This window comes from Liolophura sinensis, chromosome 1 (assembly GCF_032854445.1).
Source record: "Liolophura sinensis isolate JHLJ2023 chromosome 1, CUHK_Ljap_v2, whole genome shotgun sequence".
NCBI classification, from domain to species: domain Eukaryota; kingdom Metazoa; phylum Mollusca; class Polyplacophora; order Chitonida; family Chitonidae; genus Liolophura; species Liolophura sinensis.
The window spans coordinates 58,258,312-58,314,850 of NC_088295.1; the positions used below are offsets into that span (position 1 = coordinate 58,258,312).

The 56,539-nt window shown below is 39.5% G+C and overlaps 4 protein-coding genes across 4 annotated transcripts in view; all 4 read left to right on the top strand.

Annotated features, from left to right (window-relative positions):
* The window catches only part of LOC135461264 (calcium-activated chloride channel regulator 1-like), a 16,471-nt gene extending 15,600 nt beyond the window's left edge, over positions 1 to 871 (top strand). The window contains exon 14 of the mRNA XM_064738268.1: positions 368 to 871. Within this exon, the coding sequence (XP_064594338.1) occupies positions 368 to 633 (266 nt within the window). The 3' untranslated portion in view covers positions 634 to 871. The remainder of the gene's footprint in view (positions 1 to 367) is intronic.
* Positions 872 to 17,167: 16,296 nt separating this feature from the next.
* LOC135462583 (uncharacterized) lies at positions 17,168 to 20,262 on the top strand. The gene is made up of 7 exons (XM_064739810.1): positions 17,168 to 17,279; positions 17,459 to 17,746; positions 17,884 to 18,045; positions 18,301 to 18,340; positions 18,545 to 18,645; positions 18,832 to 18,867; positions 19,351 to 20,262. Exons 1-7 carry the CDS (start codon positions 17,168 to 17,170, stop codon positions 19,434 to 19,436), a joined length of 825 nt encoding a protein of 274 aa, XP_064595880.1. The 3' UTR covers positions 19,437 to 20,262.
* A 2,391-nt stretch (positions 20,263 to 22,653) lies between these two features.
* On the top strand, positions 22,654 to 39,411 carry LOC135462594 (uncharacterized). The gene is made up of 8 exons (XM_064739821.1): positions 22,654 to 22,782; positions 22,968 to 23,318; positions 23,879 to 24,190; positions 26,173 to 26,334; positions 38,219 to 38,258; positions 38,498 to 38,568; positions 38,843 to 38,878; positions 39,326 to 39,411. The coding sequence occupies exons 1-8, from the start codon at positions 22,743 to 22,745 to the stop codon at positions 39,409 to 39,411; spliced, it is 1,098 nt and encodes a 365-aa protein (XP_064595891.1). The 5' UTR covers positions 22,654 to 22,742.
* A 7,505-nt stretch (positions 39,412 to 46,916) lies between these two features.
* LOC135462605 (uncharacterized) lies at positions 46,917 to 54,926 on the top strand. Its single transcript, XM_064739833.1, has 10 exons — positions 46,917 to 47,226; positions 47,740 to 48,036; positions 48,547 to 48,882; positions 49,077 to 49,367; positions 49,581 to 49,868; positions 50,227 to 50,379; positions 50,639 to 50,678; positions 51,264 to 51,328; positions 54,457 to 54,492; positions 54,838 to 54,926. Exons 1-10 carry the CDS (start codon positions 46,917 to 46,919, stop codon positions 54,924 to 54,926), a joined length of 1,905 nt encoding a protein of 634 aa, XP_064595903.1.
* The last annotated feature ends 1,613 nt before the right edge of the window (positions 54,927 to 56,539 follow it).

The window sequence follows — 56,539 nt, forward strand, 5'->3', positions numbered from 1 at the left end:
AGTCATGTTTCCTTGCTCTAACCTCTCAATGCCGAGCGCCAAACAAGACAGCGGCAAGTACAGTCTTTAAAGTCTTTAGTATGACCTTACCCGGGTTTGATCCCGGGCTCTTTCGGCTTCGAGGCAGACGCTCTAACCATTAAGCCATTGAAACGGTCAAAGCAGGTAGCATACTGTAGCATTTTGAAGTTGATGGTTTGGTTGTGTTTCTCAAGTTTTTGGAGAAAGTTAATATATGAGTTACTGATTAAAGCTTTATAATAGTTTTTCAGAAAGCCATTTCAGCCTGACAGTTGGACAGGACTTTCCTTGTCCTTTATTTCAATTTCATTAGACATTCCTTCCGTTTTTTGTTTTTTGCCAACAGGAAGCGTGACGTATTACTTTGCCCTGGAGGCCGTGGACAATGGCGGTAACGTCAGTCCGCGCTCTAACGTTGCATCTGTCTCCCTGAAGTACATGTACAGGAACCCTCCAAGTGCCCAGAACCTACCGTTAATGATCGGTTGTGTCGTCGGAAGCTTTGTTTTCATCGTTCTCCTTATGACTGTAATAATAATATACACACGTGAAAAGGGAAAAGAAGAGCCCAAACATGGAGCAAAGTGCCAAAAGAATACCAAAAACCAGTGAATTAAGTGTTAGAAAAACAGATTCGAGCTCAGTTTATTACCGAAAGATGTACTTAGCTGGATGAGCGACTGAGGAGATTTTCTATTTTTAGGTCATCCGCATTATGAATAAAGCAGCTTTATGTAGATTTTATTTGCTTAAATGCACGAGCATATAGTTCTTTGCGTAAGCATTTAGTGGCTGAATGATTAAGTGTGGTGCACTTAGGACAAGTACTGCGAGCAAAGTAAACAAAATCACAGAGGAGCCTCACTGGCTCAGTTGATTAGTGCTCTAGCGCAGCGTAATGACCCAGGAGCCTCTAACCTATGCGGTCATGCTGGCTTCCTCTCCGGCCGTAAGTAGGAAGGTCTGGCACCAACCTGCGGATGGTCGTGGGTTTCCCCCGGGTTCAGGCCTTTTTTCTCCCATCATAATGCTGTTGTATAAGTGAAATATTCTTGAGTACGGCGTAAAGCACCAATCAGATAAATAAATAAATACAAATCACAGTTAAGGTCGTCATCCAGTAAACAATATGCAAAGCTGAATTCCGAAAGAAAATAATTAAGAAAATTAGCATCACAATCTTTGCCATTTCTATATAACCTTGAAGGAAGATAGTTACTTCGACCATGTGCAATAATGGCGGGTCCAGCCTAATAAGTTTTTGTGCCGAACATCAGTTGATGACACGTGTTACCGTGCTCTTAAAAATAAGTGGTTACAGAGGACTATCCTAAGAGTGGTGACAGAACAAAAAAACAGATATTTATTCCGCTGTATTGAGACTGGTCTCAACCGAGATTAAATGCTTGCATTTATGTCTCATTATTGTGATTACTCTAATTCGTCTAATTTTTGAGACACTTGGTCTGCTGTTTACAGTTGATATTCATGTAGTTGTACAGGGAATATTTAGTTTCTTTTTTCACATGGTTAGTCCATCAAATGAACAACATATTCATATCTTTACTTTAAAAAAAAGAACTGGCAGAGAAATGTAATTGTTTCCTTTCAGCACTGCGTATATCTGTTTTAAAATTAGAAGAATTAGGCTAACGCTCTTGTCAGCTTTTAGCTTCCATATTCACAGATACGCTGTGCACAGTTAGCCAGTAACACCATACTCAAACATTTAACAGAGGTTGAATTTGAAAGTATTAGTTTGACCGCTAGCTGGAGCCTCTTGCGAAAGAGGCCCCCGTGAGTTCAAGTCCAGCTCATGATGGCCGTAAGTGGAGAGATCTGCCAGCAAACTGCACATGGTCGTGTGTTTCCTCCTATCTTTGCCGGCTTCCTCCCACCGTAATGGTGGCCGCCGTCGTATAAATAAAATATTCTTGAGTGCGGCGCGAAAAAAATCCAATAAACAAATGTATAGATTCCATAGTTGAGGATATTGAACCAATCAGGTATATAGTAAAGATAATGTGTGAACTGCATTTTTCATGATTGTCTCATTGGCTGTCTGAAGTGACTTCTACGTGATTGTCCGATTGGCTGTAGTCTAAGTAGGATTACAGGAAGTCATTTTTTCATGATTGTCTCATTGGCTGTAGCCTTAGCGGGTTTGCGTGAAGTGGTTTCTTCATGATAGTCTGATTAGTTGTAGTCTAAATCGGACTAAGTGAATTGACTTCTTCATAATTATCCCATTGAGAGGGCTGAGCGTTCTGTCAGGTTTCCTCCCACCACCATGCTGGCCGCCGTCGTACAAGTGAGTACGGCTTAAAACACCATTGAATAAATAAATAAATAAATAAATCTCAGTGGCTGTAATCTAGGTGTGATTGCAAAGAAGTGACTTCTTCATGATTGTCTCATTGGAGGGATTGTGTAAAGTGGCTTCTTCATGGTTGTCTAATGTACTGTTTAGGCGGGGCTTCATTGAGGGGCTTCTTCAAGATTGTCTCATTGGCTATAGCGTAAGTGTGATTGCATGAAGTGAATTCTTCAGTATTGTCTCATTGACTATAGAGTGAGTGAGATTACATGAAGTGGCTTCTTCAGGATTGTCTCATTGGCTGTGGTGTAAGTGGGATTGCATGAAGTGCCTTCTTCAGGTTGTAGTCTAGGTCTCATTGGCTGTAGTCTAGGTGAGACTGCGTGAAGTGATTTTATTATTGTCTCATTCGCTTCAGTCTAAACGGGACTTCAAGTAGATTTTTCATGATTGTCTTGTTGACTGTAGTCCTAAGTGGACTTACAGAAGTGGCTTCTTCTTGATTGCCTCATTCGCTCTTGTTTAAGGTCATGAAGTGATTTTACAGGATTATTACACAAGGGACACTAACACTGGAACAAGACGCTTCCTCAAGGCGCTGGCAGCTTAGGTGATTCTATCTAACGTAAAACCACAATGTGGTTGGATGCTCTGTGTCTTGCATGGAGACGTGTGAGTTTCTATACTAAGTCTTAAAACCATTTATGCGGATCATCTTCAACAATTTAAAATGCCGGCTGTAACGATCTCTGGGGCACGCGGCTTTATTTACATAGCTTAAAAAAGATTACATCCTAAAAAAAAACACTTTGCTGGCAAAATGAAACGGTCACTCTTACATTTACTTTGGTTGCAGGATAATTCCATTTGATTGATCAAACCAGGAGAGCGCAAACAGATTAACCAGTAAAGTGGATTCTCTATTCCTTTTTTATTATGGCAGATTCCTCTCGTTTTAAAGCACTGTCAAACAAAGTTTTCAGAAATTTTATGGACTGTAAATTAAAAAAATATTAATCATTAATGGCTTGAAAATTCTCAAGTTTGACAGGGGCCCGATCTCAACCTAGGCACTCGGTATCCCTATTTCAGATTGGTGTGCTAACAGGAGAAACACGTCCTCTTTTAATAATACACATTATTACACGGCTCAGAATTGTCTTTCTGTGCAACATAGAAAGGTGACGAATATATTACTTCATACCACAAGGATGGCCAAAGACCGCAAGAGAGAAAGGCATGGAATGTGACGAAGATAACAGAAGTTACATGTATCATCACATTTACATTAAGGCATATAAATGATTGGATTTTGTTTACAGCCGTGTTGCTTTCATTAGATCTTTCACACTTTCATACTTACAAAGTGAGGTGGATTAGAACTTTCATCTTTTAAACCTCTTTAATATTCGGTGGAACTCTTGGATTTGTGAAACTAATAGTATTAAAATGTATAAAACCATGCAACGAGTTCGTTGATAAAACTTACACAAACTGGTTGGAAATATAATCCGACAAAAGGACAAGAATTATTCCAAATATTTTTTTAATATATAATTTATTTTTTACGCCATATTTACGAATTTTTCATGAGACCGATGGCGGTGACACTGCTAAAGGTCGCCTCCCGTACAGGCTTAAACACAAGCGGTACTTGATGTCGTTTTTGAGTGAGTGAATGATTGGGGTTTAACGTCGTACTTAACAACTATTCAGTCATATGACGACGGAGCTCTTAGAGTGTATATAATGTGCCCCTTTGTAGCAGGACGGATTTCCACTCCTCTTTTATCTAGTGCTGCTTCATTGAGACGACTTATCGAAAGCAAGTAAGCCGTTCCGCCCGAGCCATTGTACTGATAGGGTGTCGTTTTTGACGTAATTCCGTCAACTCGACGTCTTATTTTGCCTTTACAGGAGAGAGGTATACTAATCCAGTAGCAAATTAGGATATTAGGCCTATATAGTTCTAATTTGTTTTCACTCCAATTTAGAAACATGCGAGTTGCAAAAGAATAAGGAATTTGTAAATGATTTTCTTTATTTATGTTTTACTCTGAGGTTCATGAACTAGTCTTTTGTAATCTACTGATGCATAGCCTGATGATGGTTTTCTGTACAAACGAAAAGCTAGTGGATCAAACTTGGCTGAAACTGGACTTACACAACATAAATTCAGCGGTCAAAATTTTATCGATGAGATGCGTACATGTAAGAATTTATATAAGTATCTTAAGGTGATATTATTTATGTTACCCAGATGATCAAAACCCGAAACATGGCCCTCGTTCCCGTTCCTGAAATTTTGTTTTGTTGTCTCTATACGCAAAAGCAATTTACCATTGCCCAAGACGTGTAGTTAAACAGAGAAGGGTCCTAGAATACCTGACGTGAGAGTGTTAGCATCAGTTTTGAATCAGATCTTGAAAAGCTCCAAAATTACATCAAATTAAACGAACTGAACATTATGACATTTTCGCTTGGCTTTAGCAAATTTAATATACATTATTACAAACATATACACACTGACGTATTAATTATCTGCTTGGAAATTGTTAAATAAAAAGTGTATGCAGGAAGATATTGTTTCTGGGCTGATCTGATGCATTAGCTATGGGCCAAACCCTACCTTAGCGCTTCACTGCCGAGGAACGCTCCAACAGGGCGGTCCCGTCACATCATTATTAAGAACAAAATAATGATGTTCGTGATTAGCCATAAAAAAAACAAAACACAAGTGCATGCTGAGACACCAAAGGTAGAGCTTACTTATTATTTTACTTATCAGTCAGTTGTTACATCGTTAAAGGGGGATGTCGTCCAACAAGATATTTTGTCATCGTATGTTTAATGAATTGAAAGGAAGATAATGTGGCTTGGGCTGCCTGATCATAGAACAGAGGGCGTTGGCAAGTGCACATAAAAACATGCAATACTCTCACACACATGTGTGTGTGTCGACCTATATTATGTGGTTGGTTGGTTTTGCCTTAGACCATATTTGCATATTTCACACTGAAGGCAGCCCTCTCCCCTTGGGAATTGCCGAAAAAACTTCCTCATCGCGACTGTTTAATCGTCTGACAAGTCAATCATGTTTATTCAATCTCTGTAGGGATGCAGAACACATACATGCCTGTATTTGTTGTTTCGTTTACGACGTTTTCAAAAAACATTGTCCTGTTTGATGTGTTCGACTGACAAAGAGTGAACTGGGTTATTGATAGTCTGTGCGCAATACGGCGTATTTAATTTGACTTCCGGGCTAACGGGATTATACATTGAACTTTTGCTTGTTATGAATGCGTTTTTGTTTTTAGAGACAGAAGTGGGACGTTTGAGTTTACAGCACTTTAGCTACCTTACAGATCAGAATATGGTGTACAATGTGAGCGAACCTCAGTGATTGTTGTACGTATTCCGGAATAGACACAACAAACGAACGTCCTACTTGGCAAACGTAGCAGGCGGAAATAATGAAAGGTTTATTAGCGGTGTTTCCCAAACGTAAGTATATTTTCTGTGTGAATGACTGTGTACATATTGTATATCTGTCTTCAAGTCTTTGAACCAGCCTTAATAGCACAGTTTGTGGAGCGACCGCTTCGGGAGCGGTACATCCAGGACAATTCCTTGGTCGAGTCACACCTAAGACTTTAAAAGAGGTAGTTGTAACTTCCTCGCTTGGTGTTCAGCAATGACTGGTTGACAAATATCAATATATTGTCTCGGGCGGGGCGCCATACTTGCTTTCGGTACGTCGTCTCAGTGAAGCAGCACTAGATAAAAGGTCGGTAGAAGTCCGTCCTGCAACAAAGGAGGCACATTACGTGCACTCTAAAGATCCCCTTGTCGTCTTATGACTGAAAACTTGTTGAGTACGATGTTAAACCCCCAAGCACTCACTCACTAACTCACTCAATTATTGGAATTGCTATACGTATTTATAAGTTTATGTTACAAGAATACATCGTATTTAACTAAAACTTTTGGTTTGTGACCCTTGCTTTTAGTTTCATTTGTGTCCAATCTGACTATCACAGCGCCAGGAGATGTCGTGGCCGGTCGTCCAGACCGACAGGTGACACATCTGTTCTCACCTGGACCTGGGATGCTGGTCAGACCTCATCCCGTATATACTCCTCCCGTGAGTGTACATCATCAATACAGCTATCATCACAATCACCAGCTGGGTTATCAGGGGGATGTCAACACGTCAACGGTACAGAGGTTTACACAGTGACGATACAGAACGTCACTGTAGACGCGGGCCGGGGAAGATGGATATGTCAGTATGGACTCGGGAATGACAGTGTTACTCTGGATGTATAAGGTAGACCTATTTCAACATAATTAGTAAACATTACAGAAACGCCCCCTTCAACAACACCGGAGATATCCCCAAGAATTAGACTTTTAAGTTTATTATCCCCGTCACGCATTCCGCACAATCCACGCGGATGTCACATTGCCGGCACGAGGACCACTTGTCGCAACTCTTATTAACATAAATTACGCCTGTAGTGAAATTATTGATTCAAACATCGCTGCACTTGTAACACTTATTGAAACTATTATTAAAATATGCATAGGGGGTGCATTGTATATTTTAATATGTATAAGCGTCATGTCCGACATTCGTATACCATTCGTAGTTATTTCAATAAATGTTGCAGTGCCTTGGCAACCTTTGTTAAAATACTATTTCAACATGTGTTACATCTGAAACTCTTACTGTAATATTTATTGCACACAAAGTGTCTAACTGAAATAATCATGACAAACTTAGGAATTGGCACTGGCCAGAGAGACCCTGTGCATCACTATGTTGAACCGTCCTCATTGTTACGAAGTAAATGCTATTAGATTAGTATTTTCAAATTTATGTGCGTGTTTTCGAAACAAGGATTTCAGTGCATCGCAAAACATCATGACTATTGAAAAAGAAATAGCATGCTGCACAGTGGACGTGGAAAGTAGGCTACTGGGTTTGACTCTAGCACCTCATGGTGTAACTACGAACTGAAAGTAGTCCACAATTGAGCATGAATCTAGTTGTAAAACAATCCATTGTAATTTTGTAAATATTTAAGAGGGGTCAAAATCACCAGCGCAGCCCCTGCAGAGGCTATGAACTGAACCAGGAATACTCCGGCTGGGCATTTGCAGGTAGGTTTGGGTCGTTGGAGTTCCTTGTAAATTATTTAGCAGGCCTCTGTATCAACAATTTAAGCAGTGAAAGAAATATTTTTCCATTGTGTCCAAGTTAAAAGAAACATTATTTGTCATTTGGGCCTTCACCGCCGAAGTCCACAACTATCTTCGAGGCTATCTATAACACATTTCGAAGAGCGTCCGCTTCGGGACCGGTAGATCAAGGCTCATTCTGGGCCGAGTTACACCTAAGACTTGAGAAGAGGTATTTGTAACTTCCTGCCTTGGCGTTCAGCATGAAGAGGATAATGCAACTACCATATCAATACATATCAATATCATGTCTCGGGCGGGGAGCCTTACTTACCTTCGGTAAGTCGTCTCAGTGAAGAAGAGCTAGATAAAAGAGCGCTGGAAGTCCGTCCTGCGACAAGGAGGCACATTACATACACCCTAAGGATTCCTTTGTCGTCATATGACTGAAAAATTGTTGAGTACGACGTTAAACACGTAAAACAGAGGTTGCACCATGCAGTTGGCAATATGCGATACATATAAACCTGGAAAATAATTTTAACCAATCGTAACTGACGTAATAAAAACCGGAAATTATTGTATCTCAGGTTGAGAATGATGCACTGGTATATCAATACGCGGAGAAATGTTTCTTTAAACATAGAATAAAGTTATAAAGCGCATTGGTCATCTCGAACCCCGTAAATGCTGCTTCACATTATTTTTTAATTGTTTCCCTTATTTTAGAAAAGGTCTGTATCCAGCCGAGGTTATTCTTTTTCGGCCGTTATTCTGTAGCAACAACCAGGTTTCTATTATGTGGTTGTCTTACACGGAGGTCTCTGTAGTGGAATTCTACAAACTGGAGTACAAAAGAACAGAGGAGGCTTGGAATGAAGAACTTGTGAGAAATCCGGGGTTGGGAAAAGTTGTGTAGCAAACCTTGAAAGATCTACAACCTGGAGTGTTATACCAGTTCAAACTTCAGCCTAGCTTGGACATAGTCATGCCAAAACCCCTTACAACAAACTGTACCATTCAAGGAAGGACAAACTTTATCTTTATGGTGTCAACATATTTTGCACACAGATCGTACCAACAAGGGTTAGTGCGGAACACACTTTAAATTTACTAATTAACAGAAAAATAATGAAGATAAATGACACTTTAATTGTGGATAGTTGTATTGAGTAAGCAGAGAAGTATGTTATGTGAACAACTGCCGTTAGCTTCTAAGTTTAGCTTGTCACTGTTTACATATGCTGAGTTCAGGGCCCGCTGTCTGCCTCTACCTTAGAATGTTCCAGAATACGCTCAGTTCGTGGCCAGTTTGTTTACGACAAGTGTTCGAGAATTTTCTTATTCTAGGAAATTTACACCAGTCTATATAAGACCTATGAAAGCAGGTCAAAGGGGGAGAAGGAGAATTATTGAGAGTTTTGGATGCTTTCGCTGTGTGTTACTTTAGTAGGCCTTTTGTGCTGAATTTTGGTGTCTTTATAGCCTCTGGCTTTGTTATATCATATCTCCACCGAGCACTTGTTCAGCCTGAACTTGTATATTTAATTTGTGCTCTTGTGTACACAGTGCTTATTAGTACACTGACCCTGTCTGTAGAATTTTGTGTATATTTCGTCATACACTCAGTTACACTGTGGATTTTCCCTCTTTTGAATATTGCCTCTGTGCATTTTTAAGCATTGTGGAGTATATGCGTCCATTTGGACTGGACATGTAAGTACTTTAGTATTTGTATAGATACTGCTATCCTTTCTTGTTAAACTTAAGTGCTTTAGTACCGGTATTTGTATAAGTCTTGTTATCTGTTCTTGTTAAACCTAATAAATTGTTGAAAAATAAAATCTGCTGGTTTTGGTTACTTTTTTGTGCGGCTAAACTGTCGTGTATTTCGAACAAACCATCTCTTTATAATACAGACAGTTTGGGTCGGAACACTGTCTATACAAAATGTATTAAATTTAAACTAAATATCAAAATAGTGATTTCCTTGAGGTCTTTATTAATTTTTTTTACTAACGTGACATAATGACGACATTTTGTTTGTGACAGGTCACTATGAGGATCTGGACACCTCACCTAATCCAGGTAAGATCCTTTCATTTGAAACTGTCTATATCCTTGTTCTACTTTGGTGTGGAATTATTAAATTGTCCCTGTATCTATTCGGAATAACTATGAATATTTTACAATATTCCAATTAAAGCATGGCATTTATACAGAAGTAAATGACCCAGAGCCTCTGGCCAATGCTGTCGCTTTGAGTCCGCTCAGATCATGTTGGCTTCTTCTCTGGCCCTACGTGGGAATGTTTGCCAGTAACCTGTGGATGGTCGTGGGTTTCCCCCCAGGCTCTGCCCGGTTTCTTCCCACCATAATTGGCTGCCGTCATACAAATGAAGTATTCTTCAGTATGGCGTGAAATACCAATTATGTAAATATATAAAATGTAATATTTTTTCATTCAGCAGGTCCACATTATGAGGAGCTCTCTGGAAGACCATCGTCATCCACACCTGGTGAGAACAGGGTCTACGAAAATGCAACCGTGTTCTGAGGGTCAACGCACAGTGTGTCGATCTGCTCCTGTGAAGACATAAGTTATCAAACAAGTGAACAGGACAAGCGTCATTTATATTTGATGCCATTCCGTTTGGGCATTGGGTTTAGGTACTGTACAAGAAAGCAATATGCAGTGTTAACGGTATCACCAGAAAATCCACATCTTCAGGAGCTCCGTTACAAAAGGCGATAAGGTTTTCCTAAGTTTGTTAAGTTTGATAACCGGAAAAGCACATCGATAATATTAATTAAATATTTTATAAAAATTCTTCTACTGACCCCATTTCAGCTTCTCCTAGAACGGTACTGATCATTTTGACTTATTTCGGCCTTGGTTATATCTTATATCTTATATCAGCAAATAATATGTGTGGGAAAGAATTGTACTGTTCCGTGTACACATGTATAATTTCCCTTTTTGTGGTATATTTGGCTTTCTCATTTTTTATCAGACATTTCTTTTCTGTTCTATTGATTACCCATCATATTTACGTATGAAGACATGTACATGATATGTGACCAACTAAAAAAGAGGACTTGAAGTCTCATGCATATGGGAGACAACTGTCAGTCGCCTTGTGTTATAATTCTAAATGTATAATTTTCTTTTGTGTGGTATATTTGGCTCTTCTATTTTTACGATACATGATACACTAGTATAACGATGTCGGAAAGAGAGAACTTGAAATCTCATGTACGTGGGAAACAACTGTTCATTTTATAAAGATATAATTTTCGTATATATGCATGTATTTGGTATATTTAGCATTTCTGTTTTGTGATACAAATTTATTTGCCATTCCGGTGATTATGCATCAAATACGTAAAATACGATGTATGTAAGCTTGAGCTGATGACAAAGGCCACGATATGTGCTAAAAGCAATGTACAATGATTCCGTCAGATTGAAAAGTAACGACGGTTTTGAGTGGGATGTGGAATTGGTCAATGGCTACAAGTGCCACGCCGTTACCAGAGTAAGCCAGACTAAGGCAAATACAGGTCCATTTCAGATACCTATCATGTCGAGTTGTTTTTGTTGCAAGGTAATAAATTTTCAGTGTCCTTAATGCACAGTTGCGCAAGTTTCTTTGCTGTTTTTTCTTGTTTGAGCTGTAACGTAGTTTTCAAGGTTATTTGGTTATTTCAAGTGTTGACAAGTTTATGGTTCTGCCTCAATAGAGTGCAGTACAGAAGAATAAAATACTTACAAATGTGTTTAACATTTTGATTTCCTCCCTCTCCACAAAGTAATATAGCAGTAGCTCTACATAAATCAATTGTTACGCAGAACTACCCTTACCGAATCTTGTGAAAATCAACAAGAGCTAAATTAACCTAAATCTTGAAGATCTGGATTCGAACATTTGATTAAGAGGAAATTATTTATCATTCATCTTAACATACCTTCCTCGTCAAAAATATATAATTTTGATAAAAATAATCAGTTTGTAGCGACAGATAATATATGGTATATTACGTTTGATACTACTTTTGAGAATATATACTAAAAAAAGTTCTGTTCAGTAGGAGAATATCGCTAAACATGAATGGACCTTCTGGAAATCTTTAAATGGTGAATGAACTAACGTGTCCTAATGCTAGGTAATATATAAAGCCAAGTACATAGTTTGCAACGAAACTCTTCACAGTTTATACATGGTCAATGTACGTACTATAATTGTTAATTTGATTGCTACTTACTCAAGAATGTTTAACCGATACGATCGGAGTTAGTAGTAAGGATAGAGGGAACCAGAGTAACCCATGTAAACCAGCGTCCCTTGATAAGTTACTGACGAACTTTCTCATCCACACCGTATCGCTGGAAGACAAGTGGTCTTCAAGTTCTCCTCTATCAACGTTAGGACTCGCAGACGGACATACAATCGTAATCAGCTGCTTATTGTCACCGAAACCTGAAAAAACAGTGGGAATGTTTATTCTTAGTTGGACATACATTTAAAATACAAAAGCAAGTTATGGCTTTTTTAAGTTTAGTCCGCTTTAGGTGCCTGTCACTACAGTTGAAAAGCATATTTAAATAGAAACTAAAATGCGTTACGGTGTAGTTGGTATTAAACAAATACGAGGATGGCATATTCAATGCATGGAAAATTGAGCAATATCTGTGAAAAGCTATTCTCCCTTTCACGTGTATATAGGTCATTTCTAACTCCACTGACAAGTGTGTATAGACACCGACCTATTTGTTGTCTTTGAATGGTTTTAGGTGAGAACTATATTGCATACTTCCCGCAGTAAACCGAGACGAGACACTTGCTGTGAATGTGGTCTTTACACAGGGCTACTTTTCACGACCTGACAGAATTGGGTATTAAAAGAGTCCCTGGGTGGTCTGTGCTTTAGATTCCCAGGGGCAGAAGTAGGCCATTTGGATTACACCACTTCAAGTTATAAGCTATTGAGAATATGGTGTATTTGCACACAGGGAATGTTTTTTTCATATTATGAGTTGGTACGTCAAGCATATCAGACAAACGAGACCCACAGAACCAATGAAAGGCCTATTAACGCTCTTTGTCATCTTGTGGCGACGTAAGTATATCCTTTGCAGGAACAACCAAAACATAGTGGACTACATGTAAATTATTGCGTTTTAATAAATAATGCGTTGAAACATATGTTTAAAACGTCGTGAAATGTTGATAGCTTATATTTCTATTAGAACTCCTACGTTGAACTAAAACACTGGTTTATAATGCGTTTTATTTTAGTCCCATTTGCCTCCAGTCAGTCAGTCACAGCACCAGGAGATGTCGTGGCCGGTCGTCCATTTACCCTGCAGTGTAAGATAACCAGACAGACAGGTGACAGGTCTGCTTTGTTCTGGGATTACATCAATCAGACACTATCCCGTATATACTTCTCCCGTCAGTGTAACTCGTCAGTACCAGTATATCCGGATGCACCAGATGGAATATCAGGGGGATGTCAGAACATAAACGGTGAAGAGGTTTACACAGTGACGATAGAGAATGTCACGGAAGACATGGGCTGGGGCAGATGGTTATGTCAGTATGCAGGCAAGAGAGCCAGTGTTACTCTGGATGTTCAAGGTAACAGCATTTAACATAATTAGATTAAAACACCCCTGAAATGTCTAAACAAAAAGCAATTTGAAATTATTTTTCCTCAACATTCAGCCACCTGTGTTTGACATCCATTATAATTTCTGCTTACGCCATCCAGTAGGGTTACAGCTATTAGAGCACACACAGATATTGAGAACTGTCACGCTGCTGCTTACCATATACCGTCGCCATAGCAGCTTTTTCAGTTTGGATATTATTTGAATTGATTGGTGTTTTACGCCGTATTCAAAACTATTTCAGCGGCCCCGACTGCACAATTGGTAGATCGTCCGCATTGTGAGCGTTACATCCAGGGTAAATCCCGGGTAGGGTGCTACCTAATACTTAGGTAGTTATAGTAGCTTCCTCGCTTAGCATTCAGCATTAAGGGAGCAGAGCAACGACCGGTTGACCCGTATCATGGTAATGGCTTGGGTCGGGCGGCCTACATGCCTCCGGTAATTCATCTCAGTGAAGCAGCACTAGATAAAAGAGTGATGGAAATCCATCCTGCAACAAGGAGGCACGTTACACGTATATGCACCCTAAGGAGCCCTTCGTCGTTATCTGACTGGAAAAATTGTTAAGTACGACGTTAAACCCCAAGCAGTCACTCACCCACTCACTAAAGAATATTTCACTTATGCGACTTTCCGGCGTTATGGTGGGTGGAAACTTTATATTATGCCGATACACTAAGAGAAAAAGTTTGGGACAATTGACTCAAAATCTCAATTATGCAAATAAGCTACTTTAGCTGAAAAAATCATCTGACCAAAACAGTGGAGTTATGTATACCTCAGATTTTTCAGTCATTTGATCCAAACTTTTCTTTTAGTGTACTGGAGGCCATGTCATGTGTTTGTCCAAGCTCAACTAAAGCGATAAAATATTTCATTTATCTGTATTTTTTAAAATAAAGAAAAATATATCAGAAGTGCCTCTGCAATTGCAATAATGGTTTTTGAAGGTGACTTGATTATTGTGTTCAAAGCTTTTGCTTTATCTTGGCTTCATTTCAGTCATGGTGGCCAGTGTGACCTTGATGAACCCTCCAGGTGTGGTATTAGCCGGTGATCACTCCACCTTTACCTGTGTTACCTCGGCCAGTAAACCACAGGCCTGTATAAGAGCGTACATACGGAGTCCCGGTAATGTCCGGGAGATAGACTTGGTAGACTGTAACGAGGACTCCAGCTCCGTACAGATCACTACCCGGACACTGATGTTTACAGCCAGAGCCGAGGAGAATGGAGCTGAGCTGTACTGTAACGCCTCCAACAGGGTGACGGATCCTCCTGTACGATCAGAAGTCTACACACTGAATGTACAACGTGAGTATGATGTCGTGACAGACTATTTCGACTCTCGGGAAATATTTAATTATTTATGTATGTATCAATCTTTAGGATTAAATATCAAATTTTTAAATAAGACAGAAATAAGTATATAATTCCTTAATAACAGCAGGCGAAAAATGTAGAGAGAAAAGAAAGATATCCTTGTGATTGCCCGTAATCCGATAAAGGTTGACTGGTCTGCTCCAGGCCGTCCCGATTTTTCTCAGTGAGATTTGTTTACATGCGTTGTACTTTGTGTCGATTATCCACTATTCAGACTGACAACTTCATCATGTAGCATATGTATTTACAGCACAGGAACGCCATGTCAAAGAAACCAAACACGGTGTCCTATACAGTTACAACATACTGATACAGTATGTTTGCTATAAATACAACAGTATTTGTAAACTTAGCACCTGTGGTTATTGAAAGTAGAAACTGGAAAAAAGACATCCATATCATCACAAAGGCCTGCAAAGTGCCTAACTGGCACGTAAGAAACTCTCCCACTTACCTCACATTTATTAAAGGAAATCATAACTAATTTACTAGCATAGACCCATTTGGAATGTAAACGTTCAAAGTGATTTCAAAAAATGTTGGTGGTAATATGTAATATCGTAATATGTTTTTTGAAACATACATACGAACTGAATGACGATTATTCTGTTGTCAGATCCTCCACGGAGTGGCGTCCTACTGTCAGGTTATATTAGCAACACAGCTGTAGAATCTGGAGAAACACTGACCTTGACCTGTCAGGTGGGAAAGGGGAATCCCCGACCAGCACTCTCCTGGTCATCGGAGTGTGGACAGACAAACACAGTTGACGGTAACGCTGGAAGTCAGCAGATCAGTATCAGTATAACTGTCAGTCCGTCCATGAACCAGAAGACGTGTGTGTGTAAGGGGAGTCAAAACGGGACGTTGTCAAGATGGACGGAGCAGAAAAGCAGAACATTCAATGTTTTATGTAAGGCTTTGGAGGCTAGAATATGCCACATATCTATATACTGACGCGAATTCCTTGCAATAAGTAGCGTCATTGTTCAGCGACTTGGACCCGAGTACAAGGTCATCCATGCGGTAATGTAAGGTCATGCTCTAAAACATTCGTGCTGTGTTAACTTTTGATCTCTTTACACAATTAAACGGAATAAAACTTAAGAAGAAATTCTGTCATTTGTGATAACGATATTTGCTATTGTTAATAATATTGAAGTGACGAACATTGACATGCCTACATTGGTCGGATGACATTCAATCGAAACTATAACCATTAAAATCAATCGAAGGTAGGAGCATCAAAGAATTTTGCATTTTTGGTAGCGACTACTAGGATAAGAGAATTAATTTAATGATTGTAAAAGTTATTATTTTCCTTTCCATAAATATTAATTTGTATATTTCATTGATATTTCACGTTGTACTCAAGAATATTTCACTTCTACAACGGAGGAAAACTAGACACAGAACGGATGAAACACATGACCAATCGCAGATTGCTGGCAGACTATCCCGGAGAAGACGCCAGCATGAACTCACTGCGACCACATTGGTGAGAGGCTTCGCGTCATTGCGCCGCGTACGTGGGAAGGTATGCCGGAAACCTGCGGATGGTTGTGGGTTTTCTTCGGGCTCTGCCCGGTTTTCTCCCACCATAATGTTCCTAAATTAATAAATTAATAAATTAGTGCACCGCGGTGGCAACCAAGACCCCTTAGCCACTCAGACCCCGCTTTCCATAAGTAACCTCATGGATTTTTAATTGTACTGCCGTTAAACGTTCATTGACTTCCTGACCTACCGATGTTAACCAGCCTGTGTTCATTTCAGTCGGACCTGGCAGCATACAGCTCAGAGCAGACTCCGGACAATCAGGAAACACAGTCACCGTCAAAGAAAACAGCACAGTGACATTTACATGTAACACTAGTGAGTCCAATCCTGCTGCCGTCCTATCCTGGTACAACAACAGCAGTCCTGTATCAGCAGGAGAGATATCAGAAGTGAGCTCGCAGCCAGGGTCCAATCACGGATACCTGACCACACAACAGTATACAGTGAGGGTTGATCGATATCAGGATGGTAATGTCATCAGATGTGAGGCTCAGAGACCTGGCAATGGAGGTAGTAAACGTGTATCTCCCAGTTTAACCCTGGATGTGATGTGTAAGTATGTTATTGTTTATTGTTTTCGCAGATATATATTGTCGTGTTGCAAAATATGAAAGCAAGACGAGAATACACATTTCTCTCTAGGCGTCGTTTAAGTTACAAATGATATCTGTTGTGGAATTTCTCTCTAAGCGTCGTTTAAGTTACAAATGATATCTGTTGTGGATGTAACGTTTAGTGAGATGAGTGCGATGGATGTTATCGTTGAAAAGGTAGTTTAGAAATAATATAATGTGCATGTGGAACGGATATTGTTTATGACTTTTTAACTTTTTATTTAAACAGATGCCCCAGAAATAACATGTAACACAACTCAAGTGACACTGTTCGAAGGTCAGAGACTAAAAATCTCATGTGACGTAATATCCAACGATGATGTCGTCATCCATTGGTATCAAAGTGGCCGTCGAATTGATAACGCTGTGACGACAAACTCCCGAGGTCCTGCTCGACGTGACGTCACCATGTCGACAGTGGAGTTTGAGTCAGCCGAAGCGAGGATTTCCGGCGTGTATCAGATCGAGGCTACGAACAGTATTGGATCATCAACTAGGGAAATAACAATAAGTGTGACTGGTATAGTATTTTATTTGAAAATTTTGAATATGTGGCAAAAATAAATGTATTTATTCAGGGAGAGATCTGTTGTGCCATCTATGTGATAAACATGTCTTACAATTTCAGTCAGATGTCAGCGATCTGAAATGAAAAACTATTATCTTTTTTATTGATTAGACTTTTTTTTTTATTATTAGAGGGTCAGTTTATACCACAGGAGATAGAGGTGATATCCTGTGCTGACAACCAGGCCACTCTGATTTGGGCGTCTGGAATTGATGACTCTCTGGTGGAATATTACAACTTGGAGTATAAAAGAAAACAGGGGGAATGGAAAGCAGAACTCGTCAGAAATCTAGGAAGAGTAAAACTTGTCCGGAAAACCCTGTCAGGTTTACAATCTGGAGTGTTGTACCATTTTAGACTTCAGCCTGTCTCAGACATCACCTTTTCACAATATGCTACAGCCAACTGCACCGTTCAAGGTGAGTTTTATACATTGCACTTTGGCCCATTTGATGATAGCTATTGCTAGCCTCAGATGTGACGTTTTGGCTGTAATAATAATGTCAGTAATACGTTTGCGGCATCTTTTTCTAAATAGCCAATATTGTGTTTGCAGCTGCACAGGCGATCCATGGACAGAAGGACGTTCATGAAGCCGGTGTCAGTAAAGGTGGTATGCTTGCCATAGGTGTTGTTATTGGTATTGCAGTCGTCACCATTATTGTTGTTTCCGTCACTTGCCGGCAGCTGCGAAAAACGCCATCAACAGGAAACAAAGGTTAGGTCTAACCGTTATGCATACCTCTCTATACAGTTATGTTAACGATTTATTATTTGTCTCTATTAAAAATGTACTTGTGTGTTACAATCTCTTATATTCAAGTCTGGTTAAAAACCACACCTGGTTATCCTTTTTCTAATGGTACAAAATGTGTGGTGTAAAATGGGAGAATAGCACATAACAGTAGCCTCTTGTTTTAATATGTCCGCACTTGTACGTCTTAAATTCCTCTGTTGCCTTTCTTGTTGTCAGAAGACACCTCAGACAAACAGGGTACAGGACAAGTCATGAGGTACGTATTTAACACCATCTGTCTTCCAGCATTCTTTCATCACAAATGTCCTCTACTAAGATTATGATGTTCTCATCTGTAATTTTATCTGCAGTTTCGTGCAAGTTATTAATGCCGATGTGTTATGAACTAGGCATAAATCTTTAGAAATATACCCTTGTGGATAAAGGTAAATGACCTTGTTGAATGTTGTTACTTTGGCAGGATCATAGAAGACAGAGGTACAGAAGATAGAGTTGTGGAATATAGGGGTATAGAAGACACAGTTGTGGAAGATACGACTGACCTTGAACTTGTTTCACATGGTAAACTCAACATTATGTTTTCCGCACACAAGTATTTGGAACATTATGTAACAAAGAACTCAGTTCTTTGGGTAAAAGCATTTGGTGAATATTACTTATTGTAAATGTTTAAACTGTGTTGGATTCAAACTTTCACAATGAATTGAAGTCAGATGTTCACTGATGGCTACTCTTCGCTTGTCACAGGTCACTATGAGGATTTGGACACCACACCCAACCCAGGTAAGATATTTCTGATGAGCATCACCCAATATCCTTAATCTGATTTAAAATGACATTTTGAGTAAAATGTTTTGCGTACTTTTTAATTGCTTAGGTGAGATTAACAAAATAAGTAACATTTATTCTCCCTGATTCATATTACAGGTTGCTGTAAGCTATTTTAAGTGAATCCTTGTTAGAAGAAGTGTTTCTCCGCTTTTACCATTCGCTGACTCGGCAGTTCTAGAACCACTGTCATAACATCAAAAATCTTTTCTTCTCGTAGTTGCTTTTCGTAAGCAAGACATTCTGATTTGTAACGTGATGTTGGAAAATGTCCATCGAAAAAATTGAATTGAAGCTCAATAGGTTGGTTATGTTCATACACAGTGTAACACGAAATAAATAAATGGAATAAACCTCATGCTTAATGTGGCGGACGGCGGGTGTAGGTATTTTGGTCATATTCTGTACGGACTTTTTACGTGTGTTTACAATCACCAGGACCACATTACGAGGAGCTCTCAGGAACAACGGCGTCATCCACACCTGGTGAGAACAGAGTCTACGAGAATGCAACCGTGTTATGAACATAAAGTGTACTTCTTAGTATCAGCTCATGTATGTGATAAAAGAAACAATTCCTGACACGTATTTAATGGTATAATGCGTTGCATTTTGAGAGGCCTAATGAGGGAAGTGTTGTAAATGTTGGAAGAAATGTTGGATAGCGATTATCACACGTACATTAATAATTATCACCTTATTAATCCTTGTCAGGATTTAATTTAAGTATATGTCGTAGTATATATGAAAGGCCAAATGAGGGAAGTGTTGTGATCTTGGAAGAAATGTTGGAAAGCAATTATCACTAGTACATATCTACAGCCCCTTATTAATCCTTGTTAGGATTTAATTCAAATGGTCGATTATGGCTCAACCCCACATTGGCAGCACTTTAGCCGTACTGTGGTTATATTCGAACTTCGGACGTATAGATAAAGTAGCATGAGTGTGTATGGAAACCGCCATTGTGAAACTTCTGTGAAGGTAATTAGACCGAACAGGCGGCGGAATGAAGAAACGCTGAATAAACGCTGAATAAACTGTACTAATGCCATAAACCCTCTTGCTTATATGTCATTAAGATTTGTTAGTCTAGGCTCTAAAATGATGAGAGACATTAACATATAACGGTAATGTAAACTTTGCCAAGGAGAGGAGGAATAAAGTTGAAATCTCATGTAGGTGGAACATTATATAAATGTGTACTTTTTAAACATGTAAATGCTTTTTGTTTCATTTGGCTGTCGTATTTTATGTCACGCTTTAATCGATCTGGGGATTACGCGTCATGTATGGAATGAAATTTTGTCATCGTGTCCTTGAAACTGACGATGAAAGCTATACTAAAAGTCCAGAGCATTGCACGGATGAGCACGAACATCAGTGAAGGTAATGACCGACAGCTAGAACTGGCCACTGGCCATAAGCCATGGTCAAATTGGGGGAAGTAAAAGCCAATTTCTAAAACCGAATTGACCGTGTGTTAATTTGCTGGTTTGTTCTTTCCTTTATATCTTTTGTCAGATCATTGTTTCACGACGCGGATTATTTGTCGAAAACTTGTTATAGTGCCGTTAAGTTTATGGTTCTGCCTGAATGGAATAACATGCCGACGACACCAGACAGAGGTGGATTCGAACTCGTAGCCAATTTATCCAAGGCCTAGGAAACTTCCCACAGTATTTAAGTTAAATATGACAGGCTGGAGAAAATGCATTTACTTTAGCCCTTCAAGGGTGACGTGCAAGAATATTTTAAACGTAGATTTATCAATTAATTACAACGAATTTGAATTTTAGGTGTATGTCGTAGTATATATGAAAACTGTTAATTAAAATATTACGTCTACATGTGGGTGTTAAATTCGGATTAGATGTACTCTACCAGTAGTCGCTATGGAATGAGGAAAGATTTATTTAGACTTTATAATGACATTTATATACTATTTCTTTATATAACTATGACTTGTTTTCAATTGTAATGATCAGAATTTGTCACATGACATGTCACAGAAAAATGCATTACCACATTGGAATAATATTTAGATCTGTTATGATGCGGCGACTAATTTCCATTCTTGTCGTCATTTATTTATTTATTTGATTGGTGTTTTGTATCGTACTCACATATACGACGGCGTCCAGCATTATGGTGGGCAGACCCCGGGGGAACCCCACAACCTTTCTTATTGACAGACCTTCCCACGTAAGGCCGGAGAGGAGCCCAGCATGAGCTGGACTTGAATTCACAGCACCCGGATTGGTGGGAGGCTCCTGGGTGCTGGCGTGCTAATCTTCTCCACCACTGAGGCCCCTCATTCTTGGTATTACTCCTCTTGCGTATATGTCATTGAGATTTGCTGGCCTCTACTCTAAATTTCTGTACTCGTATCTCTTCGTAGGCGGGGCAGCTCCTCCTGGAGGCTTAAAAGCTGAATGAAATGCTTTGTTTTTATTTCTTATTAAGTAGTTTAGGATGTAGGCTAACATATAAAAGTACATCAAATGTTTTTAATTTTCACGGAAATATTCGTCCTGGGCATAAAGAGATCAGCCAGCTGTAACATGTACGTGTGTTAAGTTACTCACACAGTTTCCCTCGCGGAGTGTGAAATACTAAAGCGTGAGGAGGTGAAAGATTCTGTTTTGACGTACTGGAATGGATTTAATTTTTTTTATTGCGATTCGTAACCCACAGTTTGACAATAGCTGTAAACCAGGGTGCAACACAGCGTTTAAACAATGCCCGGAGAGTGGCACATGTAATGTTTTAGTAAAGTTCTGAAGTGTATGGACTTTGACGTTGTTCCTGATATCAATATAGAACTTATCAATACATCGACTTCTGTTTTTAACATTTTCATGACCTATATATCCCTTGAACTTTCTGCACCCTAAGACGCATCCTCTGTACTTAGACATGTACCCCAAATTTGTCTGATTAATTCACATACTGCTGTGGGCTCTAAAAAGGAGCATCTTTTACGGTGGTCTGTAGCGCCCCAGAGAGCATCAGTGACATCATATCCATCAGTTGTACTTGAAATAGTTCGTTTCAATGTTCATGCCGTAAATGCGTACATGTAATCATGTAGTCTTTAGTTACCGGAAACCTGATGTGACATCACTAGCCCCAATATAAGCAGAAAAGTACGCCGTTTAATGCAAAGTTTCACAAGTATGTTACTAATTTAATAAAATTCTATTGGGTAATTCACACTGTTTAGGTGGGCAATGTCTAAAGGCCTTTCATCTGACATATTCTTCACGTTAGTGTTTTCTTGTCTTTAAACATTCTCCTATTGACGTTATAGGTCATTACTGTGTTGTAAGGCGGGGTGGGAGATCAGTAACAAACTGGTGTTCATCGTGATGTCGCGAGAGGGTCAACATACTTACATGTATATATAATTGACAAAGAGCAGAAAAATACCTGCAGGAATACCTGGAGAAAGTATTCTAATAGGCATCACAGATCTAGAATTACGTACAAAGGTTCATGTTAACGTGTAAAACAAACAAAGGGTTTTGGTTGTCATCTGGGTTGACGTTAGGCTCATTTCAAATTTGTGCAGTAGAATGTAAAAACTTGTAAAGAGTGTCAGTTTCATTGAGGTTACCTGTGGCCTATTTTTACTTCCTGAATGACAATGTTATATTTTGGGCTTTTGAATATTTAGGCTGTGTCGAGATTTCACGGGCTAAAGTAGACCGTTTGCCTCATACAATATACTGTAGCTGAACGTGCAACAACTTGTATAAATTTATTCGAGGACAGATACATCAAGCGCACGTTTTACATGTACCTGGGCCAAGAGACGAGCAGAAATAATGAAGGACCTACTTACGGCACTTCTCAGCTTGTGGCAAAGTAAGTACAGATACATAGTGTTTGCACAAAACAACAGAACCTGATTACATGCATTTACCGGAGAGCGACATCTGTCTTCAACTACTTGACGTGTACATTGTATGGTTTTTATTATCAGTTTAGGCTGCATAAGCACATGAATATTTAACTAAAAGATTGTTGGCTTGTTGACATCCTTGTTTCAGTCTTGTCTGTCTCCTGTCAGTCAATCACAGCACCAGGTGATGTCGTGGCCGGTCGTCCGTTTACCCTGGAATGTAAGATAACCAGACCGGCAGGTGACAGGAATAGTATGGTCTGGTTTAGTAGCTATAATCAGACGATATACCGAATATACTCAAGCCGTGAGTGTACACCGTCAATACCACTATTACCATCACCATCATCGCCAGCTGGGTTATCAGGCAGTTGTCAGAACATCAACGGTGAGGAGGTTTACACATTGACAATAGAGAACGTCACAGAAGACACGGGCCAGGTCAGATGGTTATGTCAGTATGCAGGCGGGAATGTCATTGTTACTCTGGATGTTCAAGGTAAATGCATAGCATACGTTGTATTACGTTGTATAGGATTAGTTTACATTGGAGTTACTTATCCCCTATATACTCCTCCCGTGACTGTACATCGTCAACACCTCTTGCACCACAATCACCAGCCGGGTTATCAGGGGATGTCAACACGTCAATGGTGAAGAGGTTTACACAGTCACGATACAGAACGTCACCATAGATACGGGCCGGGGCAGATGGATATGTTATTATGCAGGCAAGAGTGTCAGTGTTACTCTGGATGTTCAAGGTGAATGTATATCATACAATGTATGTGGAAAACCGAACACGACAAAAAAGACGCTGAAGGTTTTGACAATGTCACTTAATCCGTTGCCCTAAGGACCTCTGCCTACTAGGAGACTTTAAACGGGTCCACGAAATGTATTTGCCAAGCTAGAGCTAAGTGGATAAAATCTGTTACAGTAATGCACTGTCTTTCTTATACAAATGTAAATGTTGGGATATCCTTTACAAATATTTGTGATAAAACATTAGAATAGGAGACCAGATTTGGAAAACCCTCCATTTTTCTTTCATTTCAGTAAAGGTAACCCAGGTTACTCTGACGAACTCTCCAGGTGTAGTGTTAGCCGGTGATCCCACCAACTTAACCTGTGTGTCATCGCCCAGTAAACCCCAGGCTTGCATAAGGGCATACATACGGAGATGCGATAATGTCCGGGAGTTAGACCCGCATAACTGTAACGAGGATACCAGCTCGGTACAGACTACAATCCGGACAGTGACGTTTACAGCTAGCGCCGAGGAGAACGGAGCCGAGCTATACTGTAACGCCTCCAACAATGTAACGGATCCTCCCGTACGCTCACAAGTCTACACACTCAATGTATACTGTAAGTATTATATTGTGTAAATTGGCTGTATCCGAAAAGAGAGAAAACCAAGTATGTCGACTGCATACAGGAGAATAATGTGTGACAGTTGAGTTTGTAATTCAATCAGTTTTCAGACTAAAAATGGATTTTTAAATGAGAGATTGTATATAGACAAGCTTCAAGTAAAGGAAAAAACACATATAAAAGGATACCTTGTGTGACTGCCACTGTTTAATGAAGTGTAACTGGCTTTTTTCAGGCCATTTTATATTTTTTTTATGACAAGTTGCGTTTTATTATTTAGGCTACGTAGGGAGCAGAATATTGGGCATCTTTAGTTAAAAGTCAAAAGCTCTGCGTCTAACTTCAAACCAGAACAGGTAAACTAATTCGAGTTTCTAACTAAAGGCCTGTATTGACGTACATGGAACGTCACGTGAAAGACGTTGACCATGTCGCCCCTTACGTGTACAGACACAGGGTTCTTATGCTGTGCTTGAGCTATTGGCATAGCCTATCACCTCCATTTACAAGAAATTCTAAGAGAACCATTTTCAGAGTCTTAGTCATAACCCTTCTTGGTATCGAACGAGGGTACCCCTGACCCAACACTTGGTATCAGCAAAGCTGATAAATTATACAGCATTTGTGCACTTGCTAGTTGTTGTACAAACAAAAGTGTCCCTAATTTAACCATGGATGTGGAATGTTCTTGTTCACAGTAACATGCTCTTGTGACCAGTTGTTACCTGTTGTGTGTGTGGAATATGCAGGGTAGTTCACAATACATTACAATTTATGCTATTGTCAGATCCTCCACGGACAGGCGTCCTCCTGTCAGGTTATGTTAACAACACAGGCGTGGAGCCTGGGGGAACACCGACCTTGACCTGTCAGGTGTTGTAGCATTTAAAGAAACAAGTGAAAATACTTAAATGCCTCCATTTTCTGTACTTAAGATGCAGCACATGGGCAGCTATGTTAAAAACGCCGTTCTTGACAATAATAATTCGATGATTATTTATTGATGAACGATGAAAACTGAAATCACCATAAGAATGTCTCAGCAGTCAAACGTCTTGATAGCATGAACGTGACGGAGAACTCCAGAATAGAGACAGACATGCTAGACAAGAGTATGAATTGAATGTTTCCCAATGGTATAATTTTGACAACTTTAACATTGATTAGGAATTGTTAGGTGAACTGTCTTAACTTTATCATACAGCCAATAAATGCCCAACGACAGTCGTGGTTGGTGTGTTCATTACATTTGGACCTGGTAACGTACAGCTCCGTTGAGATTCGGGACAATCGGGAAACACAGTCACCGTCACAGAAAACGGCAACATGACATTTACATGTGCCAGTGGTGAGTCCAATCCTGCTGCCGTTCTCACCTGGTACAACAACACCAATTCTATTGCAGAAGCAGAGATATCAGAAGTGAGCTCACAGGGAGGGCCCAATCTCGGGTACCTCGCCACACAGCGCTATATACGCTATATTTTGCGAGTCAGATCGTCACGTACTGTTTGTTTTTAGCAGATTCACCCCGAATATTGTGTAACTCAACTCAAGTGACACTGTTCGAAGGACAAAGACTAAAAATCTCATGTGACGTAACATCCAACGATGATGTCGTCATCCACTGGTATAAAAGTGGCTGTCGAATTGATGACGTTGTGACGAACTCCCAAGGTCCATCTCGGCGTGACGTCACCATGTCGACGGTGGAATAAGAGTCAGCAGAAGCGAGGCTTTCCGGCGTGTGTCAGATCGAGGCTACGAACAGAATTGGGTCATCAACTAGACAAATAAGAATAAATGTGATGGGTACAGTATTTTAATTACTTAAAGTAGACCTGTATCACAGCAACAGGTAATGTGTAATGTCATACCACTGACCTACACTCGTGACTGAAGCGTGTGCGATATGTGACGAAGTCCGTTGTGCTATGCAGTATGTTTTACACGTTTGTCAATCTTCTCGTTTACAGATTCACCGCCAGTTTGTGGACAGAAAAATGTCCTTGAAGCCGGAGTCAGTAAAGGTGGTATGCTTGCCATAGGCGTTGTTATTGGTATTGCAGTCGTCACTATCATTGATCTTTCCATGATTTGCTGGCGGCGTCGAAAACCACAATCAGCAGAAAACAATGGTTAGTTTTTTGCTCTTACCTATGTACACAGTTGTTTTAATAAGTGTGTTTAATGTGTACCGGTAAGACATGTGCATATCAGTTGGATCTATATGTCATGATGGTCTTGTTAACATGAAATATTTTGTAAACATTTTAGTTTTACTAACATGGTGTCACACCTTCGGCGCAATCCAGTGTACAAATACCTCACGGAGAAAGGGGACAGTACTCTGCATTTTTATCTTATCTCGGAATAGTGAAGGCTGGTTTTAAAAATTCTGGATACGGATTCAGATCCAGATTACAACCAAATTACAAATGAAATAAGGGTTGTTTCTTCTCACATGGCGAAGAAGTTTAATGGAAATCCCATGTTTAACTTCTTTACGACATCTGGCAATAGCGACGAATTGATTAAACATGGGTGTATCCCAGTGTATATCGTATCACCATCAAAGTGGAAATGCTCAGTGGTTGTATTAAAATTTGTACGAAACACAGACATTTGACAACAATTCCATATCTTTTCTTGTCCTCAGAGCACAGGTTTGACCAGGAGAATACAAAACAAGTCATGAGGTATACAATTAACACTATGTGTTGTTTTTACAGTCCGTGATCAGAAATGTCCTCTACTAATGTTATTATGTTCTCGTTTGTTATTGTATCTGCAGTTTCAAGCATGAAATCAGTGCCCTATGTTATGAGCCAGGTATAAGTCTTTAGGTGGTGGTATGGGGGGGGGATGGGGTGGCTCCGTGGCTCTGTTAGTTAGTACGCTAGCGCAGCGTAATGCCCCTGGAGTCTCACACCAACTCACTGTGAGTTCAAGTCCAGCTCATGCTGTCTTTCTTTTCGGCCGTACGTGGGAAGGTCTGACAGCAACCTGCGGATGGTCTTGTGTGTGTGCCGGAATTCCTACCACCATAATGCTGGCCACCGTCGTATAAGTAAAATATTCTTGAGTAGGGCGTAAAACACCAATCAAACAAACAAATAAATGACCTTGTTGTATGTTGTTACTTTGGCAGGGTCATAGAAGACAAAGGTATAGAAGAAAGAGTTGTGGAAGATAGAGGTATAGAAGACAGAGTTGTGGAAGGCAGAGTTGTGGAAGACAGAGTTGTGGAAGACAGAGTTGTGGAAGACAGAGTTGTGGAAGACAGAGGTATAGAAGACACAGTTGTGGAAGACAGAAGTACAGAAGACAGATGTATAGAAGGCAGAGTTGTGGAAGATAGGGGTATAGAAGACACAGTTGTGGAAGATACGATTGACCTTGAACATGTTTCACATGGTAAACTCAACATTATGTTTTACGCACACAAATATTTGGAACATTATGTAACAAAGAACTCAGTTCTTTGGGTAAAAACATTTGGTGAATATTACTTATTGTAAATAATTAAACTGTGTTGGATTCAAACTTTCACAATGAATTGAAGTCAGATGTTCACTGATGGCGAATCTTCGCTTGTCACAGGTCACTATGAGGATCTGGACACCACACCCAACCCAGGTAAGATATTTCTGATGAGCATCACCCAATATCCTTAATCTGATTTAATGTGACATTTTGAGTAAAATGTTTTGCATACCTTTTAATTGCTTTGGTGAGCTTTACAAAATTAGTAACATTTATTCTGCCTGATTCATATTACAGGTTGCTGTAAGCTATTTTGAGTGAATATTTGTTAGAAGAAGTGTTTCTCCGCTTTTACCATTCACTGACTTGGCAGTTCTAGAACCACTGTCATAACATCAAAAATTTTTTATTCTCGTTGCTGGTTTCGTAAGCAAGACATCCTGATGTGTAACGTGATTTTGGAGAAAGGCTAACGAAAAAGTTTATTGACGTTTTATGTATATGCACAGCGTAGCACGAAAGAGATAAATACGAAAAAACTCCCATGCTTAATGTGGCGGTACTGCTCAGCAATCGGCCGGCAGTTCTTGGCATTGTGGTCATATTCTGTACTGACTTTTCCGTGTGTTTACACTCATCAGGTCCACATTGCGAGGAGCTCCCAGGAACGACGGCGTCATCTATACCTGGTGAGCACAGAGTCTACGAGAATGAAACCGTGGTATGAACATAAAATGTGATTTTAATATCAGGCCATGTATTTGATAACAGAAAAAATTACTAGCATGTATATGATGGCATAATCCGTTACATTTTGAAAGGCCAAATGAGGGAAGTGTTGTGATGTTGGAAGAAATGTTAAAAGCGATTATCACTAGTACGTATCTACAGCCCCTTATTAATCCTTGTTAGGATTTAATTGAATTGGTCCATTATGGCTCAATCCCACATTGGCCGTACTTTAGATAGATAAAGTAGCATGAGTATGTATGCAAACCGGCATTGTCAAACTTCTGTGAAACTAATGAGACCGAATAGTCGGCGGAGTGAAGAAACGCCGAATAAGGTCTGCAAAAGCCAGTTGCTGAGAGACATCAACATGTAACGGTAGTGTAAACTTTGCCAACGAGAGGAGGAATGAAGTTGAAATCTCATGCAAGTGGAACATTATATAAATATGTACTTTTTTAAACATGTAAATGCTTTTTGTTTTATGTAGCTGTCCTATTTTATGTCACACTGTAATGAATCTGGTGATCATGTATGAAAGGAAAACTTATCATCGTGTCCTTGAAACTGACGATGAAAGCTATACTAAAAGCCCAGAACAATGCACGGATGAGCACGAACATCGGTGAAGGTAATGACCGACAGCTAGAACTGACCACTGGCCGTAAGCCATGGTCAAACTGGTGGAAATAAAAGCCAATTGCTCAAACCGATCATGTCAGCTTGTTTTTGTGTACAACATGCAATTCTGCGGTGTTCTTAAGGCTTAAATGACCCTGTGTTAATTTGCTGGTTTGTTTAACGTTGGAGTTTAAAGACCCTTTTCATCATATTGTTTGTCAAATCATTGTTTCGCGACACTGACTATTTGCTGGAAACTAGTCACAATGCCGTTATGTTTATGGTTCTACCTGAATTAAATGCCATGCCGACGACAACAGACAAGACTCATTCAGTTTTTTACAGACTGTCTCCCCTCGTCGGGTTCTTGAGAAACACTTAAATCACCAAGAGCTGGATTCGAACCCGTAACCAAGTTATTCAAGGCCTGGGAAACTTCCCACAGTATTTATGTTAGATATGACAGGCTGAAGAAAATGTATTTACTTTAGTCCTCCAAGGATAACAGGTCAGCATGAGCTTGACTTGAACTCACAGCGACGGGATTGGTCGGAGGTTTCTGGGTTCTGGCGTGCTAATCCCCTGAGCCACGAGGACCCCTCATTCCTGCCATCACGTCTTTTTTATATTTCTTATTATCGAGTTTAGGATGTGGGCTTACATGAAAAAGTACATCAAAAATTCAGTTTTCTTTAGCTTGATCGATGACATCATTTCTGTATATTTCGATCATTGAAGGGAAATATGCATAAATCAGAGTTATTAAGAAACATAAAATATACATTAAAAATGAATTGTTCTCATTTCACTTAACTCCATACCTTTCGTTTTATAGTATCTCTTCATGTATCCTTTAATAAAAAAACATTGACTACATTTATAGCCTGTTCGTTCTTAAGAATTGATAAGGTGTCACATATAGACGTTTGGATGCACTTTGTTGTGCGATTCTGTGAAATGGTTTTTGGTAGCGCCTTTGGTGTCGAAATCGTTCCACATAGCGATGTCAGATTAACTCGTTATCATAGGATCTGTAATGTAGGGGCAAACAGGTCAGAAGCTTACGTGATAGGGACATCAAGCATTGCTTGAACTATACTGTTGAACAGCTGTACAGAGATTAATCTCCTCGAGTACTATTCACGGGGATGTTCGTCGTTGAGTCCTATACGCCATGGACATAAAGAGATCAGCCAGCTGTAACATGTGCGTGTGTTAAGTTACTCAGACAGTTTCCCTTGCGGAGAGTGAAATACTATAGCGTGAAGGGATGGAAGATCATGTATCCACGTACTGGAATGGATTGAATTGTTTTTATTCCGAATTGCAACCCACAGTTGGACAATAAATGTAAGCCAATGTTCAACATAGCGTTTAAACAACGCCCGGGGAGTGGCACGTGTTATGTTTATATCAATGTTGTATATCAAAAACTTATCAATATGGACCATATCAATATAGAACTTATCAATGTAGAACTTACTTATATAGAACATGTGAATAAAAAACATATCAATACAGAGCACATCAACATGAACCATATCAATATAGAACATATCAATACACAGTATATCAATACAGAACAACAATATATACCATATCAACAGACAGCATATCAAGATAGAACATGTCAATAGAGAGAATGTCAATGTAAAAAATATCTGTATAAAGCATATCAATACAGAGCATATCATTATAGAACAAATCAATACAGAAATATCAATACAAAGCATATCAATACAGAACTTATGAATGTAGAACTTATTAACATAGAACATATCAATAAAATACATATCAATACAGAGCATATCAATATTGAACATATCAATACAGAGCTTATAAATGCAGAACACATCAATATAAAACATATCAACACAGAGCATATAAAATATAGAACATATCAATACAGAGCATATCAATATAGAACTTATCAGTATAGAAGATATCAATATGAAACATATCAATACAGAGCATATCAATATAGAACATATCAATACAGAGCATATCAATATAGAACATATCAATACAGAACATATCAATATGGAACATATAGATATAAAACATATCAATACAGAGCATATCAATATAGAACATATAGATATAAAACATATCAATACAGAACATATCAATATAAAACATATCAATATAGAGCATATTAATATAGAACTTATTAATATAAAATATATCAATGCAGAGCATATCAATATAGAACTTATCAAAATAAAATACATCTATGTAGAGCATATCAATATAGAACTTATCAAAATAAAATATATCATTGCAGAGCATATCAATATAGAGCTTATCAATATAAAATATATCAATGCAGAGCATATCAATGTAGAGCTTATCAATATAAAGCATATCAATGCAGAGCATACTGATATATATTTTTTTATTTGACTGGTGTTTTACGCCGTACTCAAGAATATTTCACTAATACTACGGCGGTCAGCATTATGGTGGGTGGAAACCGAGTCCGGGGGGAAATCTCCGACCATCCGCAGGTTGCTGCCAGACCTTCCCACGTAAGACCTGAGAGGAAGCCAGCATGAGCTGGACTTGAACTCCAGCGGCCACATAGGTGAGAGACTCCTGCTTCATTACGCTACGCTAGCGCGCTAACCAAGTGAACCACAGAGGCCCCCATAAAGCAATGTAGAACATATCAATATAAAACATTAATACAGAGCATATCAATATAGAACATATCAATATAGAACTTATCAATGTAACACTTATCAGTATAGAACATATCAATACAGGGACTACTTATTAAAACTATCTCATGACCTCTATATGCCTTAAATATGCTGCAACATAACATGCATCCTCTGTACTCATACATGTACCCCAAACTTGTTTGATTAATACACATAGCGCTGTGGTCTCTGAAAGGGATTTTAAGCAGCATCTTTTACGGTGGTCTGTGGCGACCCAGAGAGCACCAGTGGCATCATGTTCCATCAGTTGTACTTGAAATAGTTCGTTTCAATTTGTTTACATATATATTTGATTGGTGTTTTACGCCATACTCAAGAATATTTCACTTATACGACGGCGGCCAGCATTATGGTGGGAGGAAACCGGGCACTGCCCGGGGGAAACCCACGACCATCCGCATGTTGCTATGTGACCGTTCCACAGTTCGTTCATGCCGTGAATGCGTAGATGTAATCCTGTAGTCTTTGTGTTTAGTTGCCAGAAATCTGATGTGACGTCACTGGCCCCAATATGGGCAGAAAAGTTCACCGTTGAATGCAAAGTTTCACACGAATGTTTCTAATTTAATAAAACTCTATTACATAATTCAAACTGTTTTGATTCTTCACGTTAGTCTTACCTTTAAACATTCTCCTTTTGACGTAAGAGGTCATTGTTTTGCTGTAAGACAGGATGCGAGATCAATAAGAAAATGGTGTTCCTCGTGTTATCATACGCGACAGGGTCAACATACTTGCAAGTATATTTGATGGGCCAAGAGCGGAAAATGGAGATATACCCGTAGAAAGTATTCTAACAGGCATCGCAGGTCTAGAATTACTCATAAAGGATCATGGTAACGCGTGAAACAACCAAAGAGTTTTTGTTGTCATCTGGGTTGACATTAGGCTCTTTCCAAATATTGTGTAGTAGAATGTGAAAACTTGCACAGAGTGTCCGTTTACTGGCGTTACCTGTGGCCTATGCTCAGTATTTTTACTTCCGGATTGACAATGTTGTCAACATTTTGCTTTTGACAATTTAGGCTGTGTGGAGGTTTCACGGGCTAAAGTAAGCCGCTTGATTTTCAATACTTTAACTGCCTCATACAATGTACTGTAGCTCAACCTGCAACAAGTTTTATAACTTTGTGGCAAAGTAAGTACAGATACAAAGTGTTTGCACAAAACAACAGAACCTGATTACATGCATTTACCGGAGAGCGACATCTGTCTTCAACTACTTGACGTGTACATTGTATGGTTTTTATTATCAGTTTAGCTTGCATAAGCACTTGAATGTTTAACTAAAAGATAGGCTTGTTGACGTCCTTGTTTCAGTCTGTCTTCAGTCAGTCAATCACAGCACAGGGAGATGTCGTGGCCGTTCGTCCGTTTACCCTGGAGTGTAAGATATCCAGATCGGCAGGTGACAGGATTAGTTTACATTGGAGTTACTTATCCCCTATATACTCCTCCCGTGACTGTACATCGTCAATACCTCTCGCAATCACCAGCCGTGTTATCAGGGGATGTCAACACGTCACGATACAGAACGTCACCATAGATACGGGCCGGGGCAGATGGATATGTTATTATGCAGGCAAGAGTGTCAGTGTTACTCTGGATGTTCAAGGTGAATGTATATCATACAATGTATGTGGAAAACCAAACACGACAAAAAGGACGCTAAAGGTTTTGACAAGTGTCACTTAATCCGTTGCCCTAAGGACCTCTGCCTATTAGGAAACTTCAAAAGGGTCCACGAAATGAAATTTGCCAAACTAGAGCTAAGTGGATAAAATCTGTTACAGTAATGCACTGTCTTTCTTATACAAATGTAAATGTTGGGATATCCTTTACAAATATTTGTGATAAAACATTAAGATAGGAGACCAGATTTGGCTTATTTTAGTAATGGTAACCCAGGTAACTCTGACGAACTCTCCAGATGTAGTGTTAGCCGATGATCCCACCAACTTGACCTGTGTGTCATCGCCCTGTAAGCCCCAGGCCTGGATAAAGGCGTACATACGGAATTCCGGAAATGTCCGGGAGCTAGACCCGCATGACTGTAACGGAGATACCAGCTTGGTACTGACCACAACCCCAAAACTGACGTTTACAGCTAGTGCCGAGGAGAACGGAGCCGAGATGTACTGTAACGCCTCAAACAGTGTAAGGGCCCTCCCGTACGCTCACAAGTCTACCCACTCATTGTACAGTGTAAGTATTATGTTGTACAATTAGGCTGTATCCGAAAAAATACAGGAGAATAATGTATGACAGTTGAGTTTGTGATTGAATCAGTTTTCAGACTAAAAATGGATCTTTAAATTAGAAATTATATATAGACAAGTTCAAAGTAAATTGAAAAAAAAAACCATTTAAGAGGATATCTTGTGTGACTGCCACTGTTCAACGAAGTGTAACTGGCTTTTTGTCAGGCCGTTTTATATTTTCTTTATTACAACTTCTTTTTCATTATTACGGCTACGTAGGGAGAAGAATATTGGGGATATTTTGGTAAAAGTCAAAAGCTCAGCGCCTAACTTCAAACTAGAATAGGTAAACTAATTGAAGTTTCTAACTAAAGGCCTGTATTGCAATGTGCATGGAACGTCATGTGAAAGACGTCGACCATGTCGACCCTTACGTGTACAGTCACAGGGTTCTTATACTGTACTTAATTTATTGGCATAGCCTATCACCTCCATTTAAAAGAAATTCTAAAAGAACCATTTTCAGAGCCTTAGTCATAACTCTTCTTGGTATCGAACGCGGGTCTCCTCTTATCCGACACTTGGTATCAGCGAAGTTGATAAATTATACAGTATTTTTGCACTTGCTGGTTGCTGTACAAAAAAAAGTGTCCATAATTTAACCATGGATGTGGAATGTTCTTGTTCACAGTAACATGCTTTTGTGACTAGTTGTTACCTGTTGTGTTTGTGGAATAGACAGGATAGTTCACAATAAATTACAATTTAGGCTATTGTCAGATCCTCCACGGACAGGCGTCCTCCTGTCAGTTTATGTTAACAACACAGGCGTGGAGCCTGGCGAAACACTGACCTTGACCTGTCAGGTGTTTCTAGCATTTAAAGAAAACAAGTGAAAATACTTAAATGCCTCCATTTTCTGTACTTAAGATGCAGCACATGGGCAGCTATATTAGAAACGCTGCTCTTGACAATAATAATTCAATGATTATTTATTGATGAACGATGAAAACTGAAATCACCATAAGAATGTCTCAACAGTCAAACGTCTTGATAGCATGAACGTGACGGAAAACTCCAGAATAGAGACAGACATGGTAGACAAGAGTACGAATTTAATGTTTTCCAACGGTATGATTTTGACAGCTTTAAAACTGATTAGGAATTGTTAGGTGAACTGTCTTAACTTTATCATACAGCCAATAAATGCCCAACGACAGTCGTCGTTTGTGTCGTGGCTCATTACAGTTGGACCTGGTAACGTACAGCTCCGTTGAGATTCGGGACAATCGGGAAACACAAGTCACCGTCAAAGAAAACGGCGACATGACATTTACATGTACTAGTGGTGAGTCCAATCCTGCTGCCGTCCTCACCTGGTACAAGAACACCAGTTATACTGCAGAAGCAGAGATATCAGAAGTGAGCTTACAGAGAGGGCCCAGTCTCGGGTACCTCGCCACACAGCTCTATATACGCTATATTTTGCAAGTCAGATCGTTGTCTATGTCACGTACTGTTTGTTTTCAGCAGATTCACCCCGAATATTGTGTAACTCAACTCAAGTGACACTGTTCGAAGGACAAAGACTAAAAATCTCATGTGACGTAACATCCAACGATGATGTCGTTATCCACTGGTATAAAAGTGGCCGTCGAATTGATGACGCTGTGACGACAAATCCCCGAGGTCCATCTTGGCGTGACGTCACCATGTCGACGGTGGAATATGAGTCAGCAGAAGCGAGGCTTTCCGGCGTGTATCAGATCGAGGCTACGAACAGTATTGGATCATCAATTAGACAAATAAGAATAAATGTGATGGGTACAGTATTTTAATTACTTAAATCCGCTATAAAATTACCAAAACATCTTCATCAAGAGATACAAGTATACATGTATATATCTGCGTGGTAAAACGCGTTCCCGTTAAACACTTTGATATCAGTCTTCTGAATGAAAAGCTTTACCTTTGAAATAACGAGGAAATTAAGCCTTAGACCGGAACCCGTGTTGTATCTTGTAGGATTATTATTGTTCTAGCCAAACTTGTGGAGCACTTCTATACTTCTTACAGCGCATGCCCCACTGTCTAAGGTTCGCTTTACATCGCTGTTTTTTTTTACAAAAATCTTCAATAACGCCATGGTCATTGTGGTCACGGTGATCTTTATTGATAAACGTTGATCATAGGTTCACATTAGGAGATTAGTGATAAGGCATTAAGCCGAAACAAGCCCACATCCGTCCCACAGGCTCCAAAGGTCGAGCTTCTCTAGTGGTGACACTGATATAGAGGCCGTAGAGAGAGCGACACAACTGCTGTAAGGAGTAAGGAGCGCATTCAACAAACTAAACGATAAACCAAAATTTAGGACAGATGAGGTATAATTTAGCTTTGGGTTTTGGATTTGATTACAAATTGAACAGATTTTCAATTACCAATATGCCATAGACTTATCGTCTATCACGTTTAACAAACCAAAAGTGGCGTGGACAAAACCGCAAGGCATGGTATCTTGTTTGAAAATAATGCAAGAGATATGGGAGAAAATCATTGACCACCCCTGTATAAGGAGACAAATTTTATTCAACCTGAAATGGTGTTCTAAACCGAAAACGTCAGCCTGAAATCACCATTGTTGCTTGAAAACTGTATTATTTATTTTTCATTGTTAGAAGGTCAGTTTATACCAAAAGAGTTGCGGCTGATATCCTGTACGGAAAACCAGACTTCTCTTGTATGGGCGTCTGGCATCGAAGACTCTCTGGTGGAGTACTATAAGCTGGAGTACAAAGGAAGAGAGAAGGGTTGGGAGGGAGGACTGGTCAGAAATCCGGGAAGGATAAAACTTGTGGAGACGAATGTGAACAATCTACAGACTGGAGTGTTCTATCAGTTCAGACTTCAGCCAAACTCCGGCATAGCTTTGTCGCAGTACGCTACAACAAACTGTACTATTCAAGGTGGGTAAGATTTGTAATCTTTATACCGTCGAGATACTTTTGCACACAGATGGGTCAGTTTGAACGGCAGTCTAGGAAAATATTCAAGACAAAACACCTTTTCGCTTATTTGTAGTTTATTAGGTAAGTACAAATACATCAATAGAATGTTGTTGTAAATGTATAACTCCTTAAAGTTATGAACTAATATCGGTTTGTCAACTACCACATTAACCGCCCGGAAGGCATTTACAACTGTGGAACTCGGTCTTGTCACCTGAGCGTGGTTTCAAGCTTGCGTACTCTTTCACATGTTAAAAACAGCACACTTGTAAAGACCGAGCCCGTCTGGTGAATACATTAGGATTTCCGGGGACTAAGTTTAGAAGAATGAAATAAATTTCACAACTTAGTGATTGATCACTTCGGAGGAGGCCAAAAAACACCCTCTTGAGTCCTATTGGACCTGATTTGATAGGATGAAGATGAAGCTAAAATTAGACTTGTATCACAGCAACAGACTGTGTAATGTTATACCATTGACCTACACTCTTGACTGAAACGTGTTCGATAGAGTTACGAAGTCCTCTTTTACACGTTTGTTCACTGAATCGTTTACAGCTTCACGGCTAATCCGTGGACAGAACAATGTCCCTGAGGCCGGCGTCAGTAAGGTGGTATACTTGCCATAGGTGTTGTTATTGGCATTGCAGTCGTCACTATCATTGATCTTTCCGTGAGTTGCTGGCGGCGGCGAAAACCACATTCAAGAGCAAACAAAGGCTAGTTTCTTTCTTTTACCCACTTAAACAGTTGTTTTAATAAGTCTTTTTAATGTGTACATGTAAGACATGTGCATGTCAATTGGAGCCATATGCCATGATGGTCCTGTTAACATTAAAACATTTTAGTTTTACTAACATGAGGTCACACCTTCGGCGCAGACCAGTGTACAAATATCTAACAGAGAAAGAGGACAGAAGTCTGTAATTGTATCTTATCTCGGCATAGTGAAGATTGACTTTTAAAATTCTGGATACGGATTGAAGTTCAGATTACAACCAAATTACAACTGTAATAGGGATTGGTTGTTGTGCCGTAGAGAAGCTATGACACAAGAGTTTAATAACAGAGTTTAATAAAAATCCCATGTTTAACTTCTTTACGACATCTGGCAATAGCGTCGAATTGATTAAACATGGGTGTATCCCAGTGTATATCGTATCACCATCAAAGTGGAAATGTTCAGTGCTTTTAGGAAAATTTGTACGAAACACAGACATTTGACAATAATTCCATATCTTTTCTTGTCCTCAGAGCACAGGTTTGACCAGGAGAATACAGAACAAGTCATGAGGTATACAATTAACACTATGTGCTTTTTTAACAGTCCGTGATCAGACAAGGCCGCTGCTATGGTTACTATGTTCTCATGTGTCGATGTATCAAGCACTTTGTGGCTGTCCCTCAATCAAGAAAAATCCCCAGTTTTGTTTGCAGTCTGTAGTTAGTGAGTAAATAATCAAGCAGTTTTCATATAGATATAGAATACAGGAGAAAAGAAAATGAAATGGCTGCGTACTGTTACATTGACAGGGTTGTTGAAGACAGGACATTGGAAGATAGAGGTGTTGCCGACACGGCTGGCCTCGAAAAATTTCCACGCGGTAAATTTAACTTTATACGTGTTTTATTTTTTTGTTTTTTTTTCTGTCTTTTTTCCGTTTGAGTATTGGGAACATTCTGCTGTAAAGAAATATTGGGCCTGTGTGAGCCATTTTGTAAAGACTGTTAAAGTACATGTACTTTGGCTCATATTAGTACGCGATTTTTTTTCTCTTTATCAATGGAAAAATTAAAAATGAAGACATTGATTTCTGATCTTCACTGATTCTCTAAAACGTAACATAATGACAGCTTGTATTCGGTTGCTTGTTGCAGGTCACTATGAAGATCTGGACACCAGACCAAGTTCAGGTACGATACTTTCATTTAAAACTATGTCCTTGTTCTGCTTCAAGATGTTATTCTGAACAAAACGTGACAAATAATTCTGTAAAAGTAAAGTAATTTACACCAAACCAAATCCTAAATTTAACCACATTTCATTCCATTCTAGCTTCTTTCTTTTGCAAATGAAGATTTCGCCCCAAGAAATTTATCCTTTTTACTCTTTTTTGTCTTTTCACAAAACGTCCTATATTCTTAATTTGAATACGGTTAATTTTAAAAGTTGCTTGTCTGAGGAACGCCTTAACGTCATAGTTGAGGTTCAAAATGATTGATTTTTATAAGCAACGTAAAAATGCCGAAAAGAAACCCTTGGCTGAATTCTGCAATGCTCCTCACAGATCGCCCATATATTTATAAGTGCCTGCTTTTCTCATGTTCTGTAATACCTTTACATGTGTTTTCATTCAGCAGGTCCACATTACGAGGGGCTCACAGGAACAACATCGCCATCCACATCTCGTGAGAACAGAGTGTACGAGAATGCCACTGTGTTCTGAAGACTCAATGCAATTTTTGTTATCCGGCCATAACAAGATAAATACTAATTCCTGAATCATAATCTTTATATGTGAAGACGACATACATGTACTTGTAATTAAACATATCGTTATGAAATAGTGAGAAAGTTTTTAAATGTTACAATAATATATCAATGTTATAATAACAAGTATATCATAATCTCTACGGGATTCTTAAAACGAGCCGTTATGTTGTTAAACATTAAATATTGTTTCTTGATAGAGAACTGGTCCATGTGATCGCCTTCTTATTTTACTCTCAATTCGACTGCATGTAAGGACATCAACAAATCAACCACTGGCCACAATCCGAATTCGAATTCACAGTGCTGAAAGGAGTGAAAACTTGAGGAAATGAACGGAACCTTCCGGGACCAGTCATATCGGAGTGTTTCTGTGGACAACACATTGCCTTAACTGTCCAGAACACACAGTTCAGCAAATTTTCGGACATTTCAAGACGATGCTCCACATTCTAGTAAACAGGGGCCAATGTCCATATGCTTATGGTAGTATACAGATATAATAGATCGCCTTGCTCAATACACCATACATGGCCTCTAGCCCACCCATCAAGTTTAGTCCGACTAGACTTTGGCGTGCCCCTTTCGAAACCGTAAAGTATCAATTGTAGGTCTGACTCAGCAAATACTTTCCCTTCCCTCTACGAGTGGGGGCAAAAAAACAGACACAGTAGTTGCTGGTTTCCTGCCTTGAACGTGATGTCAAAATACGTTTTTTCAGCGTTGTCCGCCATGTAGTCCTAAGCACTTGCAATGCACACAGCATTTGATTGGTGCGTCTGAAATTTTCTGTATGCATAAATCCGATCTGATTGGATAACGGTTAAGTTCTGTTTAATTTCGATAAGAAGACGTGGCCGTCGGACTAATATATGATACGAGTTATAGCGTAGCAATATACCTGATTTAACGAAGATGGATGTACCTGAGGAACTTTTGAACTGGATTGGTATAGTTCCCAAGTTCTGGATTCTAATGGGTGTACTGGTGAAGTAATGAAGCCATTAGTTCCCATGATCAGCGAGGGACAGATCATGCACTTGTACCAGTTATGAGCGCAAATTCCCACGCAGTGATTTGTGTCGTCTTGCACGCAGTCCTTTCGTTAAGAGCATCATACATATATATCATGACCTCCATTTCATGATGATCTTGTCGCACTCTACTGTATATGCTTTGCTCTCCGTCCAGGAAGGTCTGCCTGCAGCCTGCAGATGGTCGTGGGTATCCCAGGGCTCTGTCAGGTTTCCTCCCACCATAATGCTGCCCGCCATCGGAGGAGTGAAATATTCTTGAGCACGTCGTAAAACACCAATGAAATAAATCAATAAATAAATATATATGCTTTGTGTGGGTAAACCCTGAAACACATTGGACGACTAAGAAAATGTCAACGAACTAATTATCGTATTCTACGCATTATGTCTAACAGATAATTGATTTGCGAAATCCAGAACGGTGTGATGTTTAGAAGGTAAATAAAAGCATTTGCATAACAACGCTCATGCAAAGAGTGACATTGCTCTTTGCTCTCTATGATGAGGGAAAGAATCCAGAAATACCACACACAAATTCTTGTAGTAATTACGTCTGACGTTAATTCAAATCGTCACACAACACACAAGATCTAACAAATACACTGTTGACCATAAAGTTGGAATAAATTAATTCGACGACTGAATTCGGAGTTATTCTAATTGTACGCGGTATTGAATGCTTGATTATGGCGTAGATATCAGCATTACACCAAATGTTGGTCTTTTCTACACATATCAGCCTATTGTAATCTTTAATGGATCGATTATAGGCTGTAGAACGGCGTAAAAACAAAAACTGGCATTTTAAGACGAAAGGATTGAAGGCTTTACTGCAATGTCTCCATATCACAAACATAAACGTATTTGTTCCCTTCGTATTATAAGTTACAGACAATACAGTTTGTAAGAGAAACAGTCATTAATATCTCGTATGACCACCCCTGACACGAATCAATGCGTCAAGACGTCGTTGCATGCTGTCGACCAGATTGTTAATGAATTCAATGCGCAGAACGTTCCACTCATTGATTAGAGCCTGTGCCAGTTCTTGCAGATTTTCAGCAATATTGTCACGTGCGTTGATGGCTCGCCCTAACTTATCCCAGGCATGTTCTATTGTTTTCATATCAGGGGAACACGATGGCCAAGGTAACTGCTCCACCCCTTGTGCCCGAAGAAATTCTCGTGTTGCAGCGGCCCTGTGTGGTGTAGCGTTGTTGTCTTGCAAACGAAAATTGTCTCCATAAACCCTTCGTGCGTATGGAAGGCAATGGTTTTCAAGGATATCAATGTACACGACGGCGTTGACGTTTTCGTCGGGCACCACCAACGGCGTTTTTCCACCATAGTGAATACCGGCCCAAACCTTTACTGAACCGCCACCCCCTTGATTGTTTTCCTGCACACAGTTATCTCAAAGGCTTTCTCCTCGCAAACGACGAACCCTTTGCCTTCTGTCCACAGGTTTCAGGAAGAAGCGACTCTCATCCGTGAAGAGCATATGTCGCCAATGCCCTAACTGCAATTGTCTGTGCTCCCTAGCCCAGCGAAGCCTTTGGACTCTATGTTGGGCGGTTAGGCGGGGACATTTGGTCATACGTCTTGCTCGATAACCATGCTGAAGTAATCTGCGATTCACCGTTGTTCGGGAAACATTGATTCCGTAATGCCTCCGCCACAAACGGCGAAGATGGTTCGCAGACATTTTCCGGTTTGTGCGAGAGAGATTGAGCAGTCGGCGGTCATCCCGTCTCGTAGTCAGTCGTGGTCGTCCTGGAGTTTGACGTAGCCGCAAATGACCCACGTCTCGATGACGTCTGATGATTTTGCTGACTGTACTTTGCGATATGCCTACAAAATCGGCAACATCGGACTGTCTGTAGCCTTCTTGATGGAGGGCAATCACTCTCCGGCGTATTGGCATTGGAGTAGCACGAGGCATAGCCGGAATCCCCGCTACACTACTTTTTGTTCCATGCGAAACCGAGAACTCCGTTATGCGCGAGGTAATTTGACCTCTCTCTGAATGAAGATCACTGGAGAAGCACCAGGCACAGGGCTTTTTATCACTACCATCAGAGCCTCTTATGTAATTCTCATATTAGCATAGAATAAAACATTTTTGTACTCGTAGTAGAGAGAGATTATGCATCAATTCGTGTCGGCTTATATTATTTTTGAGGCGAAAAATAATATTAAACTTCTGGGATTGTGGCTAAAATATTTTATTCCAACTTTATGGTCAACAGTGTATTACAATACGAAACATGTACAGGCTATATGCAGAACCTTTTGGTATATATAACTATCCGAAGGATAACCCACTGCGTCAAAATTAAAACTATTTGTCTCATGGTAAAGTCGGCGTGACAGGAAACATTTGTGGTCTTTGTGTGAATAAATGTTGATGGTGCATACGCTCAAACGACAGTCTAATTATTTACACTTTGTTTTTTCGAGGCTTGTACTGAATGTTGTTTTGGTAAATGATCTTGTGTGTGTTACCCAGGAACGTCCATCATGAGTGACGCCTGATTCTTTGACAGTCCTCAGTTTCGACGCCTACATTTATACGCTATTGCCTCATTATAGGGAGATCTTGTTCTCTGGCTACAAATGACAATGAAGGCCGCGTTATTATGATTATAAACGCACACGTATCTTTACAGTTTTCAAAACAACCGACTACCAAGATAGTAAAGGAATGCCCAATTTGATCCTGCCACACATAACATTCAGGTACTTGTCTGATTGTTGATTATCGACAGACTCCAGAACGTTCCTTAACTCTACAGAGCCCAGTTTCGTACCTGAAGGTGGGGTTATTGATGGGATGCTATGTTAAAGGCAAAGAAGTACATGTCAGATGAAAGATCGATAAATGTTGTCCGGAAAAATAGTTTGGTTTATTTTTTAGAATATTTTTCGACTGAGTAAAATGCATTTAAACTTTGGATTCTACTGTAGCCTTTTCTGACTATGTTGGGACCAGTGATATCACTTGAGCTTTTTGCCGCTGGACACACACAGAGGTCATCTTGTAACGTTGACCGCAAGTGTGTCAATATATTTATACGCAGTGAGTGGAAATGTTCTGAACAAAGAACTGAAGTGGTTTGACAGTACCTAGAATGTTGCACATTACCCAGCAAACAGGTGTGGACTTACTTTCTTTGGTTGGTTGGTTTTACATAAGTTCCATATTGCAGACTGAAGTCAAATTTTCAACCGTTCATTTTTGAAAAAAAACCCCAAGAAAACAACCTAATATGAAAATGCCGAAGGATGAACTCACTCTCAGCATCATGAATGATTGCAAAGCTGACGTCTGAGTACTAGTTGTGCTATTGCAGCTGACCCGACGTGTACATACCTATATACATCGTGTAATCCGAGTAAGCTGTGGCCTCAATGTAGGTTTTATTTTTACTTCCGGATTGACACTGTTATGTATGTATCTAGCATGGGTTAGTCTGGTTATGTAGATATTTTCACGGACAGAGTAACGCAACTTAAATTACAACAGTTTAGCTGTCTTGTTGCCCAGTGTATGGTGCAGTAACAGGGAACTTCTATTCTGGAATGGAGATCTGTGCATCGAGCGCACGGCCTACCAGGCCTACCAAGCTGACAGTAACAATGACAAAATTACTAACTCTGTTTGTCAGCTTTTGGCAACGTAAGTATACTGTGTGTATGAACCGACAAAATCTCCTGAACTATGTATAAAATGCACCTGGACTGTTTGAAACTGAACCTGGACTGTATGTAAAACTGCTCCGGCTAGCACAGCGTAATGACCCAGGAGTCTCTCACTAATGCGGTCGCTGTGAGTTCAAGTCCAGCTCATGCTGCCTTCCTCTCCGGTTGTAAGTGGGAAGGTGTGCACCAACCTACGAATGATCGTGGGTTTCCCCCGGGCTGTGCCCGGTTTCCTCCCACCATAATGCTGGCCGCCGTCGCACAAGTGAAATATTCTTGAGTACGGCGTGAAACACCAATCAAATAAATAAATAAATAAATAAATAAAACTGCACCTGGGTGTGTGTAAACTGCACCCGGACTGTGTGCAAACTGCAACTAGACTGTGACATCTCTGGCCAATTATTTGTAATATACCTTGTCACATCTTCATTATTTTATGTTACAAGGGTACATCCCTCCGATTTGTAACTCCTACGTTTCAGTTTCAATGGTGTCAAGTCTGACTATATCAGCGGTAGGAGTATGTTGGCACTAGAACTGGACTGTAGTTAAAGGATTCCTCACCTCCATTGCTATAAGAGAAATATGGTTCAAGCTGACAGTGTAGCCTTGTGCCTAAGCAAACAAACATGCAAACAATATTTTCAACTGTTGTCATGGATCATCTATGCAGATCATTTGTATCCGCTCTTTGTTATATTTTAGTGCGCTCTGTCCCGGGTCTGTCAATCTCTGCACCAGGTGATGTCGTGGCAGGTCGTCCCTTTACCCTACAGTGTAAGATAACCAGGCCGACAGGTGACAGGCCTGTTGTCTCCTGGACCCGTGTTTTTGGTCAGAGCGCATCCCGTATATACGCCACCCGTGAGTGTACACCATCAATACAGCTATCATTACAATCACCAGCTGGGCTATCAGGGGGATGTCAACGCGTCAACGGGGAAGAGGTTTATACAGTGACGATAGAGAACGCCACAGAAGACACGGGCCGGGGAAGATGGATATGTCAGTTTGCACGGGGGAGTGTCAGTACTACTCTGGATGTTCAAGGTAACGGCTTTTAACATAATCAGATGAGATATGGTTATGTCAGCATAGACTGAAGAGTGCCAATGTCAATCTGGACGTACAGGGTAAACGTGTCATATCGTGATTTGTAAACATTGCAGAAAGACCCACCTCAATAACACCAGAGATTTCCTCATGAAATTTCCTCTCAAATTTGATTTTGATGTCACTCATTCCTTATATGTTCTCCATCAAGTTTATTACCAACACTGTCATTGCCTGCATGAAGACTCATAAGGTACACAAATGGTGTTAAATTTAATATTTTTGGTTTTTGTGGATCAACTTTGTGTATGTGTGGAAAACTGCCAGTACCAAATAAAGTGATGTGTAGGAACTGAGTATTAGACTATAAATACGTATTGTTGTTTGCTTGTTGTTTAAGTACATGTATGTAGAATATTGTTTAATATTGAAACAGTGCTCATAGTCGATGGCTTATCACGTGTCCGTAATCGGCAGCTCCGAGCTCAGTTCCTAGTTGAAAATCGACAGTTTTGTTCTTACTAGTTTGGCGACCAAGTAAAAGAGGTTAGTCCAAGTATTGGTCATTCGTTTTTAGTGTAGAGTGAATGTACTGGTCTTGACATGTGGTGTCTGCAGCGTGACGTTCAAGTGAGTCAGCACTGTATGTATGTTCACTCTAGAAATGGACTGCAGTTAGAGGTGATGTCGTGGCCGGTCGTCCCTTTACCCTACAGTGTAAGATAACCAGGCCGACAGGTGACAGGTTTGTTGTCGCCTGGACCCGTGTTGTTGGTCAGGCCTCATCCCGTATATACATCGCCCGCAACTGTACATCGTCAATAGCGGTATCACCATAATCACAAGCCGGGTTATCAGGGGTATGTCAGCATGTCAACGGTGAAGAAGTTTACACAGTGACGATACAGAACGTCACAGAAGAGATGGGCCCGGGTAGATGGAAATGTCAGTATGGGCTAAAGAGAGTGGATATCAAGCTGACAATACAAGGTTTTTATAATCATAAATAAATTCACTTCAGAATCAAAATGACTATAAAAAGGTATAAAGTTAATATTCTGTTTCTTTTATTATTCAGTTATATGCAAAATTTCTCTTACTAGGTACAATTTTGCAACAAAACTCACAAAGCAGTAACAAAGCCCACATTACAGTCTCCCTGAATGGCTTTTATTAGAGAATTTACATCATCAGTCATGTTCCATGTGTTGCATAATTATGAGGAAAAGAAGTCTTGGTTTCAAAAGCACACTGAAAGAGTGTAACATTATTAATTCGAAAAAAATATTGTAACAACGTTACCCTTTAATATGGACTTTATGCTTTAATATGGACGCCAAGCAATGACGTAATTTTATAGGAAGCTGAACGTTGTCAAGCTGTAATAAAATAATAAATAGTATATCATCTGTATTTGGGAAAAGGACGTTATATGAGAGGGTTTGTCACGTTGCGCAGGTATATGTTTTCCGTGCTTGTTATGGGTCATAACTTTGCGGACTTTTGCTTTTAAATTGCATGTCAGGTTTCGGTCTCTTGGCTTTATGAATGTTGTCAAGGCAGTTAGATATGGATGTGTATGTGTACACGTGAAACACTAATAAAACAATAAAGCAAATGGAAAAAAATGATAAATAAAAGTTAAATTTATTTTATTCCCCCAGTTATGGTATCCCGTGTCACTTTGATGTATCCCCCAAATGCAGTGTTAGATGCTGACAACTCCACCTTCATCTGTGTGACCTCGGCCAGTAAACCTCAGGCCTGTGTAAGGGCATACATAAGGACGTCCGCTAATATCCGGGAGCTAGACCCAGGATACTGTAACCAGGACTCCACCTCGGTACAGACTACAACGCGGACATTCACGTTTACAGCTACTGCCGAGGAGAACGGAGCTGAACTGTACTGTAACGCCTCCAACAGTGTGACGGATCTTCCCGTCCAATCACAAGTCCACACACTGAATGTACAATGTTAGTATGATGTGATGTAATTAGGCTGTTTCAGCAGATAAGAATAATTAACCTGCGGATGGTTGTGGGTTTCCCACGGATATTGCTTTTTTTCCTGCTATCATTAAGCTGACCACCTTCGAATACGTGAAATATTCTTGAGCACGGCGTAAAACACATATAAAAGACATATAATAATAATAATTATTATTTATCTTCCATGACTACTGCATTCCAATGGTGCCTTTTTGACCTTCTCAGGCGGATATCGTCTGTACGGCGTGCTTTTAAAACATTATGACCATGTCGTCTCTCTGAAACTGCATACCGAACACGCCGGGGATCTCGCCCTAAAATACTGATACTTTATTTGAATTATTCTCTTCATTAAAGAAGAAATTCCGAGAGCACCCATCTTGGAGTCTCAATTATGACCCTACTTCTCCAAATGAGCGATGTATGTCAAATGCACCTGTTCTAAAACTTGCTGTGGTTAGAATAGCTGACAATAAATGACATTTTATCTGTTGTCAGATCCTCCACGGAGTGGCATCCTCCTGTCAGGTTACGTTAACAACACAGCTGCAGAATCTGGAGAAACACTGACCTTGACCTGTCAGGTAGGAAAGGGGAATCCTCGACCAGTACTCACCTGGTCATCGGTTTGTGGTCAGACAAACACAGTCCCTGGTAACGATGGAAGTCAGAAGATGAGTATCAGTATAACAGTCAGACCGTCCCTGAACCAGAAGACGTGTGTGTGTAAGGGGAGTCAGAGCGGGGCGTTGACAAGATGGACGGAGCAGAAGAGCAGAACATTCAATGTAATGTGTAAGTTTTACAACACAGGTTTAATAGACCCACGTAAACGGCTATCCGTGCGCTAATCGCCAATGATCTTTATGTTATAGAACTTTCGTGCTGCGATTAGACTAAAGTTCCAGTAACTGTTTGATCCGGATAAAATTCCATAATGGGTTATATTTGTATGTATATATTTGGGCTGGATAGGCCTTTGTTTCCTGCGGAATAAGTGAAAGAGAGGGTGAGGTGGGAAAAATTATGATAAATTCTGCGATTTCGTCTTTATAAAAAGAAGTGACCAGTAGTGACATGTCCACATTGGCAGGACGAATTGTATTAAAATGTGACTACAAGAACTGTACCTCAACAATCATTTCTCGTGACAGCCTTCAAGCATTTAAAAAATCTGAAGACGCAAGAGAAGAAAAGCGTATTCATTTAATGGTTCTAAAAGCATTTAGTTTGCCTCCCTCAAATGTTAAGGGAATTGTTACATGGACTGTCATAACGTTTCAATAAGTGTTTATTTTATGGTAGTCGGACCTGACAGCTTACAGCTCCGGGCAGATTCCGGACAATCGGGAAACACAGTCACCGTCATAGAAAACAGCACCGTGACATTTACATGTATCAGTGGTGAGTCCAATCCTGCTGCTGTCCTCTCCTGGTTCAACAACAACAGTCCTATAGCTACAGCAGAGATATCAGATTTGAGCTTACAGCAAGGGTCCAATCACGGGTACCTCACCACACAGCGGTATACAGTGAGGGTTGATCGATATCAGGATGATGACATCATCAGATGTGAGGCTCAGAGACCTGGTAATGGACAGAGTAAACCTGAATCCACCAACCTCACAATGGCTGTTTTCTGTAAGCATGATTTTTTTCTGTTTTACACGAGGAAAGCAAAAAAGGGCTGTCTGGCTTTGTTACCATACGAAATCTCACAAACTGACAAAAGTAAAGCTAAGATAAAACTCAGACGTTTTTTTATGTGGATAGATTTGATATTGAAGGATCCAAACCGAACATTTTCTTTGTCACTCACTCTTTCTTTTTAACAGATGCCCCAGAAATAAAATGTAACTCAACTCACGTGACACTGTTCGAAGGCCAGAGACTAAAAATGTCATGTGACGTAACATCCAACGATAATGTCGTCATTAACTGGTATGAAAAAGGCCGTCGAATTGATAACGCTGTGATGACAAACTCCAGAGGTCCTACTCGGCGTGATGTCATAATATCGACATTAGAGTTTGATTCAGCCGAAGCGACACTTACCGGCGTCTGTCAGATCGAGGCCAAGAACAGTGTTGGATCATCGACTAGGGAAATAACAATAAGTGTAATAGGTATAGCATTTATTTAAGTATATCTATCATCAGTGAATCTCTTACTAAATACTGTTCCTTTTCTACTTCGACGACTACAATACAGTAGTTCCTTTTCAGATCTAATGCAAGTTTGTATGATAGGCCTTTGTGTTGAAACGTCTTAATATTCCATTGGATTACTAACAATGTCTCAAACATGAAATTTCATAATTCGCCTTTTTTCAATGTTAGAGGGTCAGTTTATACCAAAGGAATTATTGCTGACATCCTGCATCAACAGCCAGACTTCTCTTGTCTGGGCGTCTGCGATTGACGACTCTTTTGTGAAATACTACAACCTGGAGTACAAAGCAAACGGAGAAGACTGGAAGAAAGAACTCGTCAGAAACCCGGGCAGAGTAAAACTTGTGCGGAAAACGTTGAAAGATCTACAGTCTGGACTGTTGTACCAGTTCAGACTTCAGCCTGTCTCTGACATTAGCCTTTCAGAATACGCTGCGGCAAACTGCACCATTCAAGGTGGGTTGCATTTTGCAGTATGGACAATTGTTGATGTTAAATACGACTGGCGTAACGGCATTGTCATTATTTGATTGTTGCATTACCACAGTGATTTGAGGCAACCAAAGTGGCATGTACATATATATGTACATGCTACATGTCATAGCAAGGCACGTTGTCTCTGGGAAACTTCACGTACGGCTATACAAAAGGCCACCATGGACATATTCTTGCCACCAAGGTCCGGAGGACAATAGATGTAGAGGTTTCTTGGGAATTCCTGTTCTATGATTGTAAGATACAAAAACCACATTACTCACGGTACAGACACACCCCACACAAGCAGGATGATACTACTAAATAAGCTGTTTTACAGATGGTCAGCCACTCCGAGGACAAAACGATGTCCCTGCAGCGGGCCTGAGGAAAGGTGATATGTTCGGGATAGGTGTTGTTGTTGGTGTTGCTGTCGTCACTGTCATTGCTGTGTCTGTGATTTGCTGGCTGCGGCGAAAAACACCATCCACAGGTGGGTCAGTTTGGGTCTTGGTCACGCTCTCCATATGGTTAACTTTTTTTTTATTGTACTGCATTGTTAGAGATATTCATGTAGTATTGTCCTGAAGCCTATTTACTATTAACGTCATTATAGAAAAACATATGAATGCTATCATCTTAACTGTGTGAAATCCCTGTATAATGATTTAAATGTGAAAACAGCACATTCTTTGACTTGAAAATATTCGCAATGGTTTATTCCTGGCACTGTTTTCTTTTTTCGTTGTCAGAAGGCACCCCAGACAAACAGGAAACAGGACAAGTCAAGAGGTATACAGCTAACACTGTGGTTCGTTTGACAGCCTGTATGTATGCACGTTTGGGGTTTAATGCCGCACAATTTTCCTGTCATATGCTAACAAGGGGTCATTAGATGTGTGTACATGTATTGTCTCATGTGGCAGAGCGAGTCGATGACACCAAAGTGATGACGCCACTGCAGGATCATGTCGAAGACACCAAACATGATACACATCCAGTCAAATTATACTGACACCAGGCCAACGAGTCCTGTTTCTTCGCTCGAACCTCTCAGTGCTCAGCATCAACTCAGGCAGCAACAAGTACCACAAGTAAAAGTCTGTGGTATTACGTGATCCCAGGTCTCCCGATTTTCGAGGCGGATGCTCTAGCCATTAGGTCACCGAAGCGCTCTTTTAACATCTTGTAATCTGATCTGTCTCTGCTAAGATTATTATAACCTCCTTTGCCGATGTATCCGTTATTTCGTGACAGTTCCAAGTTCTAATGTATTTTTGCAGCCTGTACTTCATAAGTGAGTCGTCAAACAGTTTTCAGGGAGATATAATGAAGGATAATGAAACATGTCCTCGCTGTATTTTGTTACACTGACAGGGCTGTGGAAGACAGGAGAACAGGGGAGAGAGCTGTAAAAGACACGACTTACCTTGAGTCTTCTGGTAAATGGTTTTCTTCGTCTTATTCATATCGGTAACATAAAACACATAGAAATTTGACAACAATGAAATGTATCCCTTGTTCAAGATATGTTCCATAAGATGTTTTTACTCCAATGGAACTCTGATGAACTTAAGTCCTCTAGTCCTACCTCTGGGGGGGGGGGGGAGGTGTCGTTCGTGAAAATGACAATATATATTACATTTATATAAAAAGTCAAGATTTAAAATGTATAAATGTATTATTTTGATTACATTGAATTTTTTGCACTAAAAACGTTGTTTTCTGTTTTTATTTTGCTCCCATAAAAAGTGTTCGAAAGTTTGGCAAAAATGAAAAAAAAAAAAACAATTTGGACTTTGAAGTTAATAAAAACTTTAAATAGTGTGTTTCTACACCATATTAAAGGTAAGGCTTCAAATTTAGTTGAAAAAAATTATCAAATACGTTTACTTATAAGCTCTTCTCACCTCTACAACTTTCAATGTGAATGACAAAAAAAATAGTTTTCCAGAAATAAGGCTTGATGTAAGTGAAAGTCATGCATACCTTAAAGTTAGCGCTATTATTGTTTTTTGATGGAAATATCTTTCAAAATATGTTTTGAAATAAGCACATGCACACTCAAAATGTGGTTTATGACATCAGGATATTATTATGTGTGTTACATATCTGATGTATTTACTTTCTCACGTTTCAAACTTTTAAATAACTTTTTTGCTGACAGTGTTAACAAGTTTCTCCAACTGCCATTTAACTTCACATTTAGTTTCAACAATGGAATCTGTGACATTATCAAAGTCACCCACAGACACTTCTTTTCATGTTAATAAGTGTATCAGTAATGGATGTAAAAGAATACGAGACGCCAGTGACATTCGCCGCCTTACAGACACGAGGCGAACACCTCTGTGTGAGGTATAGATGAGGTATATATGGATTGTATACCATATGTACACCTCAGTGTGAGATATCGATAAAGTGTACACCCCATCTATATATCTGAGGTGTACTGTGCCTCAGGAATATGCCTAAACCTCAGATATACCTTAGAAGAGTTTTTAAAATGAGATAATGTACCCCAAATACACCTCAGCAACATAGAAAAATTCTTCACTTTAAAGATATACCTTAGGTACACCTCAGAAACGTCGAAAGTTAAAGAAAAATGAATGATGTACCTCAGGTACACATTAGAAACTTTGACAGGTTGACTGCTATAATGTTAACCAAATTAAAGATAAACCTTTGTCTCACCTTGTACTGATTTGCCGTTCAGTGTGCAAATATTGCCCATTCACAGAACAAGTATTTCTCAATGATTATTCCAAGATGGCTGCTCTTAACAATGTGCATATTCCAGGCTGTGCACTGATTGATGCTTCCTGGGGCTGAATTTGTGACCTGTGGGCACACGAAAAGTTCTAAAGGTCATAGAAAAGAAGAAGCGTTAAATTTTGAACAAATCTCAAATAAATGCATATGTCATGTTGTTGATTTACAGATACTGTAAACAAAGAACTGCAAAGGCTTAAATTTATCCATAATTTGTACCACCAATATCAAAGTGTTTTGAGCTTTCTATCAAAATAAAAGTGAAAACAGTGAGTTAAATGTGAGTTACCCTCAGGTACATCCACTTTGCCCTTGAGCACACGTTAGTACCTGGGCTATACCTAAAGTATACCTCGGATACATCTCAGGCATCATATTTTTACCTAATCTTTCTAGGGTACACCTCCACAGAAGTGTACTATGGACGTACTCGAGGTATTAAATTGCAAACGAAAGTCTAGACACACTGATAAGCGAACAGAAAACATGATGACAGAAGTACTCGCTCTCAGAATTTCCGAAATCCACCCATTACAGGTTCAACAGCAACAACAAAACGATGCATCAACTGTATTATACGCTACAACAAATCCTACAAATAACAGTACAATAGATATCGCATCAGTGAATCCAAGCCTGCTGCGTTGTTACTTGCCGCAACAAACTTTTTCCAACATGCTGTTTTCGCGCGAACTTATAATCTTCAAGACCCGCAATCTGTTTTTGGAGCCGATGTCTGCTGCTAGAAGGAATGTATGACGAAGTACTTGTAGAAATACGAATCACGTTCCAAAGACAAACAGCACAAATTATAATTCCAGTTCCACTGTGGAACAAAAATAAAGATTTGACAGTTATTCCAATAAATAAAGTAAATTAGACAAGAAATTAGCTCACCGCGGTAAATAAATTAATGTTATGGTTTACTTTGAACTACATTCACATTTATAGTTAGAAGACAAAAATGTGAAAAATAAATTCCAAAAATGTAATGTTTACATGGTTGATGAATTTATTTATTATTTATTTATTTCATTGGTGTTTTACGCCGTACTCAAGAATATTTCACTTATACGACGGCGACCAGCATTATGGTGGGTGGAAACCGAGCAGAGCCCGGGTGAAACCCACGACCATCCGCAGGTACGGCCGGAGAGGAAGCCAGCATGAGCTGGACTTGATCTCAAAACAATCACATTGGTGAGAGACTCCTGGGTCATTGCGCTGCGCTAGCGCGCTAACCAACTGAGCCACGGAGTTGATAAAGGAAACATTCGGGCAACTCCAGTAGCTGTAGCATTAAATAAACTGTACAGGGAAATAATCAACTTTTTCAGTATACTACAAGGTAAAATTACAATTATTTTTAATTAAAAAACGTGATATTCTGTCAATTTTAATTAAATGTAAACAATTACATGTTGTTATGCACAGAAACCATTCAACATAAATTATCAAGAGCAACTTATACATGCAAAAGAAAAAAACAAAATGATAAACTGTGGCTTTTGGATATTTGACCGAAAATCTTACAATGACTGTGTAGAGAAAATGCACTTAATGTGAAAGAAAGTGTTACCCAGATGTTTTTTGATGGTCTAGATGCATAAAGCAATAATAGCATGGGCAATACTCTGAATGTAAAATGTACAGGAACTCACCTCTGAGCCTATGCTATCTGTCCATACAAAAGGTGTTAAATTAAAAACTACAAATCAAAATAGCGATTGCCATGAGATCTTTATTAATTTTTTTTTACGGACCTGACCCCATGATGACATTTTGTTTGTGACAGGTCACTATGAGGATCTTGACACCACACCTAACCCAGGTAAGATGCTTCATTTCAAAATTCTCTATATCCTTGTCCTGTTGTAGAGTGACATTTGTTATAAACTGTCCCTATAGTGCATGTATTTGCAATAACTATGAATATTTCAAAGTATTCCATTAAACTAATGACATTTATAGAGAAGTAAATGACCCAGGAATTGACGTGGGAATGTTTGCCAGCAACTTGCGAATGGTTGTGGGTTTCCCCCGGGCTCTGCCCCTGGGCTTTGGTCCTTTTCCTCCCACCATAATGTTGTCCGCCGTCGCATACGTGAAATATTCCTGAGTATGGCGTGAAAAGCCAATCAAATTAATAAATCAAATGTAATACTTTTTCATTCAGCACGTCCACATTACGAGGAGCTCTCTGGGAGAACATCGTCATCTACACCTGGTGAGAACAGGATCTACGAAAATGCAACCGTGTTCTGAAGATTCAACGTACTCTTTGCCGATCTGCTCCGAAGATCTGAAGACATGAGTTCTCAAACAAGTGTATATGACGTCAGTCCGTTTGGGCATTGGGTTTAAGTACTGTACAAAGAAAGCAATATGCAGTGTCAACGGTGTCACCAGAAAAATCCACATCTTCAGGAGCTCGTTAAAAAAGGCGATGCAGGTTTTCCTAAGTTTGTTTAATTTGATAACCGGAAAAGCACATTTATGATAGTAACTAAATATTCTATAAATAGTTCTTCTAATGACCCCATGTCAGCTCCCTTTAGAACGATACTGATCTTTTCGAGTCATTTTAGTCTTGGTTAAGGTGTATTTATATCCTATATCAGCAACTCATGATACTCACTTAACCTTATAATCCGCTGCATTTTTAGAATACAGTATTGAGTGTAAAACCAGGGCAGCGACAGCATTGTGATATTTGGCAAATGGTTTCGCGTAACCGGTGAAATATGGGCTCTTGATAAGTTACCTCAGTTCGGGATTTATTCTAACTTTTCATGTAAATGCTTAAATAATAGCAAATATTACACAATTTTCCACAATGCCTTTAGCGGAATAAGGTACAAAAAAATACAGTTGAGTAACTTGCAAGCTATAGACGTCACTGGTCTAGAATTACTGAAAATTCTGTGTTGTCAATATATTTAGACGTGATAACATCCATACAGTGTGGGGAAGAGAATTTGAAGTCTCATGCATGTGGGAGACAACTGTCTTGTGGCTTGTTTTATAATTATAAATGTATAATTTTCTTTTGTGTGGTATATTTGGCTTTTCTAGTTTTTATCAGACATTTATTAACCATTCTGGTAATTATGTAGCATTTACAACAATGTTGAAATGTCCGTGATATATAACCACCTCGTGAAGAGAACTTGAACTAAAACAAGTATATGGGAGACAACTGTTCATTGTATATACGTAAGAATCCAATCTATTAAGCTTGAGCTGATGTCAATGGCCAAATTATGTGCAAAAAACAATGTACATGTATGATTCTGTCAGACCGAAAAGTAACAACGGTTTTGAGTGGAAGGTGGAATTGTTCAATGGCTACGAGTCATGGTCGACATTCCCATGTCGTTACCAGAGTAAGCCAGACTGAGGGAAATAAAGGCCAAGTTCAGATACCTACCATGTCGAGTTGTTTTTATTGAGAACACACAAATTTTAATGATCAGTTCTACAAGTTTCTTTGCCGTTTTTTTTTCTTATTTGAGCTGTAACATAGTTTTCAAGGTTATATGGTTATTTCACTCGGTTGACAAGTTTATTATTCTGCCTGAGTAGACTGCAGTGCGGAAGAACAAATACTTACAAATGTGTTTAACATTTTGATTTCCCCCTTCTCCACAAAGTAATATAGCAGTAGCTCTACATAAATCATTTGTTAAGCAGAACTACCTTTACCGAATCTTCTTTAAATCAGAAAGAGCTGAATTAACCCAAATCTGTAAGAGGTGGATTCGAACATTTGCTTAAGAAGAAATTATTTTTGATTCAACCCAACACACTTTTCTCGTCAAAAATCTGTAATTTTGATAAAAAGAATAAATTTATAGTGACGGATAATATATGGCATA

Coding starts and splice junctions, on each gene's coding strand:
- LOC135462583 (XM_064739810.1), top strand. CDS start 17,168: ATGTCGACAGTGGAGTTTGAGTCAGCCGAAGCGAGGATTTCCGGCGTG. Junction 17,280..17,458: donor AATAACAATAAGTGTGACTG/GTATAGTATTTT, acceptor TTTTATTATTAG/AGGGTCAGTTTATACCACAG. Junction 18,046..18,300: donor GCCATCAACAGGAAACAAAG/GTTAGGTCTAAC, acceptor TCTTGTTGTCAG/AAGACACCTCAGACAAACAG.
- LOC135462594 (XM_064739821.1), top strand. CDS start 22,743: ATGAAGGACCTACTTACGGCACTTCTCAGCTTGTGGCAAA. Junction 26,335..38,218: donor ACAATCAGCAGAAAACAATG/GTTAGTTTTTTG, acceptor TCTTGTCCTCAG/AGCACAGGTTTGACCAGGAG. Junction 38,569..38,842: donor CCTCGAAAAATTTCCACGCG/GTAAATTTAACT, acceptor TGCTTGTTGCAG/GTCACTATGAAGATCTGGAC.
- LOC135462605 (XM_064739833.1), top strand. CDS start 46,917: ATGGTATCCCGTGTCACTTTGATGTATCCCCCAAATGCAGTGTTAGAT. Junction 48,883..49,076: donor CCTCACAATGGCTGTTTTCT/GTAAGCATGATT, acceptor TCTTTTTAACAG/ATGCCCCAGAAATAAAATGT. Junction 49,869..50,226: donor GGCAAACTGCACCATTCAAG/GTGGGTTGCATT, acceptor GCTGTTTTACAG/ATGGTCAGCCACTCCGAGGA.